Below are 72,089 nucleotides of genomic sequence, written 5' to 3' on the forward strand. Positions count from 1 at the left end.
TCTATTCACAATGTGTGCACATACTTTGAAAAAGTGTGTGAATTCACGTATCAAAAGGCGACAATTCAACTGTTCTGTGTATATAGTTCTGATGAGTGTATCAGACCATCAAACACCATAACAATGAGTGTGGGGCAGAGTGCACAAAGAGTGGAATGCCACAGAGATCGGTGCTGCCGCCAGTTACGTTCTTGATATAAATTAAAGACCTTGTAGAGGGAATAGACATTTACATAAACATAAATGTGCTTACGGCTGGCGCCAAAATGCAGAGAAATTAGGCACAACGCATTCAGTCAAGCGTATTAGGTTCATTCGCTTAGAACCAAACAATGCAGACTTCATTGTCAGTATTATGATGCAATTAAAAGGAAAATAAAGCTAACTTAAAAATAAAGATATATATATATATTTTATGAATGGTAAGAATGGAAAGAGACGATTGAGAACAAGAGACTTTATTCCTGACCGGTTTCGCCTTTGAGGCTTCTTCAGAGGTAATCATTACCTCTGAAGAAGCCTCAAAGGCGAAACCGGTCAGGAATAAAGTCTCTTGTTCTCAATCGTGTCTTTCCATTCTTACCATTCATAAACCTGTCATGATGTCACAATATATATATATATATATATATATATATATATATATAGATATATATATATATATATATATATATATATATATATATATATATGGAGGAAAAATTTTCAAAATTACTTTCACTGAAATCTTTGATCGTGAAGACTATATGAATAACGTCGCCATAAATAAATATATATATATATATATATATATATATATATATATATATATATATATATATATATATATATATATATATATAATATGCCTACTGAGCAAACGTGTCAATTGTGTCATTTTGCCGAAAGTTTATCAATAATGTTGTGGTGTGACACACTGAAATTGGATGTATCCAAAAAGGTGATATCCATAAGGTGGGTTCTGGTTTACAAAGTATCATACGCAGGAATTGTCGATTCTGACATAACAGCACTGGAAGAAAGAAGGGAGAGGGGAGATGTGCTTCCCTCTATTCAACGTTCTGTTAGAGAGGGAGAACACAAGTCGTCTGCAAATACGACAAATAAATAAATAAAATAAAATAAATCATATTAAAGAAGAGAAAGAGTGACGTTATCCAGAAATTCAGGACTTGATACAAATGGAGAATGGCTAACTGGGCAGAGCGTGCACCACTAGAGAATGAAAACAAGGAAATATTATTTACAGACGGGAGAGCAAGTAATAAGACATGGAAAGGGCAAATGAAATTGGCACTTAAACAAAACACACACACACACACATACACACACACACACACACACACACACGATTACCCTTGCACACTCGTGCAGATAGATACAATTACACCTGCCACACATATGAATTACACACAAATATGCACACAGGAACACGCGCGCATGTAATTGACGCCTAAATGTATATGCGGGGTAGGGAAGAAACGCGAACTGCCAATGATCTGCAACTGTTTTGAAAAAAATATCCCAATTTGTTAACATTCACTCGATCAAAGTCGAAGGTTTCGTGCGAGTTCCTGAATTATACAGGTCTGAGCTCGTGATTTTATAATCACTGCACGTGATCCTTACTGCGTTAGTGTATACTCTTGTTAAACCGCATACGAATATTGTTTTAACTAGAAGTTAGATGCCTAAGTTATGAGTGCAAGTTCTGTGGTTCTATAGTGAGGAGATTACGCCTGTAGGTCTAAGCCTGTAATTTTGCCTTACGTGTATAGGACGCCAAAACAAATGCCTGTCACCAGAAGCCACTAGGATCGAATCCAAGCTTTCATACTCGCGTAAGAGTATCGAAGCCCAACAATCCACTTCGACACACTCCATAGTATAAGCATGTCTGAAATGATGGTTTTGGGCAAAGGGTAATATCTATATTATCACTTATGAAAGACAGTAATAAGGATGAGCCTGGGATTTTCTAACTTTATTTTCAAAATAACTATGCAATCCTTTATGAGACCACATTCTTCTATGATTTGGAGTTACTAATGTATCCAGACTGTTTACAAGTGTTTCTCTCTCTCTCTCTCTCCTTAAAGGGTGGATGTGATTTTCAGGATCGGTGCTACACAGACTGTGGAAAATCGTCTTCCCTGTGAGAAACATCGGAAGTGTTTCTCAGAACTAATAACCTTTGTTATTATTAAGCAAAGCTGTTGGTGCACGCAACTGCATCACCCCGAAGAAAACGGGTGATCATTCAGTTGAAGACATAAACAAAACATTCTCCGACGCTGTGCAGACGCGTAATGATGTTAAATTATTTTTAAATCGTGCCAGTCAATCCTATTGACAACAGAAGTAAACGGGAGACTTCGTTTATTCGTTCTTACAGAATGACGACATTTCTGTACACCTTTGTTACCAGGTACTAAGGGTGCGCACCAGAAAATGTCGAGAAAATTGTTTCACCAACTTGGTTGGTTATGTGATGCATAACTGTTGTGCTTCTTCTGCCTCGTGTGAGCTTATCACCTTAGATCTATATCGTGAGCTCGAAAGCACCAACTGTGTTTACACTATAGGTCTGAGTAATAGGGAATCACTCTCCCAGTGTTCACCTGACAACCAGGAGTTATAGAAGCGCTAAGTTGGGCTAATGGATCAGGATACTGACTCAATGATCTTGCAATATTATAACGATGAGTGTGTGTGTGTGTGTGTGTGTGTATTCACCTCGGATCTGCTCCAGTCTCTGTCGAGACAGCCAGACACCACCCTACGGCAGTGAGCTCAGAGCTCATTATTTGCCGATCTCTGGGTAGGTCTGAGACCACTCACACACCACACACCGGGTGTGTGTGTGTGTGTGTGTGTGTGTGTGTGTGTGTGTGTGTGTGTGTGTGTGTGTGTGTGTGTGTGTGTGTGTGTGTGTGTGTGTGTGTGTGTGTGTGTGTGTGTGAAACAATGACGGGTACCTACAAATGATGGTCCTGCAAGATGGACGTCATAGATAATCAGCTCCCTCCCGTAAATCTTCAAAACTTGTCAACGCCCTTACCTCTATTTGAAGGTGCAGCCCCGAGGGACTGGTACTCGCTCTTCGAACCATGTCCATGCTCTCCCCTCCCCTTACTCTTCTCCTCTCCTCTTCATCTATTTCTATCCCAACTTTTCACACAAGAAGAGATGATGACCAGCGCCCCCCCCCCCTATTCTACAGGGCTGGGCGCGTTCGTCGGTGCGTTTCTCGGTATCCTTACTGACACATAGTCAGGACACAGGAACGCATCTAGTAACGCAACGAAAGAACGCGCCCAGCTCTACTGTTCCACACCAGTAAAACACAGAAAAAATCTAAAGTTTCTTCCCAGAAGGATCAATAGTCTGTAGACTGCTGATAGCAACAGTTATAATCACATGCATAGTTTATATGCATGTATGAGTACATGTACATACATAAACATAGAACATATGTATAGAATATATAGATAAATTCCTTTCCATATGTTATGTTATTCTTAAATGAACTTTGGTTTCAGAATTTTTACCTAGCTGAATGATTGAGCACAGAACTCAAGTGTTTTTACATTCTCAGATAAAGAATAGGTGAAAGATAGATTTAAGATATACATGTGTCTTTATTCACTCTCGTGTAAATACTGATTAGTACATATATTGTGATTTTTATTCTTCTTTAGATTGTGGGGGTACAGTATACCCCCAATGGTATTACTGATCTTAAGTATCTAAAAGGTTATAAACAATCGGAGTACAACATTGTTTTCCAAAAATGTATATCATTCCTTTCCTCCCCTTTGGGTGTACGCTGCCTATCCTAATGGGGTGGATGTTCGCTGTTAGACTTAGTTAAGTGTTGGTAATTCTTTACTTTGAAATAATGATACTGATAAATAAATAAACCTGATATAACACACACACACACACACATACACACACAGATAAAATGAGATATGAAGACGGGACACCACGAGCATAGCTCCCCTTTCCGTAAAATACAACTAGGTAAATACAACTAGGTAAATACACACACACATACACACACGGCTTTCAGGTGTAGTGGTTAGTGTCGAGGCCTTACGACAACGCAAAGTAAAGATCAGGGCTTGAAAACTGAATAACACTGCAGGTCGTTACTACGTCCCCCCTTAAGATAAATAAATTAATAAATAAAAACATATATATTGGGATGGGCTATGTGTGTACGGTCACAATATCACTCATAGACCGGTTTATATATGATCTCTGAGCTCTAAGCAGGGAGGGAAATACAATGTAGCTGCCAATCACGAGGCTATAACTGATTTCGTGATACCAGACCACACACGTATATACTGTGTGTGTGTGTGTGTGTGTGTGTGTGTGTGTGTGTGTGTGTGTGTGTGTGTGTGTGTGTGTGTGTGTGTGTGTGTGTGTGTGTGTGTTTAGTTTAGATGCGCTAAGTGCATTGTTTATTTAAGGGCTTAGCTAGTTTCTTAATTGTATGAACTAAATAATTTACATCGCTTCGATGTAAACAAAAGGAACCCGTCTATTTCGACTAATGTCAAACAAATATTTATTTGTTTATTTATCTATTTTCTTGGGAGCTCCCCGCTGTTTGGAAACCAGTTATGTAGGGTAATGTTGTTTATGAAATCGATTGTTTAATGTATATATGAAAGTTCCAATCTTATATTTCTAAAAATATTACTTGAAAAAGAATGTTGTATTGTTAGGTTCTTTATATTTCTGTGAATATCTGAAATAAAGTTTAACTTAATATACATTCGGTTTTCATTATCGCATCTACAGTTGGTAACAAAAATGAACATTGAAATTATTGTGTGGATAGGAGGTAAAGGGACCACAGGCTGAGGGAAATACTTTTATTCCTAGCTAGCTTCGCCCGAGTGGCTTCTTTTTCCTCTGAAAAAGCGATTCGGGCGAAACTAGTTAGGAATAAAAGTATTTCCCTCAGTCCGTGTTCCCTTTACCTCCTATCCACATTCGTCACAATGTATACACATTGAAATTATTGTCATCCTGAAAGTCTTAGACTTCGTTATGAGGTCATTATTCAAACAATGAATATTTTTCATAGCCAATTCTGCGGCCTCAGTCAAACAGTGAGAATCAGTATATTGTGAATAGATTTTTGTTAACAACTATGGGAAAACATTTTTGAATAAGAAGAAAAACAAAAGGAAAAAATAAAAATAGGTGTGTTTTTTTATTTATTTAAGACCCTACATCATCAGTAAACGTTTAAATCATTAGATTTGTAGCTTACAGTCGTTGATTTTGATCAGTATGTACAAATCACGCGGCACGATCGACCACGTGCAAACCATCAGAAAGGACGCGCTGAGACCTGACGCACACACCTGCCTGGTCAGTGTGACAGCGTAACCCGACGATGACCCAAACCAATGCAATTACGGATAATTATGTACCACGGAGGCTTACCCACGCGGTATATATATATATATATATATATATATATATATGTATGTATATATATACATATATATACATACATATATATACATATATATACATATATACATATATATACATATACATATGTATATATATACATATATATATATATATATTTATATATATATATATATATGTATGTATATATACAGGGTCACATGTAAAATCCGTTCAGTTATGACCAACCAATAAAGGGCAAGAACTCTAACTCTCTTTCCTTCTTCATTCCGTAACACCCCCCCTACACACACACACACACACACCGGCTACAAGTATTTGTGCATGTTAGTGACCAGGTCACATTCATTCTACACATTCTTCCTAATGTACTATTCAATGAGGATACTGGTATAGGATCTAAAGGTTCCTCCCTTGTAGAGTGGTACTGCATTTGCCTTTTTCCAATCCTGGGACAACCCTCCCCACTCCAAGGATCACATACAGAAATGCAAGTCCCTTGGACCAGAAGGAATTCACCCTAGGATAATGAAGAAAGCAAAAAATGCAATTGTGCAACCAATCAAGTAAATATTTACATTATCGCTTCGGAGTAATAAAATGCCAAGGAACTGGAAACTGGCAGAAGTGACCCGGGAAATTATAGACTAGTAAATTTTACTTGCACCATCTGTAAGTTGATAAAAGCACTAATTAGAAAATAAATTCTTGCCCATCTTAAGGAGAATAAACTTATTAGAAAAGTGCAGCGGAAGGTCAACGATAAGTAATTTTGTTTGGTGTTGAATCAATATACATGAAGTGCAGATAAAGAAAAGAACACATAGTTCGAAATAACAATTGCAAATGCTGAGGATAAAACAAAAAAAGCATGTAAGCTTATTTCCATTGTGGCCCTCAATCTCTATTGTGGTCCTCAACTGATCAAAGTTATGGAAAAATGGAATACGATACTTGACGAGGGAGGAGCCGTTGATGTTGCCTACACATATTTTATGAAGACTTTTGATAAGGTGCCTCATAGGAGATTAATTGAAAAGGTTAAAAACTTTAATATCAGAAGAGGCGTTTTGAATTGGATATTCGAATTTCTCAACAGCAGGAAACAACGGGCAGTTAGATTAGATGGAAGTCGTCAATGGAGTGCCCTGTGGAGAATATTATGACTTCCGACAAATTTCCCGTCCCTTTTAATATGTAATACTGACGGTGTAAGTTTAATCTAGGTGATCGCCCCATCGATTTAATTCTGGAGTACTGTGAATTACAACGTCCATATCAAATGTACAAAACTATACCTGTGATCGGCAGAGACTCATCGAACTCCGAAACCTACAATGGCATTACAAAGCGTCATGTATCTTTGTGAATATGTAATAATTTCAGTCTTTCTGTTTTGTTTGGATATTCTGTTAAACCATCGCATTATAACTTACCGTGGCCTAGGGGCTACTTGGTGATTTTCTTTGTCTTTGTTCTGGTGGTGGTGATGTGTGCGTTGACTTCGGGCGTGGCATGGGGGATAGGTACGGGACTGAGGGGAAGGATGAAGGCATGTATTGAGGGGAGACTGGTTCTCTCATAGATTGCGTCCCCTCACTTTGGTTAAGCACACACTTCGTCGTATTTGCATTTCACACTATTGGGTTTGTATGAGGTCTATCATTTGGGTAAATTTCATATCACTCCCCTAATCACGAGTCACTAACACTTCTGGTCACTTTCTAATCATGTTTCAAACTGCGTAAAAGGGGTCCGACGTCGCGCAGAACGTCTAGTGACCTTTGAACTCTCGTTGCCAAAGGTCTATGGGAGGTACTGTGGTGTGCATGTACCACACAAGCATTCTAACATCGGTGCAAATTGTATGCATTTGAAGTTGGAGTGTATAGGACCTGATGCTGGTATTGACAGGCCTGAAAGGGTCACCGCAATTAGGTCGCACCTGGTCATGGCGTCGGGTCAGTCCCTCGTATATATACTGCTTGTCCCGAGCGAGCAGGCCAGTTAGTTGGTTAGTTAGTTCTTCACTGAACTCAACTTGTTACATGCTTTTTTATGTTATCCTTGACAATTGTAATTGTTATTTCGAACTACGTATTCTTTTCATTGTCTGCACTTCATGTATATTGATGCAATGTCAAATAAACTTACACGTCACTAGGCCTTCGTGGTCGGTCCCCCAGTTCGAAAACCACGCCACGTCTGCCTCTGACACACGTATCTTCACTAGAATAAAGTATACAAACGAAACTGCGCATCACTCTCTCCCAATGTCACCCAGTCCAAAGTAACACACTCTTATGTTACAGTACAACTTCACCTTAAGTGAAGTGAAAATGTTGCACGATACATATAGTAGATAATCCCCATACATGGGAATGGGACCTTTCGCAGTTAGGCTCTTAGATTCCTATTAGCGCTAGAATTTTCAATTGTCTCGGATTTCACGAGGCAAAGGGGTGAATTAGCTAATTTGGAAACCGATATTTAAAAAAAGATACGACATAAATTGCTGCATAAATGTATTTAAAATTAAAAACATGACTCATAATGTTATAATTTTTACTTACTGGTGTGTGATAAGGCTTTGTTAATTTAATTATAAGGTAAAACTAAAAATAGGTAATTATTTTTATTGAAGTAACTATGAGCAGTAAAAGTAAGATTATGTTGATTTCGGTTTGTGCATTTTATCTGAGAGTGTTGAAAAATAATGGATATCACTGTCACGTCCTGTATATGAAGATAATCAGTGAGATAAAAAAAAAAATAACAACAGTGGTGGCGGACGTACGAAGTTAACGACATTTTTGTAAATAATAGCCTCTTAGATCTGCTGGGAGCTATTTTCAAACAAATATTACCAATTTTACGTGTGCCGTGGCAAATTGCACGTCAGATTAAAAAATATATATAACTTAAGACAAAGTTTATCGTACCGAAAAAAATAAGTCTTCGATGCAAAATTATATTTTCGATACATTACATGGATTTGCCTATTGCTTGGTGCATTCAAATGAAAGTATATATCAGTATACGTCCATTGAAGTCGGTAGAAAATTATAAATTGCTTGGCTTGATACAATTATAGGCTGTTTTACGAATATCATCTGTGATTATAAATAGAGGCTCAAACAATGCTATATGCCGTTTGCAATCATGAAATTAATTGACTTAAATTTCAGACACAATAATGTACAACGATACACCTCTGTAAGGTTATAAAACCTGTCCCAAAAAGTATTTATTTTCCGGCAAGAATTACAAAATCTGGCGGTGTCTGGTATCAATTTGCTCATTGCGAAAGGTCCTATTGCTGTATCTCAATTTTAATCCTAATTCTACAGCTATCAGTTCACTAACTTAACTGAGACCGTAACCGCAGATGTCTATATCAATTTATAATAATAGCTTATTTACTTTAAAAAATACCTCTGTCGGGATTTATTCCCGTCATACCCCAAGGTTCCGTGCTCGCCCTATTTCTGTTTAATTTATTTATCAACTATCTTCCAGAATGTGCACAGAATAGTGAAATTAATATTACTATATGCGGACGATACAAAAGTGTTTAGAAAAATACGTAGCAGAAGTGATTGTGACGAAGTACAGGAAGATCTAAATAGGATAAGTGGTCGGCAAATTACGATTTCACCCCCAAAAAGTGTAATGTGATGAGAATTGGCAAGTCAGATATTAAAAGATACCAGTACATTGTGGACGAAGAACTCCATGAAATTAAGGTAGAGAAGATTCTGGGGGTTAAGATATATTGCGAGCTTTATTTCATCGAACACATAGCAGAAAATGTAAACACTACCATTCGAGGTTGGACTAATAAGGAGACCATTTATTAGATGAGATTACATTCAAGTTTCTATTTGTGGCACTGGTCCGACCGCTTCTCGAATGTGCTAACCAATCGTGGTGTCCCCACAAGAAAAGATGTGGAGGCTAGGGTTGCCAACCGTCATTTATTTCAAAGGACAGTCCTTTATTCAACTCTATTTGTCCTTGTCCTTTATTGAGATTTGAAATGACACCATTTGTCATTTATTTTGAAATAGTTTTGACTGGTAGTTCAATTTCCTACTCTCAAGATGCGATGATAGCAAAAGCGTTTACTTCTTGTAAGAGTGCAGACTCTGTCAACTCTGCATTCCGCAGACCAGGGTGTAAAATTAGCCTCATTTTATGTATAACTCAATTTTCCATTAAAAAAAAAGGCACTCATTTTGGGAAAACCAGAAAATCGTAAACTATGTTACTAAATATAAGAACCATCACCAAGAAAAAAGAAAAGAAAAACAATAGAGAAAGAAAGGATGTGCCGCTGGACGTTTGGAAAGGCAATACCTCCGCCTGTCAACTGAACTCACGAAGAACCAAAACAAATATGGCGTATTATACAAAAATATAATGATGAGACACTTCACAAAATCGAGCCGTAATTTGTTATAAATACCAGAAGAACAGTGAAATCTATGTGAGAAAACTTGTAATAGTAGTGCCAATATTTCATGTTATTAACAGATATTTGGAAAAACAGAATAGATTTCGATGAAATTCAACATTCGGCAAATTATCAAACCTAAGCTTCGTAGGCCATTCATTTCCCAAAGTTTCAGAAATTTGTAGTAGTAGAACATTTGAAGCTAGAAGGAAAGCTTAAATTAAAGATGGATGAACTTTTTGATGAAGTAGTATTAATTCAAAGAAACTTCGACACTATCAAAAGCTCTGAACTCTTCATAAGCTCAAAAACAACAACCAGAAAGTGGTATTTTATTTTGAAATCTATGGACTTTAAATGTATCAATGTTTTCAAAATAGTTTCTTTTGTACAATCAATTCCTGGAACATCATCTTATTGTGAGAGAGTTTTTAGTTTAATGTCATCTAAATGGCGAGATGAAAGGAACTGGTGCTTTGTTGAATTAAGAATGAACTTCTCATATATTTTAACATAAAAGATAGTTATTTGGAATTCGCTAAAAACAGCAAAGATGATACAAATTTTCTGAAGGCAGCAAAAAGCCAGGGCAAATATAGTTTTGAAGATTAGAATCCTTTGATCAAGGTAAGATAAATATCCTCTCATTCTTGTTTTTGTATTATCATTAGAGTTGCCAACCGTCCTTTATTTCAAAGGACAGTTCTTTATTCAGCTCTATTTGTCCTTGTCCTTTATTGAGATTTGAAATGACACTATTTGTCATTTATTTTGAAATAGTTTTGACTGGTAATTCAATTTCCTACTCTCAAGATGCGATGATAGCAAAAGCGTTTACTTCTTGTAAGAGTGCAGACTCTGTCAACTCTGCATTCTGCACAATACCAGACGCACAGAGCGGAAGACCGCAGACCAGGGTGTAAAATTAGCCTCATTTTATGTATAACTCAATTTTCCATTAAAAAAAGGCACTCATTTTGGGAAAACCAGAAAATCGTAAACTATGTTACTAAATATGAGAACCACCACCAAGAAAAAAGAAAAGAAAAACAATAGAGAAAGAAAGGATGTGCCGCTGGACATTTGGAAAGGCAATACCTCCGCCTGTCAACTGAACTCACGAAGAACCAAAACAAATATGGCGTATTATATAAAAATATAATGATGAGACACTTCACAAAATCGAGCCGTAATTTGTTAGAAGTACTAGAAGAACAGTGAAATCTATGTGAGAAAACTTGTAATAGTAGTGCCAATATTTCATGTTATTAACAGATATTTGGAAAAACAGAATAGCTTTCGATGAAATTCAGCATTCGGCAAATTATCAAACCTAAGCTTCGTAGGCCATTCATTTCCCAAAGTTTCAGAAACTTGTAGTAGTAGAACATTTGAAGCTAGAAGGAAAGCTTAAATTAAAGATGGATAAACTTTGTGATGAAGTAGTATTAATTCAAAGAAACTTCGACACTATCAAAAGCTCTGAACTCTTCATAAGCTCAAAACAACAATCAGAAAGTGGTATTTTATTTTGAAATCTATGGACTTTAAATGTATCAATGTTTTCAAAATAGTTTCTTTTGTACAATCAATTCCTGGAACATCATCTTATTGTGTGAGAGGTTTTAGTTTAATGTCATATAAATGGCGAGATGAAAGAAACTGACGCTCTGATGAATTAAGAATGAACTTCTCATACATTTTAACATAAAAGATAGTTATTTGGAATTCGCTAAAAACAGCAAAGATGATACAAATTTTCTGAAGGCAGCAAAAAGCCAGGGCAAATATAGTTTTGAAGATTAGAATCCTTTGATCAAGGTAAGATAAATATCCTCTCATTCTTGTTTTTGTATTATCATTAGAGTTGCCAACCGTCCTTTATTTCAAAGGACAGTCCTTTATTCAGCTCTATTTGTCCTTGTCCTTTATTGAGATTTGAAATGACACTATTTGTCCTTTATTTTGAAATCGTTTTGAGTGGTAGTTCAGTTTCCTACTCTCAAGATGTGATGATTGCAAAAGCGTTTACTTCTTGTAAGAGGGCAGACTGTCTACTCTGCATTCTGCACAATACCAGACGCACAGAGCGGCAGACCGCAGACCAGGGTGTAAAATTAGCCTCATTTATATATAACTAAATTTTCCATTATAAAAAAGGCACTCATTTTGGGAAAACCAGAAAATCGTAAACTATGTTACTAAATATGAGAACCACCACCAAGAAAAATTAAAAGAAAAATAATAGAGAAAGAAAGGATGTGCCGCTGGACATTTGGAAAGGCAATACCTCCGCCTGTCAACTGAACTCACGAAGAACCAAAACAAATATGGCGTATTATACAAAAATATAATGATGAGACACTTCACAAAATCGAGCCGTAATTTGTTATAAGTACTAGAAGAACAGTGAAATCTATGTGAGAAAACTTGTAATAGTAGTGCCAATATTTCATGTTATTAACAGATATTTGGAAAAACAGAATAGCTTTCGATGAAATTCAGCATTCGGCAAATTATCAAACCTAAGCTTCGTAGGCCATTCATTTCCCAAAGTTTCAGAAACTTGTAGAAGTAGTAGAACATTTGAAGCTAGAAGGAAAGCTTAAATTAAAGATGGATAAACTTTGTGATGAAGTAGTATTAATTCAAAGAAACTTCGACACTATCAAAAGCTCTGAACTTTTCATAAGCTCAAAACAACAACCAGAAAGTGGTATTTTATTTTGAAATCTATTGACTTTAAATGTATCAATGTTTTCAAAATAGTTTCTTTTGTACAATCAATTCCTGGAACATCATCTTATTGTGTGAGAGGTTTTAGTTTAATGTCATATAAATGGCGAGATGAAAGAAACTGACGCTCTGATGAATTAAGAATGAACTTCTCATACATTTTAACATAAAAGATAGTTATTTGGAATTCGCTAAAAACAGCAAAGATGATACAAATTTTCTGAAGGCAGCAAAAAGCCAGAGCAAATATAGTTTTAAAGTTCAGAATCCTTTGAGCAAGGTAAAATAAATGTCCTCTCATTCTTGTTTTTATATTATCATTTAGGTAAGAGAAATGTAATTTTGAACTGCCTTTAATATTGGCATCTATTATGATCTATAGCCACTTCACTTAAATAAATATCAGTAAAGTTTTTATGTAATTTATTGTAGCTTAACAGAGTTGGCAACCCTAGTGTAGGCATTTGAACAAGTTCAAAGAAGAGCTACAAAGCTACTCTCTTCAATGAAAGATTTATCCTATCAAGAAAGGCTGAGGAAACTGAACCTCCCAACCTGCCCCTATTATTCAGCAAAAGTTATGCAGAGTTGATGACACAGACTCAACAGCCTCTTCCAGAAATCTACTATGCTACTATGTAAATATGATACTTAGAATTTTTCACGAAATTTCAACACATAATCAACAATATTGGGTGTGCTTTGTAACTTTGTATGTCACAAAATAATGAAGATAACGACGATATTGAATATTCTAAATGAAGATTTTGAATAGCTGTAATTTTTCAAACTTATAAACACGAATGTAATCATTCACTTTCTGCATAAAATATGTCATTCAATCTTTCGTGATGTATTATACTTGCAGCGTTTGTGTTTTCATACTATACCTGATATTTGCTTTTCCGTTCCGATTAAAATTTGAATTATGAATGACAGCACAGAGCAAAAGTTACAGTGAGGTCATATATCAATAATACTTTTGTAAAAACAGGCTTTATTCTTTGTTTGAAATTATTTAATTATTTATCTTTAAATAGATGTAACAATATTTAGATACAGCACGGCTTAATTCAATAGGTCAACAAATTATCTACATTGTTGGCCCACACCAAAATGGCCGAGTCGGTAAGTCAGTATTCCAGTATAATAAGTTTACCATGGCTACAGATATTTACTCGTTCTTCTGAGCAGTGTGTGATGGAATATATTGTTTATAGTTTCGGTAGACCAGTTTATTGATTATGCTAAATAACCAGGTATAAGTCAAATGTACATTGTCAACAAATGCTTGGAGTGTTAGATATCTCGGTGAAGAGTAGCATCTTTCCTGTTTTGGTTCGTAATCAAGGACAGTGTCATACCAATGGACTATGGCATAATTGCGGTCAATTACATTGAAAATGGATATCGGTAGGGGTAAAAATATTTATTTGTCTCAGTTTAGAAATCGCAGTGTCCTCAGACCGAAGTCAGAATAATTTTCGATGAACTGTTGCGTTACCTTTCGCTTTAGTTGGATTTTTTTTTTTACGGTACAAACCACTTTCGCTGTAATGGATGATGAAATATAGTAACTGCCAGAAGGGAGATTGCCAATTTTATCTATCTTCTTATTTGCCATCCCATGCATCCATATTGATTCTCAGGATTCTGCATCTGAGAAATGGTAAATAGCTTGGGAAAAATTACTAGTGAATGCACACAAACACAAGACTGATATACAGTAAGGTTTGATTTGAAACTAGCTCTCATACACAAGACCTGATAACCATTGCCTCAATTTTCACAAACTGGAAAATCTAAAGCATCATTCAAATTAATAAGATAGTCCATGGCCATGGGCCCTCAGGTCACTGTTAGTGTTACAAAACTTTGAACTGTTATATTGGTGTGGGATTGTTTTTGTGTCGGTAGTCTTTTTGTTAGTTCACCATGGGTGAAAAGATATAAGAAATATAGTTGATGTAGTCCAGAGACAGCATCCAAGGCCTGCATCTCTAAATGGAGATGAAGGGTCTGACAAGTTTGCATTAAAAACATTAATAAGAAGACTTGGTGTTATTCCAGTAATACTCAAACACACTTGTCATTTCTTTATTTTATTTATCTATTTATTTATTTTTATTTTTTTCTGTGGAGTGGATACATTAGAAACATAAATTTCATGTTAATACGTGTTTGTATGGTTCAGGAGTTTTACAGAAGACCCTTTTTGTGTCATCCAAACAAGTTTTAAAAAGAATTATAATGAAAATACGAATCAGTTGTAGAATTTCCATACACACAACTCGACAGTGCAGTGTTAGTGTTTGCAACTGGTAACTCAGCTGTCCGAGTGCAAATCCCGCCCAGGGCTGAAATAATTTCAGTATTTCTGCATTGTGAGCTGTTACTCCAACTCTCATTGGCGGGGAGTTGGGTGTATGTGTCAGGTCACAGCATTACCCGTAGATCGGTCATACATGAACCTAAAGCTCTCATCTGGGAGGGTAGTAGTTGCTGATCATGAGCCCAACACATGATTCAAGACCATAGTGAATTACATACCAATCAATAAAGTTCCAAGCTCTTAAAGCTCTCATCTGAGAGGGTAGTAGTTGCTGATCATGAGCCCAACACATGATTCAAGCCCATAGTGAATTACATACCAATCAATAAAGTTCCAAAGTGCTCTGCCATTGCTGTGCACTGTCACTTAGGTCATGGTAAAAACAAATTATTACTCAGTTTACAGTTTGGGAGCATTAATGGTTAGGTCAGGTTACTATCACCATCATTAATGATCAGGCACACATTGTCACTCAGATCATAAGAAAAAAATTACTCAATTTACAGTTTGGGAGCATTAATGGTAGTGATAGTAACCTAACCTAACCATTTATGCTCCCAAACCACAAATTGTGTCAGTGTAGAGCAATGGCGGAGCACTTCGGACCTTTATCAATCGGTGTGTGTGTGTGGGGGGGGGGTCTACAATTGGTTCAAAAGTGTTTTTATAATAGTATGGAAAGAGGAGCATAGCCCAAAGAGAAAGAGCTATGAAAGACAAAATAGGAAATAGTAAAAGTAGTTGGCTAATTATACTAGTATACAAGAAGAAGTAGAAGTTATTTGGTTAGGCAAGTATGTATCAGGACATGGAAGGGCATATCTAGTGAAGTATGATTAAAATCCCAGAGTGGAATGAATGATATAAGCAGAAAATATAAATTTACCCAGTGTTATAGCTCTAGCAAAAGACCCGTATCTCCCAGGTAACTGGTAATAGCCACTTGATTGGCCCATAAGTCTCCCAACGAAGAACTATTGTTTTGCAGTCTGGGTATAGACTGCTGGAGCATGGTGTCGGGTCGCATGATTTATATTTATGCCGCTATGTTGGAGGACAAACTATGAGTGAGAAAAGAGAGATTAAAGAGATTGTTGTAGAATTGTAGTTACAGTGCACTTTGTGCAGTCATAGTATGCTCAGAGTGGGGCGTGTTGAAAAGAAATGTCAGTACTGGAGGAAAAAAGCTTTATTTATACCGGAGTAGATGGATTAGTTAGGTATGATATTGATTTGGTAATTGGTTACTGTCCTGGAATAACTTTGAATTAGGCAAAATTCTTCACCAGAAAAAGGACACTCGTATAATTAAATGAAATTGTCTATTGCTGATTAGAAATTTTAATAAATTCATACTCCTTGACAAAGACTAAAAAGTATATGTAAGCAGAACATCAAAAACTGAGTAGCTTGTTCTGACCTGAGAATGCCATTTGAGGACCTACAGTTCTTTGGGACTAGATGAACAGTCTCCTCACAATCAGTAGATCACAATTAGCAGCTTGCCTGTCCATACAGTAAAATTCTTCCTCTGTCTAAGAGAAAATGTTCCCCTTGATATTTAGAAGTTTAGTCTTCCTTAAGACTCTTGCTGTTTTATTCTGGTTCATATCACTTAAACTAAGAATTCAATTCGACAACAATGAAGCTTCATTACCAGATATTGTAGAATATATTTTAAACCTTGTGGCCTCTTACGTATGAAAAACAGGAAATCATTAGATTTTTCTCACTCACTGTGTCTCCTCTAGCATGGCAGTGAATTTATTTAAGATTACATCACTCACAGCAGTTTCTTGTAAGGGTAGGAAAGTGTTTGGTGCCTTCTTTCTGGTGATTACATCCAGGGTAGTTTGTTTTCTGTGAACGGGCCTTTCCTTTATTGTTATTACTTTGGTCCTGAATAGTGATGTGAATGTAATCATGCTAGTATGGTTCTTACTTCTCTTGGGAGGGAATTTTCTGTGGAGCTAATATCTGAGGGGGCTTGCTGGAGTTTGGTGCTCTGTCTTGAAGTACATGTGTGATCCAAGTGTGAATTTGTTTTTGTATAAATGTATTGTGTGGTACAGGTGGAAGGTTGTTGTAGATGATTTGAGTAGTATGTTCTTGAAGATTTTCTTCTTTTTCTTATTTAGAGGTGGGGGAATAGGGCTGAGGGTTCACTGTGTACCTACCATTTTCATGTGATATTCTGTGGGATGGATTTTGGTTTCTGTAGGCTATGCATTGTTATTGTCATTTTCATTCCTATAGTATATGTAGTTGGTGTCTTTATTGGTATATTTGCTTTGCTGCATTGCTTCTGACCTGAGCATTGAGCAGGATACAGGGATGACCCTTCATCCACAAGGAGCTAAGAAAGGATGGTGGATGGGAGTGGAGTGAGCGGAAGCCTTTGACTTGCCTACCTCCATATTCAGAGGGAAGATGCCAGTGGTATATAGATTAGAATTTTGCTTAGGAGTTATGGTCAGGTGTGGTTCTCAAAAAACATCAAGACTGTTTGAAGATTGTAATTAGAATCTGTGCCTGCTGACCAAAGCATGTGTTTTCTATTGATCTTAGTATGTTTTAATTTTCTTCTTGATTTTCACTGCTGTCAGGTCTTTGATGTGTGGGCTGCACATGAGTATCAAAAGCAAGGCCCAGGATTCTCTCTCCTTCTTTCTCTCTCTTTCTATATGGTATATATATATATATATATATATATTCACGTATATTAACTAGCTCTACTTCTGGGACTACTTCTACCATTGGGTGTGCAACTGGTTACAAGGCAGTGGCACCAAGGCACCCAAACAAGGGGATGGGGGTGCATAGGCATGTGGGGCAGCAATTTGAGCTTGGACTTGCCACCCACAAAACTTACAAAATAATGATAATGAAAAAGAGGTCAAAGAAACCCTGAATATTTTACCGTAATTGATCATTTTTGCTTTAGAATCAACAAAATATGAAATATTTTCCTTTATCCTTTATGCAATAGGGACATCAAATACATATTTTAAAATCTGTCCAACTATTTGACAAGCCAATAGCTAAAATGTCTACAGGAAAAAATTATAGTTTTATTCAAAATATCTACATTTTCTTTTTTATTTGCTTGCCCAGATTCAGTTGATTTGCGGTTTTGGCAGAGGTGGGAAGTGGTGATGGGGTGGGGGGTGTCACTGAAAACTTTGCCCTGGGGCGGCACTTAGGCATGTAAGGACTCTGGATGGCTCTGTCATTGTACTGTGTAGAATGTAGAAAAGGAATGTTCTGGAACTTCACAACCATTCCCCTCTATGTCAGCTTGCATGGTACAGTATGTAGTCTTAATTTCATCAAGTCTTATTCAGGACAGCCATCCAACAAGTGTGTGAAGTTTCAACATGTATTAACTAGCTCTGCCACAGGAACTCAAACCGTATCATCGCTCTGAATCAGAGTTAGGCAGCATTATTTTGTGATTGGATGCTGTTTCCACTGAAGAATGCCAACCACTTTAACTTATAACATCCCTCCTTTCTGCTAAACCCCTAAAACCTGTTATCACGTCTATGACTGCATTTCTTAGGTGTGATACTGTCCATATGGATGAAGTCCTGGCTATATAATACAATATTCTTTTTCAATTTCATCTGTACTCCATTCATAAATGTAATTGTCCATTACCTTGTCACATTTTGTAACTCCATATACAGCTATCAAACATCCTGTTTGCATTCCCTGCATGTGATTTTTATCTTCCATTTATCACCTAGTTCTTCCACACAAGGGACCAATGATGAGTACCTACAAGCGGTAGTTTTGCAACATAGATGGGCAGGGAGAATCATCTTTCTGTTGGCCGTTTTCAAAACCCATCAACCTCCTCTGGATTAACACTTGTCTGGACCTGGCCCAAGATATCTCAACTTCATTTTAATTTTTCCACCTTTTCACACCTGGATAGCTGCCATTTGACAACCGCTCCCTTCCTCCTACTATTTTCAGCCAGTGACAGAAATAGTCCCATACTAATACAAGCAGATAACAGTCCAAAGTTGCCTCCTGGGCAGATCTCTAGGAGGGTGTAAGGACTGGTACCAGCCATTGTGGGGCTGTGGTGTTCCAGCCAGTGAAACTCAAGGCAATTGATTATTACTGCTATTTACTCCCACAGTTAACAGTCTGCATAATAATTGCTTCATACATTCTGTTGTGATATCATCATAACATTTTTTTATCTAAGATGTAATAGAATATTTTTCAAGACATTTCAGTATGATGTCTGCATTAATTTGACCTATATAGATGATAATAGAAGCTGTATAGATTTCACCTTATAAGTGAACTCCTTCAGCAATGATGCACTTCGAAGAATATGTTCTGACTAATACTAGATTTCATATAGCAGAGAGCATTCCTCATTGTCACAATGGGATTAAGATGCCTTCAACATCTTCACCAGTGCAGTAAATCTTTCAACATCGTGTCCTTTTTCATTATGCCTAGTAATTTTACTCAACTGAGGGAATAAGATTGTTCTTCCCAGTTTATACATGCAGATAATTCCTCGAAAGGATATTTGGATGATTGAAGTTAATTTTATAATTTCAATTTTTCTTGTCCACAGTATGGAGGAGAAGGCTGTGCAGGAGGGGACAGTGATGATGAATTGGCTGAGCTTCGAATTCAAGCACTACTTACCAAGCGTACTAATGAAGCAGAGATTTCCCCCTCCCACGCACCTCTCTCTCCACATTCTGCTCAGTCTTCATTCTGCAACACAATGCATCAGCAACCAACGATTCCAAGATATCCATCACAACCTCATCATGTAAGAATTTTTTTTTATTTGTTGGGCAGCTCAACAGAAGGTGCATTTTACCATTTAGGTGGCAAATAAGACTTACTCAATTTCACACACACACACACACACACTCTCTCTCTCTCTCTCTCTCTCTCTCTCTCTCTCTCTCTCTCTCTCTCTCTCCTCTATCTCTCTCTCATATCATATTTAGATTCTAATTCATGCATTGTTCAGCTTGGGTTATATCATCATAAGTTATTCCAAGTATTTATGTATCTATATAGAAAATGTATTTCTTCATTTATTTTTATTTATTTATTTTTTCATGACCTCTTAAAGCCTTGCTATCCCTAATCAAGAGATCTCATCTGTCATAGTATCCCCTTTAGTGACCTGAATACTGTAATCATATATCCTCTTTCTCTTCAATCTTTCAAAATTGGCAGACCCAGTACTTTTAGTATCTCCTCACGTGGCTTCTCGGCAATGCTGGGAGCCAGTATAGTTGCTGCCCATTGTATTCTCTCAATCTTGGAGATCATGCCACTAACATTCTTGTCTTGGACAGAACTGGGTTCTAATATTCTCTCATGATCCATATAGTGGGAAAGCCTTATGTCCTCCACGCTGATACATCTCAGGTGATATGTTGTCTTCTATTAGCATTCCTAAATCTTTCTCCTTTTATAATGGATTTGCTTTCCAAGGAATAGTTTAAAGAGAGTTTTGTTCAGCTATTGTCCATTTTCAGTACTTTGCATTTTTTGGCTTTGAAATTAGTTGGTTCCGTGCAAAAGTAATGTCTAAATCTATATACAAAACTATTGTCCTCTTTTTTTACGTTGCACTGTTGTTTTGGTGATTATTTTTAGTCTTGTGCCAACTGCTTCGTAGGTTGGTAGAGGATTTATTTGCTTCGTTGCTGGTGGGGGAGGATTTATTAATTGTTGAAAGTGCTTTAAACAAACATGTTACTTTGTTTGTTAGACATTTGTCTTTCAGTCTGTAACATTGTCACAGACATTTGGGCCTCTTGCTTTGATCATAACCGTACTATGGTACCTTATAAAGAGGATTCCAAGGATAAACCCTGTAAGTTTTCTTGAGCAAGGTCACACTGATGTAAAATGCGATTTTCATTGAAGGGTCCAATACATCTAAAGTTGTGCTTGTTACATCAGTTGGACTAATGTTTATGATCGTTTCTCCAAATTGATAAAGTGTGTCTTCTCTTATGTTTCTTGACATCTTAATGTGCCATGTAGCATACCCTGAAACTCTTCGATACCTTTGACACCTGCTCTCGCTCAGCAGGATTTATTTGTTTTGTTGATTGATTTTTTCTCTCGTTACTTTTCTTTTCTTTTCTTTTCTTTGTTGCTACAATGCAATACACAACACCATCCCAGTACCCAGCCTAGCCACACACATAAACATAAACACACAGTTCATTGAAAGGGGTAGATAAAACTGACATATGATCACTTGATCTGGAACAAGAGAATTGAGGGCATGGAAAAAAAAAGCTGTCTAAAGGATGTCAAGAAACAGAATTGTCCAAATAAAATTCAGGAATAAGTTAGAAGCTTAAGTAGCCCAAGCTAAAACCATGAGCAAAACCCAACCAACAACAGCAATAATATTCCACTCATTGCCATGCTTCATTTCTCATTCTGTCTATTCTTGAAACACCTGTTATACTTCTCAAACATATGACAAGTTGACCTACTTTAACATCTACCTTGACAAAAGTTGAGTTTCGTGGGTTTTAAAAGTAGGACTGCATTGGTTTGAAGTTATATATATTGGACATAACCATCAGAACTTAATTAATTTTTTCTTGAACATTTTTTTTAATATAGTTCTCAACTGCTTGTGATTTGATAGTAGACTCAGGATTTATAGGATCAAAATATTCACTGATGTTGCTGTACTTAGTATTTGATTCTTATGAAGCTGTTTATGATAAGATTTCTCAATTTTATCTTAGATATTCTGTATAGTATTCATTAAATGTATATTAAGTAATTTTCAAGTCACTCTCATTAGGGGGATTTTAGAAATTTATCATGAAAATAGGGGGAAATTGTTGTTCAATTTATTGGGTGGGAGAATCAGACTGAGTGAAATTATTGGTGATGTTTGCAGTGAATGTTTGTGTCCACTTTTAACTAAATTTTATTATAATATTTTTCAGAGATTCAGAAGTAACCCAATGAACAGTAATATAGTGGTGTTGACCACAGGAGACAGTGGAGGTGACTATGGACAGTCTCAAGATTATGGACATATGCACGACTATGGAAATAGAGGAAGAGGACGGGGAAGAGGAAGAGGCAGAGGTCGAGGCTTCAGGGGAAGAAGAAGAGGTAGAGGAGGATATGATAATAACCAAATGATACCAATGAAAACTGAAGAAAATGTATTAGTTTTGCCACAAGACAAGTTCAAGAAAACTTCTACACCAGAAATTGATAAGAAAAAAGAAAAGAGAAGTGCAAGGTGGCAAAGACTTGAAGAATCGGGAAGTGAAACTGACAGTGAAGATAGTGAATCTGATAGTGATAGTAGTAGTGGTAGCAGTGGAAGTAGTGACAGTTCAGATAGTTCCGATTCAGAAACTGAGAGTAATGAAAGTATCAGGCAGAGGTCGAAAAATCAACAGATATCCAGCAATGATAATAAAGGAAAGGTTCCACAGCGACACAATTTACCCCCACAAAGGTCTCCAGGCCGGTCATGCAGAAGTCCATCTCCACATGGGAGAGACAGGCCCAGCATTCAGTCCTCAAAGGAACGAGGGCAGTCACCAGGCAACAGGGACTATTCAAGTCCACGTAAAGGGCAGAGTCCTGTTAGAGGTAACAGTCCATATAGGCAAAGGCGGTCTAGAAGTCCGCCTCCTTTATCGCACTCCTATTCTAAAGGTCAGGGTTCTAATGCAGCTTCTAGTAGTCCACTGTTCTCAGGTCAAGGCAGTGCTAAGAGTCCCTTTAGGAAATCATCAAGAACCCCTCCAAGAAGGATTTCACGAAGTCCTTTTTCTAGGAGACGCTCCAGGAGCCCTAGAAGATACTCTCGAAGTCCTTCTCCAAAATACGGAGGAAGCCCACATGCCAGAAGAAAATTTAGTCCAGGTATGATGCGAAGTCCAGTAAGAAGATCCAGATCGCCAGGAAGAAGGTCAAGATCACCAAGGCATTCAAGAAGTCCTCCTTATGCAAGAAGGTCAAGAAGTCCTATGCCTCGGAGATCAAGAAGCCCTTTTCTCAGAAGATCGAGAAGTCCCATGCCAAGAAGGTCAAGGAGCCCAGGCCCAGGACACTCAAGAACTCCACCACTCAGAAGGTTTTCAAGGAGTCCACCTCATGGTAGAGGTGCACAAAGCCCATCCAGAGGTCCACCACCCAGAAGGCATTCTCGGAGTCCACCTCACAAATTGGGACAGAGTCCAGGAAGGAGGTATTCTCGAAGTCCGCCACCTAGAAGACACTCTAGAAGTCCTTTGCCAAGACATAGGAGTCCTTACAGAACTTCAATTAGTCCACCCAGAAGATTTTCTAGAACACCACCCCGTAGAAGGATATCAGTTTCTCCATCATCCAGAAGATTCTCCAGAAGTCCTTCACAACGATCTTTGCACAGAAGAACTTCAAGAAGCCCAGTAAGGAGAAACTCTAGGTCACCTCATAGACCTCTTCTGTCTCAGAATGTTGCAGGTGGTTCCATGCCATCTCATATGGATAATCTCTTGTCTGGGCGGCCCCACAGTCCAAATAGGAGACCATACAGCCCACAGGGGCACATTGATCCATGGGTAAATAATGCACCTGGGAGAGAGAATCCTCCACATGCATCTCTTCATACCCATGCAAATGAACGTTTGCATGGTCCTCCACGTGGACCACCTCATAATGCATCACGTGGACCTCCACAGTCTCCTCCACATGGTCCACCCCATCTTCAAGTACACACTATGCCACCTAATCGTCCACATGGCCTTTCACTTAATGTACCACCGGGTCCTCCACATGACCTTCGTGGATCTCTTCAAGATCGTCTCCACAATCCCTCTCAAGGACCTCCGCATATCCATCAACACATCCCTCCACATGGACCTCCTCATGGGCCACCACATGGACCTCCCCATGGGCCACCACATGGACCTCCCCATGGGCCACCACATGGACCTCCACATGGACCCCCACATGGGCCTCCACATGGACCTGCTCAAGATCCAGTGCATGGACGACATGGTCTACCACCTCCTCAAGGGCCTCTGCTTGGACCTCCACAAGGTGCTCCACATAACCGTCAACATGGCCCCCCACATGGTCCTCCCCATGGTCATGGACCTCCTGGAAATGGAGGAAGAGGTCATGGACCTCCTGGAAACACAGGAAGAGGTCATGGTCCTCCTGGAAACACTGGGAGAGGTCGTGGATCATCTGGAAGAGGAGGGAGAGGAATGCCAGGTAACAGGAGGCATAGCCCTCGACCAGGGCGTAGGTCTCCTGGCAGACAATGGCCAAGAAGTCCCGAAAGACCAGAAAGTCCATATGGTAGGTCCCAGAACCCATGGGCTTCTGAGGGCGTGGGTGCTCAGCCACCACCCTTTGGAAACCAACAGGGCAGAAGAGGTATGAGAAGCCCAGATAGGGCAGGAATGAATAATTATCCTCCAGGCCATGGGAGAGGACATTTTTCACCTCCATATAGTAGAGGACAACCAGGAAATGGCCAGCCTTTGCCATCATATGATGAAGGAAATTCACAAGGCTGGATGTCTCCACGGGCACATGCACAAGGACCTTGGCAAGCAGGTGGCCCCCCACAACCTAATAATTGGTCTCCCAGACAAAGTCGTGGTATGCAGTCTCCACATAGGTCACCAGGCAGGGGAAGAGGACGCCATTGGTCTCCACAAAGACCTGGAAATCACTGGAGTGGATCACAAGGACAAAGGAATCAGGTTACTCCTTATCAGCATGCTCCACGGTCCCCTTCATTCCACCAAAGATCAAAGTCTCCGCCTGAAATGGGTCGAAATCATAGAACGCCTCCAAGAATGAGGAGAGGCTCTCTTTCACCACATAGAATGTTACCCTCTACTTCTCCACATAATTACCCAAGGGATTACAGGTCACCAGGCAGGAGGGTTAATTCACCAGGCCGAAGGGGACCTCAAACACCACCACCCCCTGTGTCCCGCGGTAGGTCTCCAGGCTTCAAGGGGCAACCTAATGCTTTCCCAATGACAAGCACGAGTAGACCTAGCAGGTCAAAATCCCCAGGAAGGAATAGATCCATGTCCCCAAGTCATGGGAGAAATACATCGAGAGGAAATATAAAGGACCGGCTTGGACCTCGCCAAGATGAAGGAGAAGGAGGACGAATGAAATCTAGTTTATCACCATATAATGAAAATAGCTTACGTACACCAAGTTTAAGCCCAACTCCTCCAAGAGAAGATGCCGGCTGGAGCCAGGGTGATGAGTTAGAGAAAGGTCCTTTAAGAACAATCCAACCCAGCAGAGAGACCAGTGCTAGGTCTGATAAAAGATCAGCACAAGGTTCACCCACAAGACACAGGTCACCTGTACCAGCTGACAACAGACGTGGACTGAAAGATGGTAGGAAAAGTCCAGGGAGAGAAAATATTCTAAGAAGTCAAGACAAAGACAAAAACTTTACCTCAGATAGTCAAGAAAGAAATTCAAGACGGTCACCCACTGACAGTAAAAAAATGTTCAAAGGAAGATCGCCAAGACCTCAGGAAGCAATGAGAGTACCTTCACCAAGAAGTAAAGAAAATTCAAGCAACAGCAGGCAGGAATTAGGAAGAGGTCATTCTCCAAGACCGTCTCAGGGGTCTCGTGGCTCTTCCCCAAAAGTCAGTAGGTCTAGAGCTTCTTCTCCAAAGGATTCCCAGAGTTTACGTGGAAGGTCTCCAAGGTTTTCCAGTGCTGCATCTTCAAGAAACAGCAAAGTTGAAACAGCAAGGAGGATGTCACCTAGAACGTCACATGGTGTGAGGGAACGAAGCCCATCCACTAGAGGCGCACAACGGTCACCAAAGCTGCATGATTCAAAGGGTAGTCAGGACGAGCGTGGGCAGCACAGGCGTAACAGCCCAGCAGGAGACAGAAAAATGGAAAGATCTCCAGGAGAGAAGAGACGAGAAACTCCAGCACGTGTCTCAGATAGGCGATGGGAAAGATCCCCTAACCCTTCAGCAGACAGAAGACGTGATAGATCTCCAGGGTCTTCATTGGAAAAAAGACAAGAAAAATCACCCAGCACAGTCATGGACAGGAGAAGAGAAAAATCTCCTGTTTCAGTTGGGGAAAGGAAACAAGAAAAATCTCAACATGGAATTGCAGATGGAAGACAGGAAAGATCAGCAGGAAGTAGACAAATAAGCTCAGGGCGCTCTCCTTACAGGCACAGTAATGTGGAGATACGAGATAGAAGTAGTAATGGAAAGGAAGGAAGAGAGGCAAGATCAAGAGATAAGATTGAGAAGAAAGATGAAAGAATGGAGAGAAGGGATGAAAGAACAGGAAGGTATGAAGAAAGGATTGATAGAAGGGAAGGAAGGAGTAATAGAAAGGAGGATAGGGATGATAGAAAGGAGTCACAGACAGATAAGAAGGATTTGAAAATGGAACAAAAGGAAGAAAGGATAGAAAGAAAAGAGAGATCAGAAAGAAGAGAGAGGACAGAAGGTCAGTCAGAAGGGCACCATAATGTAGACAGAGACAGAAGACACAATAGCCCAGAATGGAAGAAATTGGAAGTTCGTAAGAAGAAGTATGAAATGGCTGACCCAGGCTCATCAAGTCAGCTCAAAAAGTCGAGACTTGATGCAACCAAACAGCTCCATGAGGAGGAAGAGGAAGAAAGCAAAGAAGGGGGAAAGAAGAGGGAGAAAAAGAAGAAAAAGAGGAAAGAAAAGGATGAAGATGACTCAGACGATGACCTCTCTTCAGAGAAGAAGAAGAAAAAGAAAAAGAGAAGGAAGGAAACAAAGAAGAAGAAAAAGAAGAAGCATAAGCAGGACTCAAGTGAAAGTGATGAGGAACCTGAAAGAGGTGAGTGGATTGATTTTTGCTTTTACATTTGCTGCCCCTCCTGTCTACTGCTCCCTTAACCCTATTCTTTACCACTTCTGTGTCTTCTCTTATTCCCATGTAGTTGGGAAGAAAGAAATCCCACCTCTGTGTTTCCATGCTTGTCATAAAAGATAACTAAGTAGGACAGAGTGAAAAGACGGGAATCTCAGGGGGTGTGGAGTGTATTTAGGGATGGAATGGGTGGGAATGATTTTATGCCTTTTCCTTTTTGGCTACCTCCCTTGTAAGGGGGGAAAAGCCTTGGTATATGTATGTATGTATTATTTTCTCTCTCTCAGCATCCGTTCCCAAATGTCTATTTCTCGTTATACTTTAATCCCCTAAGGCATTTATTTCTCTCAATCTGCATTCTACCTCCACTCCCTCCTTTGTTGACACATTCACACCCAAGTATATAAAAATGTCCACTTCCTCCAGTCTCTCCTGTAATACTCACTTCCAGTCTGCTGCCACTTTCTCCCCATGTACATCTCATCACCTTTTATCCACATTTATCTATAACTTCCTTCTTTTGCACACCTTCCCAAACTCAGTCACTTCCTCAATCCCTCCTGACCCTGCACACAGTGTCATCAGCAAACAACAACTGGCTTATCTCCCACTTTTTTCCATTTTCTTTAACCATCTCCAATCCCCGACCTATTATCCTTGCATTTACCTCTCGCACCACCCCATCCATGTATAAATTGAACAAACAAGGTGACATAACACATCCCTGGCAAAGTCCCACCTTTACTCCAAACAACTCTTTCCATTTCTTATTCTAACACAAACTACTTCTCTCGTAAAAACTTGACTGCTCATAAAAGGTTTCCTCCTATCCCATATATCTACAATACCTCCCACAGTACCTTCCTGTCTACCCTGTCATATGCCTTTTCCAAATCCATAAAGGCCCAAAAGACATCCTTACCTTTTCCTATAGCTTTCTCACATATCTGACTTACAACAAAAATATGAACCACACAACCCCTACCTGTCCTTAATCCTCTGTTCCACTCCTAATCCTCTCAACCAAGACCCTCCCATAAGCCTTCCCAACTACACTCAATAAACTGGTCCTTCTGATATTACAACATTGACACTTGTCCCCTTTCCCTTGTAAAGTGGAACTATACAGGCACTCCTCCAGTCCTCCGACACTCTATCCTCTCTTAAACAGAGATTAAATAACCTCACCAGCCAGTCTACCATCACTGTTCCTCCTTTTTTTGACATTCTGCATGACACCCATCCAACGCAGGTGCCTTACCTGCTCTCATCATCTTAATGACTGCCTTCACCTCATCTTTCCTTATTTCTCCTCCATTTTCCTCACTCATCTCTGTCATTTTCTTAGTACTACCCACTGCAACTACCTTTCCTTTCCTATCCTCCACATTTATCAACTCCCTAAAATACTCGGCCCATCTACCTCTTACTGCCTTCTCTTCCAGTATCATCTCTCCATCTGCACCTTTTACCTTTTCTTCTCTATTTGATTTGCCTCCTCTGCCTCTCTTAATTTCTTTCCAAAACCTGTTTTTATTACTTTCAATTTTTTTTTTTTTGCTGTACTCTATCCCATTTCACATCTGCTCTCTTCTTTGCCTCTTTATCTTATGCTTTATTTCTCTTCTCTTTGTACCTCTCATATGATTCTCTCGTCCTATTTTGTAACCAAGCTGTGAAAGCTCACTTCTTCTCTTCTACAACCTTCTTTGCTTCCTCATCCCACTACTCACTACCCTTCCTCCTATTTCCTCCCATCCTCCTTGTTCCACACACTATCTTTGCACACCTTGTGATTCCTTCCTTGAACCATCCTCATTCCACCTCCATTCCTAGTTATACTATATCCTTCAATCCCTCCCACTCCTCTCTCAGCTTCTTGTACTCCTTCTCCTTTTCTTTACCATTTAAGCAGGCAATATTGAATTGTTTATAAAATGATGTGGAAAGAAAGGGAATTTGAAGTGGAATAAGAATATATACACTGTACATGATTATATATATATATGTATGATTTTTATATATGTATATATATACAATATTTCACTTATTTCCATTCATTCTGACAGGTGAAGTGGACTCCAGTGATTTACGTCATTTGCTCAAGAGGAAAGTTGATCATGGAGAAAGCCAAGTAGGTAGGAAAGATAGCTCTATCCATACAAGTAAAGAGAGCATGTCACGATCCAGTAAGGAGGGCACAGTACGTATCAAAGAAGGTCCATCCAACATCAACAAGTCAGAGGACTCAAGACACAAAAAGAATGCAGAAAAGGCAGAAAAAGGTAAGAATTTATGTTACTTGTAGTGTCCAGCAAAAATCATGTTTCCCTGTGTTAGACAATACAAAACTAATCTCTTAGATCCTGATGCAGTTGTACAAGTTTGTAAAACATCCTCTTTGTTGTCCTACAACAAATCTGTAGAATTTATCATAAGTTTTACAGTGAAAGGGTCACAAGACTTTTGCTGGTGATTATATATGGATTTTTGAGTGGCGGTGTGGGTGTTCAGAAATTTGGGGTAGGTAGGTAGATTGGCATACATATACCAAAGGATTTTCCCTTTATGTTAACAACCTCCACAACAAAAGAGGAAATCCAATTCAGCACCATAGTACCTTCTTATATACTAAAACAAAAATCCCTAGATACCCTCTAATTTATTAAAACAAAGCTCCCTAAAATGCTGCACTATAGAGACATTCTATACACTAGTCACCAAATAGGCATTACAGAGTAGGCCTAACAATTCACTTCTTATCCACCTCTTGAAGTCTGTTTATATACCAAGGGCTTTTACCCCCTTACCAGGGAGATAGTCAAGTCAAAATAGAGAAGATAGAGAGAAATTCCTTTGGGCTGTGTCAAAATATCGTCCATATACAACCATTCTACACTTGCCCCTATCCCTGTCATCTTTCTTCCCAGCTCAAAAGATATTTTCCTCTTGTTCAAAGCCCCTTTCACCCCATCCATTCATCTCATCCGTGGTCGTCCCTGTAAGTTCATTCCATCCACCTCTGCTTTCCACACCTCTTTTGCAAATCTTTCTTTACTCATTCTTACCATATGTTTAAACCATTTTAATAATAATCATCAACCCTATCTACCAGCTCGCTTTCCACCCACACACTCCTCCTCACTTCCTCATTTCTCACTCTATCAAACCTTCCAACCCCTACCATACTTATCAGACACTTAATCTTAAACACATTTAAACTTCTACTTTCTGCCTTTATTAAATTTCAAGTCCCTGCCCCATGCAGTGTCATAGGCACAATCACTCTGTAATCTTTTAGTATCCATTCCCAGATGTCTATTTCTCATGACACTCTTCAGTCCTCCACAACATTTACTTTCTTCTCTCCGTCAACAGTTTACCTCTACCTCCACTCCTCCATTTTCTGCCACGTGCAACCCCAAATACTTAAAAATATCTACATCCTTCAGCTGCTTTCCTCTAAGACTTGCTTCCAACTTGCTGCCATCCTCTCTCCTTGTATATCTCATCACCTTACTTTTACCCACATTTACCCTCGACTTTCTCCTGCCACATACCTTTCTAAACTCCGTCACCAACCGCCTTAATCCATCCTCTGATCCTGCCACAAGCGCAGTGTCATACACAAACAACAACTGTGTCACTTCCCACTTTTCTCCTCCATCTCTATCTCTAATAATCCCCTGCCTATCACCCTTGCAAAAACATCACTTACCACCCCATCCATGTACACATTGAACAGCAATGGTGACATGACACAGTCCTGAGCCCCACCTTTACCTCAAACCACATTCTCCCTCAGTTTCTAATTGTAACACAAGCTGTACTATACCAAGGGCTTTTTTCCCTTACAAGGGAGGTAGCCAAAGGCATAAATCCACACCTACCCATTTCATCCCCCACATACTCCACTCCCATTCACCACCCCTCCTTCCCTCTTTTCTTGGCTCCTCCTGGATGATGGGTCATCCATGCATCTCACCCACTGCCCTGGATTGAAGTAATACAGCAAGACACAGCACATCCACAAGGCCACTTCATGATACATACATACATATACCAAGGCTTTTTCCCCCTTACAAGGGAGGTAGCCAAAAAGGGAAAGGTATAAAAACACTCCCACCCATTTCATCCCTACATACACTCCACACCCCTCCCACCCTCCCTCTCATCTGAGCACCTCCTGGATGACGGGTCATCCCTGCACCCTGCCCACCGCCCTGGGTCAGAAGCAGTGTCGCAAGACACAGCACATCCACAGCAAGGCCGCTTCATTTAATCGGCAACCCCCCCTCTCCGTCCCCCCTTGCATATAAGGAGAGGAGGGGGAGAAAATCCCTTCGGGCTGCGTCAAAATTTACTCACACATATTACCCCACCCCCCTGCCCATTCCTCCTCATGCAATCACAACATCATCCATATACAACCATTCTCCACTCACCTCTGTCTTCCGTCCTCTCCCTCCCTTCCTTCCTCCCTTCCTTCCTCATCACTTCATGATGAATAGATAAAATAAAGGAAGAGCCATAATTTTTTTTTTTCTTATATCAAATGTTTAAGAAATATGATAGGGGTTATGAGATCAGAGAGTGAGAGATATGGAAGTGAGGCAGAGAATGTGGATGAGAAGAAAACTGGCAGATAGGATTAATCAGAAAATGCTGGGTTGGTTTGAGTATTCGAGTGACAAAAGATATCCAAAAATAGTATGGAAAACAAAGGTGGATGGGGGTGAAATGGACATTGAATGAAAGAGGAATGTCTGTTGGAGCAAGGAAGGAAAAGGGCAAGAGATAAGTGTAAGTAGAAAGTAATTGTAAATGGATGAAGAAATGATAGCCCAAAGGAATTTATTTTTATTTGTTCAATATTTTTTATTAACATGAGGGGGTGACCTAAGATGAGATGTCTGTTGAGAAAGGAAGAGAGAAGGCAGAAGATAGGGATAAGTGGAGAATTGCTGTGTATGGATGATGCTGTGATGAATGGAAGGGAATGGGTGGGGGATGGAGGTGTGAATGATATTTTGATGCATCCTGAAGGGTTTTCTCCCAGTCTTCAATATTTCTGCACGAGGGGACAGAGGGGGGCTTGCCAATTAAATGAAGCTATGGATGTACTGGAGGGAAAGATAGCTGCAGTGGGAAATGCTAAGAAAATGACCATGATGAGTGAGGAAAATGGAGGAGAAATAAGGAAGGATGAAGTGAAGGCAGTTGTTAAGATGATGAAAGCAGGTAAGGCACCTGGTCTGGATGGATGCCATGCAGAATGTCTAAAAAAAAGGAGGTACAGTGATGGTGGACTGGCTGGTGAGGTTATTTGATGTTTGCTGGAGAGAGGGTAGAGTGCCGGAGGACTGGAGGAGTGCCTGTATAGTTCCACTTTACAAGGGAAAAGGGGACAAGTGTGAATGTAGTAGTTTCAGAGGGATTAGCTTGTAGGAGCTGTCAAGAGTTTTTATGAGAGTAGTAGAGCTTGTGTCAGGATTAGAAATGGAGAGAGTGAGTGGTTCAAGGTAAAGGTGGGACTTTGTCAAGGATGCGTTATGTCGCCCTGGCTGTTCAACTTATACAGTAGAAGCCCGATTTAACGAATCTCAATTTAGTGGAAGCTCAAATTAGTGAACTGCAAATAACAATAACGAAAATGCTCAACTTAGCGGAAATGGTCCGCTAAGTTGACAATTTTCCGCTAGCTGGCCAGACGCGCATCTACGGAAATAGCTCAATATAGCGGGAACGGTAAGCTAAGTTGAGCATTTTCCGTCAACTGGCCACATGCGTGTCTCAGAGTCCAATGTTACCAGATTGTGGTGGTGGAGTCAAGGAAAAATTTATAATTTAGTACTTTGGAGGTATATAAATATATATATATATATATATATATACGTACTATAATATATATACAATAATATATAATTCAGTATATGTATAAAGTATAATTGTAGCAGAAATATATTCAAGTAGAAATAGACGGTATAATAGGAAAACAAAATAATGAAACAGTAAGTTGATGGGAAAATTCAAAATCAGTACGCGAGAGTAATCACCACGAAAAACACTTCTATAACAACGAACTACGTTTTCTGCAACAACACAACAATAACACTCACTATCCAAAAACCAACTGCCCAGTCCTATTAATCGCTAGAATTATGTACGTCGAACCAAACACGAAGCTATGACTAATATTCCGCAAAATTCACAGACAGCTCATATCATTGTTACACGACACACACACACACACACACACACACACACATGTTGCAACAAATTACTGCACATTGCTGTTCGTTTGCAATTCACGATTGTGCTGCCTATAATTCACTTACAATAATATACTGTATGTGTGTGTGTGTACACTAGGTAATTTTTAGGTACGTATCATTTTTATAATCCGCTCTGGCAACACTGTTACACCAACGCTCACTCGCTCAATTTAGCGGACTGGACCTTGGCTGAATTAGCTAGTTAAATTGGGCTTCTACTGTACATGGATGGGGTGGTGCAAGAGGTAAATGCAGGGGTAGTGGGTCAGGGATTGGAGATGGTTAAAGAATGAGTGAAGAAAGACTAGTAAAAGAGGTATGGAAGGCAGATGTGGAGGGAGTGAATATGAAGGGATGTCCTAGGATGAGGTGGATGGATGGGGTGAAGGGGGCTTTGGGGAAGAGGGGAATGTCTGTTGAGGAAGGACGGGAGAGGACAGAAGACGGGTGAATGGAGAATGGTTGTATATGGATGATGTTGTGATGCATGAGGTGGAATGGGGGGTGAGGTAGTATGTGTGAGCAATTTTTGACGCAGCCCTAAGGGATTTCTCCCCGTCTTCTCCTTTATGCATGAGGGGGACGGAGAGGGGGAGTCGCCGATTCAATGAAGCGGCCTTTGCTGTGGATGTTCTGTGTCTTGCGACACTGCTTCTGACCCAGGGTAGTGGACAAGGTGCAGGGATGACCCGTCATCCAGGAGGTGCTAAGATGAGAGGGAGGGTGGAGGGGTGTGGAGTGTATTCAGGGATGGAATGGGTGGGAATGATTTTATGCCTTTTCCTTTTTGGCTACCTCCCTTGTAAGGGGGAAAAAGCCTTGGTATATGTATGTATGTATGATAGATTACTGTGTCTTGCTGATTTGCTTCTGACTCAGGGCAATGGGCAAGATGCAGGGATGACCCATCATCCATGAGGATCCGAGATGAGATGGAGGAAGAGGTGGTAGATGGGAGTGGAATTTGTCTTTTGACTTTAGCTATCTCCCTGGTAAGGAGGAAAGAGCCCTTGGCATATGTATTAATGTAATTTTTCTTGAGCGGGGGTTGCAATGTAATAAAGTGATGAGTGTTGTGGTGTCAGGTCGTGCTATGAAGGTGGTGTGTCTTGTTGCGTTCCCTATGACTTGAGCAACAGGCAGTGGATAGGGATGACCCCTCATCCATAAGGAACTAAGGTAGACAAAATGGATGGGTGTGGGATTGATAGATGGATGGATGTTTTCATCCTTTAATACATGAATGTATGTATTTATCATTATTACTGGTACTTTCAATCAGTGGTGTATTAAGTAGTGATTATTATACCACAGGTAAACCTCTCCTAGTCACAGTGGGCAGCGCAAGTGAAGTAAGAAGAGTCATCTCAGGATCTGCGCAGTCCAAAGGTCAGTACTTCTGTTATTAAGTTCCTATGGATGGAAAAGGAATGCATGAATTAGGTTCTCTCTCTCTCTCTCTCTCTCTCTCTCTCTCTCTCTCTCTCTCTCTCTCTCTCTCTCTCTCTCTCTCTCTCTCTTTCTCTCTCTCTCTCTCTCTCTCTCTCTCTCTCATGTGTGTACATATATGCATATGCCAGTGGCTTTTACCCCCTTATAAGGAGGGTAGCCAAAGTCAAATGCATAAATCCACTCCCACCCATTTCATCCTCACATACTCCACTCCCATTCACCACCTCTCCCTCCCTCTTTTCTTGGCTCCTGCATCTCGCCCACTGCCCTGGGTCAGAAGCAATGTATATGTAGTGGGTGGAACACGGATGACCTGTCATTCATGAGGAGCTAAGATGAGAGGGAGGAAAGGGTGGTGGATAATAGTGGATTTGAGTGGAAGTGAATACTTGTGTTTTGATTGGGCTATCTCCATTGTAAGGGGGTGAAAAACCCTTAGTGTGTGTGTGCGTGTGTGTATGAACTTTTGACTGCCCTTAGCAGCTTTCCCCCAGTCCAATACAAGCCCAATTTAGCAAAATCAACCAAGGGAGGGTTTGCTTGATCAAAGGACACTGGTGACAGTGTAATAGCCAAATATGCTTTTTTTTTTTTTCATAGTAAGAATTACGCATCATTTGTTAAAGGAAGGAGAACTGTTGACTGATTCAGTACTGCTTTCTTATTTAATTTTTAGGAGGTGAGGATTCAAGCCGACTTCCAGTTCATCTGCGTCTGGGTCCCAAGAATGCTTCACCTAGTGCTGGAACAGGGACATCTTCCAAAAAACGAAGCATCAGGGGAAGGAGAGCAGGGGAACATCGTAAGAACAGGGATGCAAGAAAAATTAGGTTGAAGCGCTCATAAGATCATCGTAAATGCAGCGTAAAGTCAAGCCTTTATTGTTGCTCAGGTAACATTTGGTGCTCTTTAATATTTGCTGTCTTTAGCTATAGAATTTCATCATTCAGGTCACAAGTAATTGGACCAAGTGTAATTTGTTGATTTATTTAGCTTGAAGGTAAAGGCTTCATAAGTAAGACATTTTTGGCCATACGAGCCACAATCAGGCCACAGTCATAAGCCAAGTAGAATGTAATTAAATTATCATCATGTTGGACCCATAACTTTTACATGTTTACATAAATAAGAAGCTGTTTGAAGCCCTTCAATAGAATTGTGGAGACAGTTCTCCAGATGGTAAGATTAGCTTGAAATAGTTGCAAGGGGCTCATGACAGGGTTGTGAGGTTTTGAAGACGGGCAGCATCTATGGCCAAGTTGCTCCAACATTTTGGACTCATTATGATGGATCTTCTGCTCTGGTCTGTGTTTTTCCATATAATTTGACTATGATGAAGAAAGCTTATACCAAAGATTGACTTTCAACAGTATTTATAGATTCTTTGTTAAAAAAAGAAGTATGAAAAGTGTGTGATATTAGAATAGATATAATCTTATTTGAATTTATATGCCAAGGTGACATTTTATTTGAATGAACTTCAGAAAGTCAGCCTATAGCACAACATTCATCAGAGGGTCCTTGATATATAACACTAAAATTATGATGTGGTATATTATGTAGGTCAAGGATTCCCTGACTAGATTTGATGCCCTAAGAATACTTTCATGTGAGTTTTTATTGCAGGAACTTGTAGACTTTTATTTTCAGAAAATAAGAATTAATTTGTTTGGAGAAATAATGAATGAAAAAGACAAAGTTTAATTTAAAAAGATGGCTGCATTTAGTCGTGTATTAAGAATGTGTCAAATGAAAATCATATGAAATATTTATTACTAAAGTGCGTTAGTACAGGATGGCACACTTTTCATTGCACTTTTTATTTGAAGGAGTAAGGGGTAAATTCTAAGTGAAAAATTTACATGACAATAGGGAAAGAACAAACCCTAGATGCTGTGGAAGTGTCATATTTCAATCAATTTAGTTGATAATGGATTTTGAAAGCTTGGAAAATAATGTGCATTGGATATATTTGCAAGACTTCCATGTCTTTTGGAAACATCAATGTTTGAAATTGTGTTCAACAAGAGAAAGGAAGATGATTTCGTTTTAGAAAAATTAAATCATGATGATCAATATGTCAATCACTGCTTCATGTCTCGAAAAAGGATATCATTAGACAATCATGTACATCATCAGAGGAGTAGTACAACCCCAGAGCTCAAACAGGGCTGATGCATCATAAAATTTCAGCTGTAAAAGTGACAAAATCAAAGTAATATTGTAACAGGTGTGATGAGTATGCTCTAATATACAGTGAAGCCAGTGAAGTACAAAGGAAAGGTGATTTGAGATTTTTTAGCATGGATACAAAATAATTGCATCTATGGTTGTGTTCAGACCATCAAGGTGGTATGCACATAACTGTCTAGTCTAGCTGTCCAGCCTAGTATTTCAACTGTATTAAGCCAGACAGCAACAAAAATTCACTCTTGACACAGTTGCACAATGTTAGAGTTTATAAGTTGTGTGACAGTTACATTAGTACCTGCATGTTTATGTATTTCCAAGTGGTTAAGCCTTTGTGCTCATACTTCAGCTCTTGCCTGAAGTGATGTGGTGTATGCACGACTTAATCATGGAACATAATGCATAGAACAGAGATGTGATGGATGTGCCAAAAATGTTATTTAGTTTTATACAAAGTATTATTTTTCTATGACATATTGTTAAGCTGAGCGGGAGTTCGTTTTCATTGAGTGGTATGTACCATTCCTCCTTTCATCTTATTTTATTTGCATTTTGTAGCAGTGTTTGACATTCAAGTACATCTTACTTTGTACAAGCATGTGTGCTCACACACACACACACACACACACACAGACAGTTATAGAATTCTATGAGATCTGAAAAAGTAGTTTTCCACACAGAGTGTTGGATGTCTGGAACACATTGGATGAAACAATGGTGTGTGTGTGCAAACACTATACATGAATTTAAGAACAAACTAGATGTTGCGAAATACAAAGACAGGTCACCACAAGCATAGCTCCCTTTCCCATATAATACAACTAAGTAAATACACACACACATGTACACACACATACACAAACATGCATATTTGCTTATGCACACAGTTAAACTCACACTTAGACATATACACCAATATAAATACCTATACACTACACAAATAGAAGGGCACACATGGACACAAAATTACAAATCTGTAAGTGGTTAGGTATTCCTATAGTATATAAAATGAAAGAAGAAATGATACTGGTAAGGTTTTGAATTACGGAAAAATGGCAACAGGATGTTATAAGTTTTATTCAGTCCAGTATAACTTGTCTAGATAAGTACACACACTCATGCATATAATATACACATGCACATACTCCTACATGTTTTAGATTAATGATTGTGCACAATCAGGTTGAATGCAGGTGTGAATCTCAAGTAAATGTGTATGCACTCACATTGTTCATAATTCAAAATAAAGTGTTGGTTTATGTGAAGGGAGTTGTGAAAAAATGGGATGTAGTGAAATACTAACAATCTTATAAATCACTAGTTAGAAAACAGCACATCAACACACAGCTACTTAACATTTTTCAGAGAGAAGAATGTATGTATTTTCTCAATTAGGGGCATGCCTGTAAATGGGTGATATCACACTAAACATTATGTGGGTTCTGAATCAGTGGTAATGGTCAAAGATATGGGAAAGAATGAGTCTTTGTTTCTTCAGTGAAACTTCCCTGGACATGTGTCATCATATCTTATTTTAATCTATTGAGTAAACAAAAACTTGCTGTGGATGTGCTGTGTCTTGTGACACTGCTTCTGACCCAGGGCAGTAGGCAAGATACAGGGATGACTCATCATCCATGAGGTGCCAAGATAAGAGGGAGGGTAGAGGATAGAAGGGAGTGGAGTATGTAGGGGATGGAATGGGTGGGAGTGGTTTTTATGCCTTTATTTTTTGGCTACCTCCCTAATAAGGGGGGAAAGGGCCTTTGGTATATGTATGAGTAAACAAGTCTTGATATACATGCATGCACATACACACACACACACACATACAGTAGCCGCGAAATGTTTGGGCGCAAAATTATAGGCGCCCCCAACTTTCCCCTAAACTCAAAACATGCGAAAAATACAACTTTCCACCCAAACCTTTCGCTATTTTTCAATGCTAGCGTTTGTACCCGTATTTAGCCGAGACAATACACACTATTTGGCAACTCTGTTTAGGTGCACTCGATGTCACATGGAGTCAGATTCTAAACATCTCTCACGGAGAGTAGTCTTTTTTTTTTAGATGGTCTCTGTTTTTGTGCCTTGATATCTCCGTAATGGGAAGTGGTAAAGAGCTGGAAAGAGACACAGTTGTTACAATCATAACCCTCTATAAGGAGGGTTATAAGTGTAAAGATATTGCTACTCGTGTGGGAATTGGAGTGCGTCAAGTGCAAAAGTGGACCAAGAAATTTCGAGACGAAGGAAGTGACATCATTCGTACTCCAAAGCATCGCTCTGGTCGGCCAAGGAAGATATCAAATCGTACTTCTACGGTTCTAACTGCCTCCTACGGTTATTAGGAGGCAGTTAGAACCGTAGAAGTACGATTTGATATCTTCCTTGGCCGACCAGAGCGATGCTTTGGAGTACGAATGATGTCACTTCCTTCGTCTCGAAATTTCTTGGTCCACTTTTGCACTTGACGCACTCCAATTCCCACACGAGTAGCAATATCTTTATACTTATAACCCTCCTTATAGAGGGTTATGATTGTAACAACTGTGTCTCTTTCCAGCTCTTTACCACTTCCCATTACAGAGATATCAAGGCACAAAAACAGAGACCACTGCAAAAAAAAGACTACTCTCCGTGAGAGATGTTTAGAATCGACTCCATGTGACATCGAGTGGGCCTAAACAGAGTTGCCAAATAGTGTGTATTGTCTCGGCTAAATACGGGTACAAACGCTAGCATTGAAAAATAGCGAAAGGTTTGGGTGGAAAGTTGTATTTTTCGCATGTTTTGAGTTTAGGGGAAAGTTGGGGCGCCTATAATTTTGCGCCCAAACTTTTCGCGGCCACTGTATATATATATAAATATATATATGTATGTATATAAAAGGATGCTTGCTGGCCAAGCACGTTAGAGCATCACTACATGTGGCAGCTGTTGAGGTGACAGTAGTTTGAACCCTGCCACCAATGAGTTGGACCAAGGACATGGTTCATTAAGTTCCATGCTACAAATTCCTCTGTAAGGGGCATCGTCCTAGCCTCCCAATATGGGAAGTTTGCCACATTAAACCAAATCATTAATCATTGTGTGTGTGTGTGTGTATGTATATATATATATATATATATGTATGTATGTATGTACACACACACACACACACATATGTCCATACATATATCAAGGGATTTTTCACCTCCACCCACTCTGTTCCCATTCACCACCCCTCCCTCCTTCCCTCCCTCTTTTCTTGGCTCCTCCCAGATAACAGGTCATCCCTACATCTTACCTGTCGCCTTGGGTCATAAGCAATGCAGCAAGACACAGCACATCCACAGCAATATATATATATATATGCAAAACCATCCACAAAAACATGAAATTTTGTGAAAATCACTGGGAAATAGATAGTTTCACAGTGGTTTCCATAAAAATGCGTGCACACAAAATATTTACTTGTATATAAATCACACTTCAGATTTAATCTTTCTCACTTTCTCCCTTTCTCTTTCTCTCATAAAATCACGTACAAGTTCATATTATATCCAAGTAAACATTGTGTGTAAGTAGGTTCATATTTAGTGTTGCAGAAGAGAATATAGTTTGATATTAGTGTGTGAACTGGGTATTATTCCTGGAATTCATAACTGACTTTATTTATGGTTAAGAAGTTTCTTTTTATGTAGGTTTGTTATGAAATTTTAAATATACACACATGTATACATATACAGTATTGTATGTATGTATACATGTATGTGTATGTGGTGTGTATTACACATAGATAGAGAAAATATTTGTTTTAGTTTATATATGTTCACATTCAAATATATAATATACATAATTAGTCAAAATTAATCTGTGATTTTTTTTTTTTTTTTTTTTTTTTTCCCACTCAGTTTCAGAATATTTGTAAGCCATAATAGAAATACTATAATTCTGTAGCCAAAATTATGCATTTATTGGTGTACTCTCATGCAAATTTGTTTTTAATATATTTGTGAAAAAATCATGTTTGTTATAAGTTAATACAAGTTTTCTTTGAACATATATACGAGGCAAACAAATTAAATTTTTTGTGTGGTGTTAAGTGTATCTGCATATGTGGGAACACCTCGTTTTATACACACCAGTACAATTGTATTTGTGTCGGTATGTATGTTTACGTATTGGTATATTTGTGTTTGTTAGTACTGTATGTGTTTGTGTGTTTAAATGTATGTTTCTGATTGGATATTGAGACATTTTGACAAGTTGATGTGGGCAGGAAGAGGAAGGATGAGCCTTAATCTGAGTTTATTCCTGACAAAATAATTATTTTTTCACCTAATGAATTAGAAATTAATTTGGATTAATTCCATTGTCTTTTTCTATGTATAATGCTGGTGTTATGCATAAGCCATTTTGCCTATTAACATCAAGAAAGTTCAAAAAACCATATTTCTGTACTAAGGAGTTGTGGCATTTACTCATTTATATTCTAGACCCCTCATTATTATATATATACATATATTTACATGCATATACCAAAGGCTTTTTCCCCTTTACAAGGGAGGTAGCCAGTACATATATTTAGATATGAAATTGTATTGAAGGCAACAGCATTCAGATAGTTATTTAATTTCATCTGTATTTTCTAATGATAATTCTTCCTTCTGGAGGATGAGAATAAACAAGTCATCCATGGTTATCCGTATATTTCAGCATTTCTTCTACAAACATCATTAGGAATAACTGTGATAAAACCAGTTGGAAATAGTACAAAAGTATATCATATAGAGTCAAATTTATAAGCCATATAGGATTATTTACTCAGAATTCCTCCCACTCCCCCACCCCATTCTCTCCCACCCCCTGGGCGCACTTCTGCCAAACCCTTAAGAGGTCTGCTTGCATTCAGGCAAAGAATTCTACCTTAGGAACAGGGATAGATACAGTGCTAGTCTAGTATACAAGGCAGTGCCATCAGCCTTCTGTTAATTGAATACTAGATATAGTATCAATTAATACAATTACCAGTTTATTTTTATTTTACTTTATTTTGTTATTTTATTTATTTATTTTATTTTATTATTATTATATATATATATATATATATATATATATATATATATATTTTTTTTTTTTTTTTTTTTTTATGTTATAGTTATTTCTTTATTGTGCCTGAAAGTGAAACATCAAAATATATGGATAACTGTGGAGAGCTCATTTATTCTCACCCTTGAGAAGAAAGAATCATCAATAGAAAACATGAGTTATACAACTATCAGAATGCTATCTCCTTTAATACAACTTGTATCAAAGAAATTCTGCTTTCTTCTTTTACATATATATATATATATACACACACATACATGAGTGACAATATTTGGGCAAGAGATTCTTCCTCAAGCAAGTATTGTTGAAAGTGGCTTTTTTTCAATCATGAATCTTTAATATAATTTCTAGCCTCTATGTCAAAGTGTGTTGCTCAGTAGTGAGTTGGTAAATTTAGACAAAGTTCATTGTGGAAAAAGGCTGAGTACTGAGTATTGTAATGACATTTTACTCAAGCAAAAAGCCATTCCAAGTAGGCATATATTTAACAATAGATGTGGAATATACATGAGTATTGATACATAAAGAAAACTCACAGTGGAAGAGGGAATAATTCCAATAGAACTAACAGTGGATGGAGTGGACACTTTCAGTAAGCACGAGGCTGCAATGCCCCATGGGCTGGTTTTTCTAAGAGTGGCATGCTATGAAGTGGCTTGTGATAAATTAATGGTTGGCTGACACTAGCCCAGCACCCAAAATGGCTTGAAGATTGTCCATTTGCAGTTTGTAGGGCCTTTTTCTCACATGAAAAGGGCTTGCATAATTGCTAGGTGCCTTCTCCTAGATTTTTATCCCGGAATTGTTTGTCACTTTCCAAATAGCTCCTATTGAGAAAAATGTACTTATGCTGCTTTGGGGGTGTCACTATGGAAAGTATACACGAAGCATCATATGGCCTCAGAACTCATCACAGATGTGAGCCCCACAGTCCCCATGCTTGCAGGAAAATGTGTGCAATCCATCCATAAATGCATAGTTGCTGAACATTGTACTTTGGGATGAAAGCTAGAAAATCTTAAGATTTGTAGTTGTGAAGCAGTCATTACTTGCAACAATACACATACACAGAATAATGATAGAGAAAATCCCCCTTTAGGTGTAAGGGGGTAGCCAAAGTAAAGGATACACCCCCATACGCAACCAAAGCCTGTTCATCACCTGTCTCATTGTAGCATATATATATATATATGTGGGTGTGGGTGTGTCTGTTAATGTACACACACACAGCTGTAGACACTTTAACAAAACCAAAACTTCATGCCCAAATCTCACCATGTATACAAACTTCCCACACTGAATTAAGCTTGTGTGGCAAGGCTCGAAGGCAATATGTATCATCCACGAGAGGATAGACTGGAGAAACCAGGGGCAATGGATTGATAGGCTGGTCTTGTGGTGAGCCATAAAGGCTGCACTTCAACTCAAAAGTATTAATGAGAGTGTGAATATAATTTGTTTGGTTTGCTTGTACAATAGTCAAAGAAATTAAAAATTGTATCACAGGTATCAATGAAGCAATTTATGAATAACTAATGACTCAAAAAGAGCAGTCATTTCTGATACCAAATCATAGCTAGTCATTGTTAGTAGTAAGCTGGATAAAATCTTGCTTAAAATCACAGTAAAGTGAAATGGTATAATCTTGGTTGTCTTGATTCTGTATACAATATGTGTACATTGTGACTATAATTTGAATATAGTCTTGTTTGTTTATATATTTATTGGTATACTTTCCTATACGGGGTTGTCATTTTGCCATAAATGTTTATATTGGGTCACGCTGACATGTTAAGATACAATTTTGAAATTGACCAATGCTGTCCATTTGTATACTTCATGATTATTATTATTATTATTTTTTTTTATTTTTTTTTTTTTTCATCATCATCATAGGATTCCTTCGACACTACACTATTCATGCTGTTAAGAATTCATTGTATCAGGGTCAATGGAAATATGTGGTCCTTGTGTATAGGACTTTCATATATTTTGAAGATTCCATTATAAAATATAAATGTACACATGCACATACATGCATACAAACACATATGTAGACACGTATAGATACATATGCTGAAGTCATAGCACAAACCCATATCATACACAAAACCCGTTCAACCACCCCTTATCATCTTGGCACCTTTGGGAGGAAGGGTCACCCTGTTCCCTGTTATACTGTTTAAAGTACCTGATAAATATATATATCTATGTGTGTGAGTGTGGTGCATGAAATGATAATTATTAAGTAAATACAGGTTTGAAATTCAAGGGTTCAGAAAACACTGGAAAATGTGTCAACTGTTTTTCCTCTTTGAAATGTCGTCTGAGATATCTTTCACTGATCCATCTGGTGACACTGTATGGTACTGTACATGAATTACAAGATGGAATGTAGTTGATGTGTGATTGGTCTGTTACATCCATTATGTTGGAAAGAGTGGATTTTTACCTTGTTTATCTGGTACTATAAGAGTAAACAACTAATCATCATATGCTGTGGTTATCATGATAAGCCCATAAAAGGTGTCAAAAGGGGAGGTCAGGACTGCACCATAAAATGCCGAGTCAAAGCAGTTTTATTTCTCACATTATACATGTGAGTGATATACAGGGTTTGTTATTGTTTTGCAGTTTTTTAAGTATTTCATTGAAATTTATTATTTCTGTATGAAAAGCAGCTGAGGATAATAAGACAGGGTAAACACAACATGGTTATATATGCCCATCTATTAGACATAAATGTGAATCAGAGAGCATAATTTGGCTGGGTAAATATGCTTCAGTTTGTTTTAAAAGCAGAAATGTTTAAGATTGTTACATCTCTCCTGTTTTGAACTTATTTTGCCTTCAGAACTGAATTTCAAAGCATTGTTTAGTGGTATGAAATTTAACCATTCAGTTTTTAAACTGTCCTAACATACTGCTTCAAACTAAAGAAATGAAAATATTGAAGTTTGTTTTAGTTATGAGTAACATTCTCAGTAAATATAGATTGTAAATTTATTTGCTTTGTACCAAAGATATTTTGTGTAATTGATTCCGTAGCAAAAAAATACTTCAAACCACAGTATAGTACTATATATGATTAAAATGTTTTGTTATCATGGATTCAAGCAACCATTAAAAAGAATGCAAGAGTTATATTACAAGTTTAGAGACATTTTTAAGCTCCTAGACCATCTTTATGAAGGTATTATAAGAGCCAATTCGGTGTTAATACCATTTCAGTATTGAATAATGACCAGATCTTAGATGTGCTAGTATTAATCTTATGTCCTGGAAGGGATTTTTCTTTGGGCTTAATGTCTGGGAATGTTTGATGAAGCATTAGATTTGTTGGTCTAGTTAGCAGTATTTAATTTATGTGTATGTTGGATTGATATTTTGCAAAGTACTGGGAGTAGGTGATTAATGTATGAGTAGTATTGTACATCCAGTGGGCTGTGTTTTCATAATGTAATGTGATGGCTAAGTGAGATTTAGTGCTCTTGCATAAATCTGTGTGTGTGTGTGTACATTAAATGGGTTTTCATTGGGTAAAGAATGGGAGTTTGTTTGATTTGGCCACCTTTGTTTTATAGGAGAAATGGCCTTAGATATAAATATGCATAAAAATGTGTGACATTCTATGGGGAGGCTCTTAGTTTCTGTGTATAATGCCTTGTTGGAATGGTTTTGGTGCAGCAAGTTATTAATTTTTAGCTTCGATTATTTACTTTTTCTTTCTTTGGGGGAGGAGCTATGAAAATGTAGTAAAGTGGAGTTGTTTGTATGCTGAAGTATTGAGTGTGTCTATTGTCCAAGTTGCTGGCAAATGAAGGTTATGCATGCTTAATGTGAAGCTGAATATTTTGGAGTTTTTGATGGTAATTTTTCATTCATTTATTCATTGTGTTACTAAAGGTTATTTTAGGGGACATAGATGTTCTGTTTTGTGTTAGCCATATTTCTAGCGCTGTTAGGTATATTTTGAATGCTTTTAACCACCATGATTTATTTGTGGTTTTGTACAATTATTAGGTCATCTGCCTATGTAAGAACTTTGATATTATATTCTGGTTTTGGGGAGGGGAGGTCATGTATGAAAAGGTCAAACAATGTCAGTGTAGTCTTTTGGTCTGGTAGAAGTTTGTTCAGAGGTACTGCATTTTCAGTCAGTAAAGGCATCTTCAGCCATTCTTGTGAATTTCATTTTCTATGACGTTTTTTTTTTTTTTTTTTTTTTTTTTTTTTTTTTTTTTTTTCTGTTGACTGTCTTGGGACAGTGTCAAATGTTTGAATTGTATCTGTTGCCACCAAAACTCATCTGTCCAGTACCACTCAACTGGTCCATTGTCCTGGGTCTTTCTTGCAGAAGACCCATGTAGTGTTTGTTGAATAATGATTGAAAGCAATATGCTGGTCTTTGAATCCATGTTGATTTGGTGAGGAAGGTACGTGTGTTTTGATTCCTTCCTGGCTCAATCTTTTCACCAGTATTGTTTTGAGGCCCTTAGCACACATTTATCAACTGTACCTGAAGTAATCTATACTACTGTTGCAAGCGTTTGTCACCAACATGCAAAAGGCCCAAGGAATAGCTACATTGTATAACCCATCATCAAGTTAAGTTGTACAGAGCTGTAACTATTCACGAATGTTAACGAAAAGTGTTGATAAGTTATCCTATTGCATTTGAATACTGATGCTGCTAACTATAGTAGTAAAATATAGAAAAAATAATTATTGGAGGTGATTGTGATATAAATTGCTAGTGTACAGTGATGTATTAATAATTATTTGGTTGTGACTGAGATTGAACCCAGACCTTTGAAGACTTTGGTTTGATAATAGTTTAATTGCCAGCTAGTTATTAATCATCATGGTTGCTGAAGGTTGATAATAATGAATATTTTTGGAAATAAAGATTAACAATCTTTTGTAGTTATGTGGTTTTCATAATTTACAGTATTTCTATATCATCATTTCATTATTGACATGGGTAAGTATTACTGCTTAACACTTCTCAGTTAGGGTAATCACATAATATGAACTATTAGGTAATGCAGGATAAATTAAAAACTTTAATATCGATAATGTGTAGCCACACAAGAACTCCAGAGTACTTTTGACCAACAACATTTAGCTACAGTTCATAAACTGTACTTTTCATCTTGAGTATTTCATTTTTGTGAGTTTAAGAAAAGGAAGCTGCTGCATTATATTTTCTGACAAGGTATGTCAACCATGTCATTGAGCATAAGACCCTAGGAATGTACCTATATTACCAAATAAAGAATGAGTGCAAGTGAGTATACCCACCAAAAAAGAGGCACAAGTGAAAAAAATGTGTATGTATATATGCATATACATACATACAAAATTATGCAATAGCTTAAAACTGAATACAGGGTGTCCCAACACTTTAGCCCCCAGTCCAACTTCAGAGAGGTTGAGAGAAACCATGAATAAGAGAGGAAAATTATTATTCAATATATGCACAGCTACAAAGCTTTCAGTACGTGTTCACAACCCACAACCGGATGTGGGTCTTCTACAAGAGAGATCAGGGGCAGTGGACTGATTGATATACGTACATACACAGGGTGTCTCAGAATAGAGAAGACATTAAAAAAAAATCTTGAAGCTAATATAACAGAAAAATATATTTTTGAGATCTCAGACTGAAAGGGTGCATCCATTAGAGTCAATGATCCATACACTGCAGACATGTTTGAAACTGACAAATGGAGTTTGTCATTCACCCTAACACATGCTTCCTTCTGGCACAAATCTTTAGGGTGGTGGCCACTTTCTGTTCAGTAATGGAGTAAAGACGATTCTCGTACACATGCTCTTACAAAAAAAAAAAAAAAAAAAAAAAAAAAAAAATTATGGGGTGATTCAGGTCAGGTTAATATAGAGACCACTCTTGTTTGTGGCACTTGCTGATCAGCTAATGAGGGTGTCAGGGGTGCAATTACTCCATTGTGGTGTTGTATGTAGAAATGCTCCATCTTGTTGAAACCATTACACATCTCAGTTCATGCATTGACATGCCCCAAGTGCCCTCGCAAACTTGTTGGACACTGCAAAGTAACACACCTTTATGACAGCGGCTGCCTCCTTGTCTGTATCTTTAAACCAAAATGGTTCGATTATGCCATGCCTGGAGACTATCACCCAGGCTGTGCATTTCATAGAGTGAGTCTCTGAGGCAGCTCATCTGAGGTTTGTGTCCCAGAACACCTTGTTCATGTTATTGACACATCATCAAGAAAGTCAGGATCCTCTCTGATCTTGTTTTTGAACCACCAACACATTTTGCCATTTCATCTGGTGTGAGTTCATGCTTAATCAAGATTCTGTATAGGTACAGCTGAAGATCCTTGATCATGACTCTTTGCATTGATGCATCTGAAAGAACCATTTGGTTATATCTTTGGATGGATTTTTTTGGACTTCCGATAGAATCCTTCACCACATCCATATTGTCAGATCTTGCAGTCAGCTTCCTTCTAGATCTGCATGTTTCTCCTTGTTAAGGTTGTTTACTGTTCCTGTGACTTGAAATTTGTGTGTCCAACAATAAATTTGTCTTTTCTGGGAATAGTTGTTGAAAGTTGAAATTCATGTGAAATGGTGTTTGCACCATTTTGAATGATGTCCAAGTTAGTAATTTTTGTTCATGGCATTGACTGCTGATTATTAGTTGTTATGGTCTCATCAAATCTGAAAAAAGAACCTTGATATTGGCAGAATTGTTAGCAGTGACATGGATTATATGTATTTTGAGTGTGTGTATTGGAAAAAGTGGTATGGAAACTCAGGTTGAACTGGGAACACAAATATGATCCGAGACAGTTGCATGGAAAGGGTGGTCAGGAAACTTGGGTTGAACCAGGAAAACTGTTCTGGTGGAGCAGTTGTTCTTCCATTGTCTATATCACTTCCTCTATTCTCTCATGTGTCTATAATGTTCTGGATCCAATGCATAAGGGGTCTTCCACATGGCCTTCCATCAAGCTGCCATTTTGTAGATACTTTCTTGGTTCATGGGTTTGATACGTCTGCACCACCATAGTAAAACCCTCTCTATGTAGAAAGAAAGCGGACTCAATCTGGAGAAAGTTCTGAATTGTGGTGTTTCCTAAATGGTCAAGTCTTGTGATTCCTTTGAGAGCTTTCATATCAGCTGTCTGTACTTTTGACTTGGTCTTTGATACACTGTCCCAGTTTCAACTACATGAGTGAGCATCAGTCAAAGAATGGTCCCATATATTAGTAATTTCAGTCTCAGATATGTTTGGATGTCTCCATACTGGATATAACATGTTTAAACTTGTGCTGTACTTAAGTATTTTGATGGTTTATTTCCTTTTCCATAGGCCTTCTCTTGTTTACTTGAGTACCCTGGTACTTGGAATCCATTACTTGTTTCAGCTGTTTTTATCCAATGAATATATAATAATTTACTGATACCCATGATAATACAAGAATATTGGATGTACTGGCAAGGTATTCAACTGAAGTTAGATACATTTTTCAAATTTTCACATTTACATTAATACTAAAAAATATATTTCTCAAGCTCATTCTTAATGTTGAAATATCTCCTAAAGCATAAATATTCCTTATCTCTGTGAACCAGATTTATTATGATTGAACATCCACCAACATGAAAATCTGCTTTGCCCCCAGTATTTCTCAGAATAGAGATGGAATGACAAGAGCTATTCGCATGTATAGAAATAGTGCCTTGTGATATGAAAGGGTCAAAGTCTGGCTTCGTGCATTTGAGCACCACAGATATCATCCGTAGGATAAGACATAACAGGAGCTTTGTTTGGAAGATAATTTTTGTTAGGAATTGGAGCCCAGTTCCTCCGGTTTATTTTCAAGAGGGTTCAGTTCATTCACCCATTCTATCCATTTTTGTTAATGTTATTAGCCAGTACTGGTTTTGGAACAGATTAGTTACTTTGCATTTAGAGAAGTGATGCTCATAGCAGTTACAGTAACTACACTGGAAAAGAGTTTTTTTAGGCTTTCCGTATTTTGAATCATTATTAGAATGCATGTTTTCACTACTGTTCCCATATCATTTGATATGACCCCCCCAACAGTATTAGAGCTGTGATTGCTGTCATCATTAAATGTATCATAATTATTATTGTTGTTGCAATCTTGAGGCCTGAAGGATTCATTCTGCCAACTAGTATTTTAATGCTCCAGAGAATATTTCTCAGTTGTAGTACCTGCTGTAAAAGATTAGATGAGTGATCCTTTGAAGATGTCCTAATATCCAGGTCAACACCATTCTTGAACTGCTCAATCATAGCTCAATTAAATTAACTGGACCATGCTAACCTTGAATCATTGTTGGCATGATTTTCTGATGTGTGCAGCAAACACACAAATGTGAGTTTTTTTAAATTACAGAATTTTATCCAATAGATTTTGAACACGGGTTACATGCACTTGGATTTAGTTACTCTCAGTGATAGTCAAAGACATAAACCTCTTGTGCTTTCTCTATAACTTGGGTTTGAATTAAAAGGGTTGGATAGCCTCCATAAGTCTCCAGCTATTGAGCCACTTTTTCAAATTGTAAGAATAGTACTTCCAGCTCTTTCTCTGAGAACTTTGTCTTGCGTATCAAGTAACTTCAAAACATTTTCTTGACTATCAGTGTTTGTTGTATGGTTAGATTGTGCGGCTTACTGGACCTTTTTATAATTCTACTTCTGCTGGTTTTAATTGAGACTCGATTTTCTAGGCCTCCTTTTGTGCCTGTATTTTTGAAGTCCCAATTTTGTGGGCCTATTTTTGTGCCTATATTCTCCAAGTCTCAAATTTTATGGCTCTGTTTTTTCAGCCTTTATTTTATTTATTTTTTCTTCTTCCTGTTCTTCTTCTGCACTTCTTTTCTTCTTATTCTTCTAATTTGGTCCTTAAGGTTTAGTGAGGCTAAAATTTGTTCCATTGCCTTTTCCTACTCCAGTACAAATAAAGCATTAAGAATAATGACAGGATGCACCAAAGCCACACTAATAAAACAGCATACAGAAACCATAATCTTCCCCATAGAAAATCACATGGAAATGATAGGTTTATAGCTTTATGCAATTGCCCTCAACCCCCACTCACCCATCTCGTTACACCTCACAAGCCCAGCAAATAGAATGCAACAAAATCTCCACCAGCAGCATACTACTTGAATGTCTGCAACAATCTACCACCTGCACTACATTCACAATTACGTCATAAAACAAGCACATGAGTACTGACCTCCAAAAACCCTATTCCATCAAACCCTTCCAGACATTGACCATATTAGAAATTTGGTCTCAAGAGAACCAAGAACTACATCAGCATGACTACATTACCAGCATAGAATGGGTCTGGCCATAAAAGCAAACTGCCCCAGATGTAACCATCAGATAGAAGACACTGAACATTTCACTACTCTGACTTTAACCATACCCAGACAACAACAGAATATTTCTTGTACTTGAGTGACATTGGGCCAATCTTGTGTGCTGTTGCCAGTTACCTGGGAACCGTGGATTTCCTGCAATTGATTAAAGACTTAGTATTTTATTTTGGAAAAACAAATTATTCACATGAGTAAACTTAGTGATAAACTAGAAGAGATTGATTTGAAAATAGAAAACAATTGGTAACCTCTGCTTAATCCTCTGATAAAATGTAAATATTCCATTATACATGTTCACCTACTTCATAAATGATATTCAATGGATAAAGAAGGGGTGTCAACATATGATAGGATGGGGGTAAACCAGCTTTGGGTCTTAAGTCCTGTTGTGGAAGCAATGTGCCTTGCTGCATTGCCCTTAACCTGAGCAGTGGCAGGGGATAGTGATGATCCCTCTTCCACAAGAGGAATTCGATAGATTTTTGTGTGTGAAGTGGGTGTGTGCTTTGATTCAATCACCTAAGTATAAAGGGGAAAGTGTTTTTATATATGTAGGATTTTATATACATGGTATATAATGTATACACTCCAATGACCTTTTCCCCCTTGTAAGGGAAGTGGTTGAGTCAAAACATTCCTTGACTCATTCAGGAATAAATGTAGATACATATATAGCAAGTTTCACAAACTGGAAACCCATAGCCTCGCAATGGCTGGCAAGATTCTCCATAGATCTCTTGGAAAGAAATATTGGGCTGTTTTCTGTGTTGTACTAGTGTAGGACTATTTCCGATTTATAGACAAATAGTAGTTGGTGGAGGGGAGTAGTCACAGATTTTTAGATCTCCTTATGTTAGAATGTGGAGGAAATGCAATTTAACTTGATAGAGTCTTGAGCCCTGTCTGGAGAACAAAAGTCAGTCCCACAAAGCAGCACCTCCAGATGGAGGTTAGAATGTTAACAGGTTTTAAAGATTGGCAGCAGGAAAGTTATTCTGTCATCCATCTTGCAGGACTGACACTTGCAAGCCCCATCATCGGTCCCAGTATAAGCTAATATACAGTATGTATATGTATGTATGTGTGTATGTATAGATATACATAAATATTCACACATGCACACACATATATTCATACACATATATATATATATATGTTGCCATAAATTTCACTAAGTGGAAACTCCACAGCCTTATAGCAGCTGGACTGTTTCTAGGTCCGTAGCTGAAAGTAGTAGAGAGTAGTCACAGATTGTCAGCTCTTGTGTGAAAAGGTGTAAATCATAGAGTTTAAGTTAATAAGAGATTTTGGGTCTAGTACAGAGGCTAAGCATCAGCCCCATAGGTCTGAACTTTTTGGAAGTGAGGGGTTGATGGGTTTAGAAATGGGCAGCTTTGCTGTCCAACTTGCAGGAACATCACATATAGGTATACATATGTATTTATGTGTGTGTATGTATATGTATGTATGTATATGCATACACATATACATTCATGCATGGATATCAGTACTTTCTGTCTCTCTATATCCATCTGATTGCCTCTATAGCACCATTGTGTTTACCCTGCACTGTATTCAGCTGATATGAATTCTGGTCATAGGTGTGTACAAATTATTTACAAATATTTCTTGGTTTTTATTAGCATGTACATAACTTGATTTTCAACAAGCAAATGGAATTGCCCCTCAGTCATATTCTCTGTTTAAATGGACTTGTCAAAATGTTTGGTATTTTTGTCTTTAGAAAAATAAACTTCATTTGTAAGGTCAAACTCGGTTGCTCCAAACTTCATAGATGGATGGTCATTGGATGAATGTCTTAGTTTGATTTATGGGGAGCTTAGAAAAGGGTTGGGGCTGCCATTGACAAATTCATTTGGACCAAATATGTTATTACTGTTGCCAGTTACCTAAAGTCCATGCGCCTTCTAGAAGAAAGACTAGGGCCAATGGATTGATTGATTTTATGAATACATTTGCTGGCTATGATGTCAGGCACAGCTGTATGGACAAAGCCCTGACAGGAATATTAATTGCTGACCCTACATTACATATACTGTATATTTGCAATGTATGTATATGTCTGCATGTAATTAAATGGCATAAATGGTCATTTGCATGTGTATTGTGTTGTATAGGAATTTGTTAATGGTACGAGGCAGTCTCAGTCAATTTTATTGTGCAAATGTGTTGAGAAATCTGGTGATTGTGATATTACAAATACTATATTTTCATACTTATTGAATATATTATATATAGTATTTATACACATGTATCATTGCTGTAAAAATTTTGAATTTGATTACTTAGCTCATGGTCATATATGCACCTTTGTGCCCATATAAACCCATACTTTTGTACACACACATCTGCACATCCCTGTATGTGTTTGGACACATGCATACACACACACAGACGTGCACACATACACACATGCACATATATATATATTGTATGTGTATACATTGTGGTAGTTTCAATATGTGTATATACCCATGCAGCCAAATATTTGCATACATGTATGGGCAAACATACCCTTTCACCACCGAGTGGATGCCATGGAAATGAATGAAATAGTCTGGCCGCAACCAAAATAAAAGAAAAAGTGCCACCCTGTCATAAAGGCTCTAATGCCACTGTTACTGAGCTGGCACAGAAATGAGTAAAATAGCGTGGCTGCAGCCATAACATAAGTGAAAATACTGCTCAATATGGAAGGGGTTTGTTGTGATTTTAAGATTGTGCTCTTTAAAGACAAATCCGTGCCCAATGTATTATTGTGTTGATTTGCATATGATGGGATTTTCATCCCCCAGATTTCTGTATTGATGGAAAATACATTGAAATGTAGAATATGAAAGAATTGTGTACAGACAAAAAATGTATGACATTACATTTTCAAAGTGGTTTGGACACTGAAGACATGATTGCAAAGAACCGAGGACCCAACCCCAAACTAGACACTGGAGAAAGTAGAGAACAGCAAGTTGCAATTCTTCTTCACCCAAAGCGGTAATGTTGTCAGGAGGTCAAAAAAGTGTTTTGTGTCAATTAATTGTCATTTAGGTCTTGTTTGGTTAACCTTTCTTTCTCTCCTTTTTGTTGCGTAGTGCAGGTGGAGGGCGACCTGCGTCTAATGCCACAGTTGTTCCCCAGCAGGACCACAAGCGGACGTCCTCGATGATGACTCGGGGCGGCGACTGAAAAAGGCGACTCATTGACCTGATGTAATTGTGGCTCTTGCCTTGCCCTGCGCTGCAAGCAATTACCTGCTCGAAACTTTGTACAGCGATAGGGCAGATAGTCAGTTTGTCTTATAGTGATTTAAATCCCTAGTTAATGTCATGGACGTAATTGTTATGTACAGAGTGAGTGTCTGAACCATTATTGTCATCAAGCAGCTCATACAGTAGATATTTTATCATTGCCATGTAATGTTGTATAATTTCTTTGTCGTCCAGGCATTTCAGTGCTCATAAAGCTTGCCTTGACTGTATTTTAGTTCTTGAGAATTTCATTTATAGTAAAAGAAGATCAAGTCAGTGTATTCCTATTTCATCTCATAACATTATCATATCATTCACTGTGGACTTTGAAAAATTATTTCATGTTTGGTATATATTATGTCCATTAAGAAGATATAAAGTATTTTTCACGAAGGCCATTTTGTATAAAGGTAAATGAAAATACATCTTTTATTTATCCTAACTGTTGATAATTATCTTAATGATATGGTTTCTGTACATTTTATTGAAAAAGGAGTCATAAGATAAGTTTAGGAATGATTCTTCAATTTTGGTAAGAAAAGTATAATAATGGCATGGAAGAACTAATGCTAAGTCTGAGGTAGCAACTGACTAATATTATACTTTCCTACAACAATCTGACAATAAATTTGTTCTTCCTTTTACCAACTAAAGTCCTGTAAGTGATTGTGTTTGACAGTGGGGTAGGTGGTATATTCTGGAAGCCCCTATTCACAACCCACACAAAGGCAGTACACCTTGGCAGTTACCTGCACATCTGAGCAGCCCTTTTCAAGATTCACTATTCACTTTACATGCGAAGCTAGGGAAGATGCTATTAACATAACCTGCCCTTCCATCACCTGGCAAAGTAGCTTTCTACAACAAAATTACAGTACCCAGTCTGTGGCCAAAACAATAATGCAACCCAAACTACTAAGGAAGCAACAGACCTCCCAGACTCAACAAAATCTCCCTGCTGTATCCCCATCCTGCCCTGTAGTACCTCCCATCAACAGGGCAGTGAACTGCCCCTCCCCAACACACAATCAGTTTGACTTGATGACAGTAGTGATCATTTACCCTCCCTCACCCCCGACTCCCAACAAAGGGAATAATCATAGCCATGGGCTGTTCCTCCAGCACTACTAAGAGGCATCATATTCTCAGACTTATCATGCTCTTCCATTCCTTGTGTCTACCTATACTGAAATGAAATGGACTCCAACCTAGAATATCCAAGATTTTTAGTCCTTCACACTACCAATATACCATCTCTTGTTGTATATTGTCCATTGAAAGTAGATACTTCATCTCGTCCATGCAGAAGACCCAGACAAATGTGGATCCAATCAAATGGATCCCCAACAGTAGAACTTTATCTAGAATGCAGTACACAATGTATTAGTACCCCATAACTCTTGCCAATAATCCAACCCAGCATGAAGCACATGTAGTCTTCAACACCAGAGTAGCAGTCATTGTTCCATGATAGTTACAATACAAAGAATCCTTACTCAATGATGAGCCCACAGAACAAAAAGTAATGGGTGTACTACATTACATGAATAACCATCGCCCAGTCTAGCTCCTACTCTGTCTCCAGAAGGTACTTCAAATACAATGTAAGAATGTACTACCCATGCCCATGTTGCTGCTGTACATGCCAATACTTTCGGCAAATTGAACAATAGTGTCGCTATCGGGCAAATATATACACTGACCTCCACACATTTTCCATGCCCAAATCCAGTCAAATTGGCAAATTTGAGTCAAAACCATGCAGCTTTCCACACTGCACAGAGTATCCCTTTGAATGAGAAGTCTTCTTCCTCCAAGACTTGTACCATATTGTTTTCAAGAGGCCTGAACCCAGTCGGATTTATAATGGTTGAATCAAAGAATCGCATTAACAAGCAAATGTGATATCTTGAGTTAACCATCAATTGGGGAAGTTGAAAAAAAGTATTTTCCTCTCCAAATATCCTCAGCAAATCAGAATGAAGAAAAGTGCATCATCAGGATAAAGGTATTTATTTAATTTCAAGTCCAACATTTTTTTTTATCTTTGTTGTATGCAACATGTGGCCAGATGCAAGTCCATAGGTTCTCAACCTATCCTCCTTGTGCACAACCCTACCTCAAAAGCGTCACCATCCTAAGTACTTTACCCATCGCAGCTTACACTGCCTAATAACATGAAACCCAAACCAAAATACACCCAACTTTTGCTCTAACCCTGCACCACGGAACCACAATACATGCGTACATACACACACACACACACAAAGAGCAAACCAGACCAACATGTCCCTTAGAACTCCCAATGCCCCCAGACCCAACTGGAATAATGATTACTGGTAATCCTCAAGTTCTTCATTTTCTGAATCCAAGTCCACCGTACACATGGTGACCAAATGAGAACACGCTTACCCCTCCAACGTCTAGTGAACATTAGCACTAAATATTCACCTTAATAAGGAAGTTTCTAGGTCTGACTTAATGAATACAAATCTGGTAAAATTATTTGTGCTATGGACAGGATGTAGAAGTTCTTTTTTCAATATTGTTTTATTTATTTGTTTATTTTTTATTATTGTTTTTTTTTTCATTTCATTTATTATTTTTTGAAGTTCGAGGACGGTTATTTTGTAGTGATGTACACGCATTCCGTCCACAACATCGGGGTCATGGTGTCGGCAAAGCAATACGTTTATTCTCGACACCTAATATCATCAGGAATTTGGCTACAACTGAGGTCGTGTTGCAACGGACATTCGAACTTGCCCAATGATATATTAGAGCTGTTGAGACATATTAGATGCTGTATTAGTGAAATTTGTTTACAGTGAATAAGAGAACTGCGAGATCTATTAACATGAAATGAGCAACAACGAAGAGTAAAATTGCTTACTTCTGATATACCATGGATGGTGTGGGTGACTGCATACCTACCTTAAGTACGTAGACATCCAGATTAAGTGTATGTTACTGGTACTTCGCTGGACTCGAACCCGGCACTGCGTCGTGCAAAGCACGATTGAAATCAGTCAGCGATACACAATGTTGGAACAAGATATCCACATTAGTCAGAAAATAAATGTCCAGTCGAACACAAAATTTCAGGTAAGGTTCATCGTGCACTGTTGTTATAAACCTTGAGTCGATGTACCCCAAGTAGAAACAAGTATGTCAATAGGTAGGCTACGTACCGAAAAATAGTGATAGTAAATACCCGACGATTCTAATCACTACTGAAGTGATCACAAGTAGGCTAAGGAACAACAGTGCACAAGCGAGAAAGATCGAGAACATCTGGGCGAGCACGTGACCGCTTGTTGCACGTGAGGATTTGAGAGAGGTTGAGGCATCGTGCTGGAATGATGGCCTTGAAATAAAATCAATGCCTTTATACTGACGACAAACTTGTGTTCATTTCGATTTGCCGTGGGTCTTTAGACAGAGGGAGATGATATTTTTTCTCCTTCCTCGTCTTGCACTAAACTTATGCAGGAGCTTCAGCACTTCTAACGACACGCCAATACAGTTAATACATAAAGACTCGATGGCGCGGTTGGTAGAGATCCCGGATACCACTACAGAGTCCCGGGTTCTTATCCCTTCCAGGGTGAAATAATTTCACTAACGTTGCGCTGCGAGTCGTTACTCCAACTACCGTTGGTTGTGGGTGTAAGGTCACAGCATTACCTGTATCTCTGAGCTCTCGTTCGGGAGGGAAATAACTCAATCATGAGTCCAGCACGTGATCCAAGACCATGATGATTCACATATATATCCGTCTTGCATGGTGATGCAGAATTTTTAGGTTTCCAGGAGGAAAATTGCCTCTAGCGAGCGTGACGAATGGCTATTTTTCACCAGAGGCAACTTAATGAAGATTAATTACTGAGAAGTACAATTGGAGGATGATTGGATCACAATAGGTGGAATTTTTTCATGTTTGACTTTTCAGGTCAATAAAATCACTTGGCGTTAAAAAAAAAGTACTTTGTTTCGAAGAACTAGAAGGGTCTCCTAAACTCCATTCTCCAAGCAAGCAACTGTTCTCAAATTTTACGTTTTGGGACACAGATTGTAATGAATAACAACGAAGGAGAGCTCTCGACCATGGTCAATTGATGGTGACGTATTCTATTCGTCTTAAACTTCGAAGTCTGCTGAGATGACGCTCACGTAACCACGACTGGCTTTGATGTGCCTTTTCCTTAGCCGCGGCGTAGTTGCACGTTTATATTACCCCATTCAGAAGAACCTTGGTTGAAGAGACCAACCAGCCAGAGAGGAATAGCGACCGGTATTTCTGTGTTAAGAGGTCTCGGCGAGATGCTTGTTCCTTCCATGTACTTCTTTCTGAATGTCTCCCATATACCATCCACTCTTGTTCTACATCAAGAACATTGAGAAGTTTTCATCCATTACTCATTCTTACGCATTCCTACGCCTTACCTAGGGCCGTAGCCAGGAATTAAATTTGTGGGGGGGGGGGAGCTGTCGATATACTGTGGCCCCCACACATATATATAATCATTGATAGTATTTGATATTACAAAGGCGGAGCATGCCAACAGGAGACCTTTTGATCCATATCTAGGTCGGATGCGAAAAAAAAATCATAATAATAAAATAATAAATAAAAACTATGATAATGTAAATAACAAATAAAATACATAAATAAATGCATAGGTATAGTTAAATAATAAACAGGTAAGTAGTAAATAATAATAAATTGACATATAACTAATAATAATGAAAATCAGACAGACAAATGATAACAAAACAAAAACAAATAATATAAGATAAATCATAATCATTACAGCATCTTACTTAGGTATTTATCTAAATGATTCTTAAAGCTTCGAACTGAACTACATTGCACTACCTGTGCAGGAAGTTTATTCCATTCATTAACTACACGGTTGGCAAAGTTGTTTCTACCTACTTCCAAATTGAATCTATTTCCGGACAGTTTGAGACTATTGTTTCTTGTCTGATTCTCATTCAATGTAAAAATTTGGTCACTTTTGATGTTGTCAATTCCCTTTAGAATTTTAAAGACCTGTATCAAGTCACCTCTGAGTCTACGCTTTTTTAGGGAAAACAGATTCATATGTTTTAGTCGATTTTCGTATGATTTATTTTTGATATTTTGAATCAGTTTTGTGGCTCGCCGTTGTACTTTTTCCAGTCTGTCAATGTCTTTAATGAGATTCGGTGACCATACGGAAACAGCATATTCCAAATGTGGACGAACTAACGATTTATATAGCTTGTTAATGAGTGATGGACTTTTGAAATCAAAAGATCGCGCAATCAGTCCTAGAATCTTATTTGCTTTCTCAGGCTGAAATGCCTGTAATAATAGCTACATTCTTATATCTTATGTATCTACATCATGTATCACAAACTCCATAAACTTAGCTCATTTTTGTAAGTTCTCCGGTGTAATGTATATATAATACTTTTGAGGAAAAAATCAATTGGGGGGCTAATTGGATTTTTGGGGGCTTAGCCCATCCCACCCCCGTGTCTACGGCCCTGGCCTTACCCCCTAATCTTGCCAATCCTCTTTACTACCTTCCCTCCTCTATATTAATGTATTCCTCCTTGCCCTCATCCTCTTTGTCGCTCTTTGTAAGTCACGTCTTTTCTAATCTGTATTCCAGATGTTTTGTTATGTCGCAGTAGGGTGGAATGTCGAAATGATCTCTTAGTATCATTCAGAAGCCCCTCCGCCCCAAGAAAAATAAATAAAAAGTACGTGTATGGCAACAAGATATACAACCTGAGAGTGAAAATTGTGTGCATATGAGCTAGTAAAAGACGAATTCATAAGTCAGTTTCCCTCTATCCACTTTTTCCCATTTCCTATGAAACTAAAAAGAAAAAAAAAAAACATAAATAAAATAGAGGGAGAGGGTGGGAGTGGTTGTCAAGTTAACTTGAAGATGGACGTCGGGGTATAGGAAGATAGAATTGAGAAACACTCCTATACACCAACGGAACCCATTCGTTAAAAAACGTTACGGGTCAGTAGAAACGCACACACGCGTTACATAATTATACGTAGGCAGGGAAAAAAATTTACAGAACTGCCGGGTAGAGGGGCATGGGGCATATATGGCTAGGTTGTGTGTGTGTGATTCACCATGGTCTTTGGATCACGTGTTGGGTTCGTGATCGACATCTATTTCCCTCCCGGAAGAGAGCTCAGAGCTCGTATGACCGATCTATGGGTAATGTTGTGTCCTTACTATGCTGTGTCTTTACACGCACACGCACACCCAACTCCCAGCCCACGAGAGTTGGAGTAACGACTCGAAGCGCAGCGATACTGAAATTATTTCAGCCCTGGGCAGGATTCGAACCCAGACCGCCGTGGTGACAGTCGAGGACGTGTGTGTGTGTGTAGGGATAGGGTTGGCCCTCATCTGAATAAAATCGCTTGGTGGCAACCAGAAAAAATACATAAAACAATCGTAGCCGCTCATGGGTGAAACAAGATAAGCTATTGGTTTGTGCGGAAAGCTTCCCACAGCAACACAAAATCGCCTTGGCAGCAGCCTAAAGAATGCATAACGAAATTAAGAATATCGTCGTTTGGGATAAGGACACTGAGTCAACTATCGTCATTGAAAGGTGTGTGTGTATGTACATATATATATATATATATATATATATATATATATATATATATATATATATATATATATATATATATATATATGCAGAAAAAAACACTGGGAAATTAGATGGTTAGTCCGAACGTTTTCGTCCTTGATAATGTCTGAAATAGACGAAAACGTTCGGACTAAGCATCTTATTTCCCAGTGGTTTTTTCTGCATATTATTACTGCAATATATATTTTCACGTGTGCATTGTGAATTACCGCAATATCTATATATATATATATATATATATATATATATATATATATATATATATATATATATATGTATGTATGTATATATAAACAAGCGAGTTGAATGTACTAACACATTGGTAAGATAGACTGAATATTCCACTATCGGAGAAAAGAAAGTCATTCGAAGATACGTATATTGCGATCACTAAAGATCACAGCTAGTCATCGCATTATATATATCTCCGAACAATTTTTTCTTCGATATATATATATATATATATATATATATATATATATATATATATATATATATATATATATATATATATTCGTACACTTGGTCAACAAAGCATGCTTGTAGTAGCCAGGTATTTAGAACGCCTTGGTTCCCTGCACGTGTACTTCTAAAAACGTCACCTACTTCCCTAGTACCCTACTTCAGACCAAGCTAATTTGTTTACATAATCGGTTTTACTAGAATAAAGCAAGAGGGTGAATAATAGCCCTATTACTAGGTCAGGGACTCATTTTAGAGTGTAGACAGTAAATACACAGGTATGCTCTGCCAGGCAATGATTCGCGTCCGTCGAAAGTTCTGTGAAAGTGCACGAGGCTGGTAATAATTATAATGCGAGTTGTGATTGTAGCAGAGGAACTGATGTTCGAGATACGATGATTCATAATTTGTAATAGTAGCAATTGTTGATGGTGATAGTTGCAGTGGAAATGGTAGCAGCAGTAGTAGTGGTGGTAGTAGTAGTAGTAGTAGTAGTAGTAGTAGTAGTGGATGAGGTGTAGACTCATTCTCACTCCTAAAATCAGCCCTCTTATGCCTGAGAGGTGCCAGGTCCCCATCGCCCAAATCAGCACATATACAAAATGTAGATTTTAAGCAAACGGTGGTTGACAGTAGGATAAATGAACTTCTGTATTAGGATTTATTAAAATTATAAATAAAAGGGTCGTCGACCACAGTCATTGGCGGGAGAGGGGCCAATGAACTGTGTCTGTGGGAGACAGATTCTTATTGCTTCCACCACACAGTTCCACGAGGATGGAGGTCGTAATTAAAATAAAAAAGTAGTAGTAGTAGTAATAGTAGTTGTAGTAGTAGTAGTAGTTGTTGTTGTTGTTGTGGTAGTAGTAGAAGTAGCACTAGTAGTAACAGAAGTGGTAATAGTTCTAATAGGTTATAGACATCTGACTAATTTCCCCGTTTATGGAAAGACGCCATTCAACTAATGTGATAAAAAGAAAAAACAGTTTGCGTATGGATGTCAGAGGAATCAGATTCACATTTTGTGTGTATTTACCTATTTGTAGTGTACGTGGTAGGAACAATACTTATGGGGTCCTATTTCTTTCACTCCATTTGTCAAACTTTGCCTTGAATTTTTTTGTGTTGGTTTGAATTGTATTTTCATCTTATTCCACAAGTCTACACTTTTATGTTTTTTTTATTGTGACTTCTTGTCGATCTTTCTTCTCGTGTGTGCATGTGTGTGTATGTGTGTGTGTGCGCGAGAGAAAGAGAGAGAGAGAGAGAAAGTTAGCAAGGCTCTCTACGCTGTGGAAATTGTTATGCCTAATGTCAGAAAATGATATTTGTGTAACTTATATTGAGCCTCAAGTCTAAGGTTTTTCTTTGACACATGAACTTTATTTTGATTCTTTGAAATGGAAAAAAAGGGAGTGAAAAAAAAGAAAAGACATAAAGAAAAATATGTATCATAAAGTAAAATAGAAAATTATTTGGTTGACCTCTGTGGCCTTATGGTTTATATGTTTGTCCTTAGAAGCATGAAGATCGCCCAATAACTGCAGACCAGACACTATAGGTTAACAAAATTAATTACTGTGCGCCGTCATTTATGACAAAGATTATTTTTTTTATTGCACTTGAAATTTAATACATATCACGTCACCATTCAGAGGAAAAAGTCACAATTACATACAACTGTAGTGCAATGATTAGAATATTTAGGCACAACGTGTACCTAGGTCGTTGTAAAAAATAATAGTATATAACAATGGTTCTCAGGACCCATAGACCCATTCCTTCCCCTGAGATCTAGTTTAATTAATTCCTCCCTTATTCTGAATTGTCATCCAGTATTTCTTCACCATTGCATTTTCATCATGGTAATTATTGAAACAATTCATAGTTGCTGATTTTTTCAAATGACAATCAGATAAAAAAGGAAACTCTTATCTAAATGGATTCTAACTCTTCCATCTAATGCCCGTTTGAGAATTAAGGTCTCTAGTAGAAATAGGTTCCCTTGTAATCCTCGCATTGCACTTTTGTAACTTGTTTCTCTTAGGACCCTAATCGGTATCGAGTTGAGAATTTTTCACATTCCGAAGGTCAACTAAGACCCATGACTTTCAAGTCTAAGTGCAATTGGATACCCATGGAGAAATAATAATTATAGGGTTATCACAAGTAATGCCTTTACTTTACTTCTCCTTTTCTGCATGAGGGTACGGAGAGGAGTGGGGGTGGTCGCCGAATTAATGAAGCGGCCTTGCTGTGGATGTGCTGTGTCTTGCGACACTGCTTCTGACCCAGGGCAGTGGACAAGATGCAGGGATGACCCGTCATCCAGGAGGTGCCAAGATAAGAGGGTAGAGGGGAGTGGAGTATGTAGGGGATGGAATGGGTGGGAGTGGTTTCTATGCCTTTGTCTTTTGGCTACCTCCCGTGTAAGGGGGGAAAAAGCCTTTGGTATATGTATGTATGTATCACAAGTAATGACAAGAGAAGGTGTTGGATCTGTGAGCCTTCATTTCGTGCATTGATGTTGCTTGTCAAAACAGTCAACCATTCCATCATTCACTGTGAGGAGGTGCAGGAACAACTGTGGCAGCTTGAGATGGGTGAGAGATGCAACATCAACATCATCGATCTGAGTGTGTGAATGAAGGACCTGCCACTTGGGTGTGATTTCCCCTGGGAAGTACAAGTACCATTTCGTCAACTAGTTTAATTTTGTTGTTGCAGGAAACTGCAAAGGAATAGATTAACAAAATTATATTAAAATATTTGTACACCTTTCTTATCTGCCTTTTTCACCTTTTTAGTCTGAGTTTATTCCTGACTAGTTTAGCAGGAAACTAGTCAGGAATAAACTCTAAGATTACTGTTCCCTACTCCCACTTACACACACACACACACACACACACACACACACACACACACACACACACACACACACACACACACACACACACACACGTGTGTGTGCAAGGTCATAGCATTACCCATAGATCGGACCTACGAGCTCTGAGCTCTCTTCCAGGAGGGAAATAGCTGTTGATCACGAGTTTAACACGTGATCCAAAGACCAAGTGAATACACACACACACACACACACACATATATATATATATATATATATATATATATTATAGATAGATATACATGTGTCTGTGTTTGTTTGTTTGTTTGTTTGGTTTTCCAACTAAATGTGGTCTGGTTCAATTGTTCTATTTTCGTTTTTAGGCTTTTTTCACCACTCGCGTGATTATTGACTGACCTTGGCAGTATGAAGAAAAAACAACAACAACGAGATCCCATTGGGATATAAAAAATGTCATGTGGATACTACGAAGTTCACAGATACAGTGAAACGACGCGACACATATACAAATGGTACTTCTGTGGAGGTAAATGTAACTTTTGTCCACCGAGCATTTACGTCGTTGCGTAATCGCTCACGTGCAACGGCCTGCGGGGGCAATTGTTGCTATCGGGCGACTGAGCCAGCGGATCCCATGAGTAGTGTAAACTTGCAGACTGAATATTATTCTGCTTGGATTCGGAGTCGTCAAAAGCGTTCCCACCGTTGTTCATTTGCACTTTTGATTCTATTTTTAATTATACGTTAAGAATGACGATTAATTGAATTGATGGAAAGAGAACATATTCACATAGGCAATGCATACACGCTCACTAACACACACACACATGCATACATGCGCAAGTGTGCACACGCCGCACGCACGCACGCATGCACACACACACAGGGATGTATATGTAACAGAGGGCAAAGAACGAAATCAGAATAACCGGTTGGTAAAAACAAAAAAACAAACAAAAAAAGGACGGATCAGAGGACGAATTATTAAGGAAGAGTGACAGATCATGAATAAAGTGGAGCAGTAGGATAGAGCCAGAGGAGGAGAAGGGGACAAAAATGGAATAAAGTATTTGAAAGTGTCGTACATAAACGCAAACGGAATAATATCGGTTAGGTTCGAAACCAACGATTATATTATTGAAAGGAGAATGATCCAGATGAAATATGTTTTCTTGAAATCAAGTTTAATGGAAATTTTAATGTTAAAGTGGTATGGAGGAAACTACGGTTTGTGTCGAAGAAAAGCAGGAGAGAAAATGGGAAGCGTGGTTACATCGATAAAAAAAATAAAGATAAAAGTAAACATGAAGGTAGGCGATGTTGAACTGGGAGAATGTAAGACTGAGAATAACAATAAAGCAATGGTTCCCCAGAGAGGCGTGAGGAGAATACAATGGAGCGTGAATTCATCTGTAAAATAAATAAATAGATAAATAAATATTTAAATAAATGGTTAATAAGAATAATGAAGTCATTCCAAGAACAACTGTCTACCGTTACACACGTGGAAAGTATAATTCTGTCAGTCCCCACAACCTGTTTTATATAAGGTATATCTAGGAAAAAGATATAGAAAAGTATCTATAATTTCATATAAATACAAGAAAGGGGGGGGAAGGCGTGTGGGTCAGCTGGAAGCTAAACTGGAGTCGCCATATATGATAGTTGGGGAACCACTTCAATAGAGGCTTAGAGAAATTGTAGCGGCATATGTTCCATCGAAGACAACAGAATACAAATTATTATCTCTGGACTCAACCGAACAACTACAGAGAATTATTGAAAAAGTGATGGGAGATTTTAATTGTAGAGAGGTGAACTGGAAGGTGTGGAAAGCAAACGAACATAATAAAACATTGGGTAATATGGTGATGATAGCGTAATGATCCAGCGGGTCAAAGAAACAACGATGTATAGAGGTGAAGACACAATAGCAAGACTGGGATTGAACAAGGTATTAATCAAACTTCTAAATCAATGATCAGTTCTGTGAGTAAAATCGATCATGGAATCTTCGAATTCAATATGGCAGTAGAGAATGTAGAACTAAAAGATAAGTTATATCCACACTGTAGTTGGACATTTTTTATACGGAAAAAATATCTGATAAGTAAGGAATAAATAGTCTCCGCTGTTCAGGAATAGTATCTTAACTACGCACTACCCAATCTATGTTGCATTTGTTTCACCCAAGTAAATGTCCGCGTTCAAAAAAGAAAGAACGCATAGACAGAAACCTGGAAGAGGCGTGGGCGAGAGATGGAGGTTGGGAAAAAACGGGTGGCAACAGATAAAAAAGAGAGAGAGAGAGAAGAAGTGGGCAGAAGAAACCGGTCAGAGTGAGCTTGCCCGCAGGCAATGCTCGCGAGACGCGTCACTCCGATAGTGCTAGTGTGGTCCTTCCCTCAGTTGAATAGAATTGTGTGGCGTTAGTAAATGGACCCGTATACAGTAACAATCGTCTTTTTTTCCCTCTTCTTCGTCTTCTGTTATTTTCGTGTTTTTTTTTCCTTGCTGCTACCACCAGGTGATTTTGCTAAACCGAGGCAAAGCCTCCCCTTCCCTCCCCCCTCCCCCTATGTCGATTATCTCCTAAATATCGACAAAAGTCTTATTCTCTGGCTATTTATAAAATTATATACAGATGATGGGAACTTCCCGCCGTTTAAGAGAAATTTATGGACCTAGCCTTCGGAATCAACTGTATGTTCACATTCTAATACTAAAAGACGTAAAAGTCTTCGCATTGATTGATATAACTGAATCTAGCAGGGGAACAAAACTTATGGTCACTCTACCAAACTCTTGGGGGGAAAATGCGCCGAAGCAAAAACGTACCGGCGGCTGTAATTACAGTCAGGTGCGGTCAGTTACCTCTATGGTACGTACATGTTCAACTACTTTCAACTTTATTCTCTGTGATATTGCCACCATTTTGAAAGTGAACTGAAAGCGACGGTTTTTTTAGAAACGAATAAAGAAGTATTACATCTTGTCGTCCAGTCGTTTCGTGTGATGCTTCAAAGTCCGAAACATGTTTTGTATGCTATCAATCTGCTTATACACTCCATCAACTGTATAAGGGATGTGAAGATGATATTTAATACGTTAGATTAACAGAAAAAAAAGGATAGTGGGTAACCATTTTACGTTGATAGCTATTCGTGTATAAGGGATGTGGCGATCATATTCAGTAAGTCGAATTAACTGGGAAGGTCAAGGGAACGAGACTACGTAACGCGACGGAGGTTGTTGTGTAACAGACCGGGCGACGTTTAAGTGCACAAGGTCAAAGGGGACAGAGGTAGTGTTGCTGCTCTTCGTATGTTTTTTATTTTTAACTTTCTGTTCGACCATGCGACGTCGTTTGCACATCTGGAAAGCTAAGATTTGTGCATTCTGGGGAAATATATATATAACTGATACGCCTAAAAAGTCAAGTGAAATTTTTACTTGTGATGACACAAGAAGTAATTAGAAATTTTTCTTAAAATGTACAGTCATGGCACCACTTACTCCAGTAGACCGAACCAAGACGTTGGTAAAAGTCTGGAATGAAAGTTGGTTAAGAGTAACGTATATTCCATCTCTGTAAAATGCCAAGTGTGAAGTGATGTACCTAAACAGGAATTATGGACGCACAATTTGCTTTTAAGACATTAACTCTAACTAGAAAGGTCACGTCGCAAACTTTAATGTACATTTTTACATTTGCCATTGTAACCAACTGAAATTGAAATAGTATGATTTTACTGTGACTGCCACTTGCCCAGGCTATATGTTTGCAACCAAGCATTTGCTGGTAGAACTCTCTGGTTCTATTCCAGTATCACGCAAACGCATTTTTCACGTCTTTTTTATACTTGAAAGATATATATATTCTGTGGAATGGTTACGCTAGGTTAAGTTAGGTTAGATTAGGTTATATTAGGTTAGGAACAATTGGACAACGTAAGTTTCATGCTAAATATCCGTGTCAACGTGATTCCGGAATTTTACCAAAATTTTTCACAAGTTTTATGTAATAGGTAGTAAAACCTTTCAGTGTTTACGTAATTTTGCTGTATAAACGTGGCGTTGCCATTAACCTGCGTTAAAAAAAAAACCTTACAGCCATTGATCATGACTTAAGGAGTGAAGAACAAAACATGTCAAAACTGACCATTCTCAACGAAGAGGTTCTTAGACGATATGTATATATAGACTACATCTGTTCGATGAAGCAGTGCGCTTAAAGATTATGTAATCTGTAGTTGGACAGCACCGGCGAACGGCGTTAAAAAATAAATAAATAAACAAAAAACTTCAAGACTTGGCAATATGCCCAGCTACTTAGTTCGCACATCTACTGGCGTGTTGTTCATTCACACCTTGTTATCGGCGTAGAATGGAAAAACAAATATATTTTTTTCTCACGGCATTGTCTAATAGAATCTCTCACGTCATATTTATGGTTAGAAATCGTTTATAAGTGCCAAAGTTTTGTCTGTAGGCAGTTGCCACAGATAGAACCCTGCCATGATGGTTATGGAAATAATTTTTAACGCATCCCGCTGAATCGCACATGTATTACGTCGCCGATAGCATTTGTGTCTGTGGGGACAGAATTGTTCCAAAGATGTGAGGTCTCAGACGTAGCAGAGATAAGAACATAAGAATGAAAGAGACTGCAATAGACCATGAGCCCTACACTAGGCAGTTCCATGAAGAAGGGACCGTAAAGGATGATCATTATTATTCTTGAGTCTCATAAAATATTACTGCATGGGCCTGGTCGGTAGGGGCCATGAAAACCCGTTAATTATTAACTACACGAAACTTATGCATGCAATCCACCATACTTAACTGGATAAATTATGGCAGACTTTTTTTGCCACAGAAATTAGCAACAAATGAAATCGCCTGGTAGCAACGAAAATAATCTACACTAAAACTGCGGAAGGATCGGTGGTATTCTTAAAAAAAAAAAATCTTTCCTTATATAAATCTTATATAAATCCTTGGAAGGGAAATATTTTTTTTAAGAATACCACCGGTTAAATCGAGATAGGCTCGAGATGTGTTGAACAACATCAGCGGAATAAAATTGGTGGCAGGCAGAGTAAATAGAAAACGGAGCAAAACATATCGTAGGAGCTTTCACCATTGGGCGCTTGGTGACGGCCTGACCTTTGCTTTTTATGCTTGGTCAATCAGAGAGAATGAGTCATTGATAACTGTAAGGTCTCTGTAATTACGAGGTTGAATTAATGACGAAAGCACCACGGTGAGAGTTGTATTTCGTCAGACAGCTGGGCGCGTTCCTAGGTGCGTTCCGCTTTATTTTGGCCGCGGTTGGCGCTCCCAAACTATTAAAGGTTAAGAGATAGGTTCATACCGAAATAAAAATCTGGCAAGCCACATACTATACTAAAGGAAAATTTCTTTGGCCACATCCAAAAGGTAAGCCACATATTATACCGGCACCTATATTGCTTTAATAGTTTGGGAGCGCTAACCGCGGCCAAACTAAAGCGGAAGGCACTGAGGAACGCGCCCAGCTCTGGTCGGAGGTAACTAGCGCTTCTATCAACGGGAACTATACAGCGCCCACATAGATGGAATCATGGAAGGGGTAAAGGATACACAGGAAAGTAGCAGAAATGAGAAAGTTTAGACGTTAAGGTGCTCAGCATTGCCTATTTTGAATCGAGATTAATCTCCAACCTTAAACGTGTTTCGTAACTCTGATCCGTAGGGGTGTCAATAAAGTCCCTTAGACATCAGATGCATAAAAACTTAGTTAACACCCTAAAGATAGGTACCTGAGGGTTGTATTGCGTTAACCTGTTATGGGGCACTGAGCAGTTTTTGACGCATTTACTCTTCCAAGTGATTATATTCAGCTCGAAGAAACCTCTAGATCAAAAGAGATAAAATTGTCTTTATTAGAATCGTGTGTGTGTGCGTGCGTGCGTGCGTGTGTGTGTGTGTGTGTGTGTGTGTTTTTACCTAATTGTACCTAATTGTAATTACCTAATTATAGTATACAGGAAAGGAACAACACTGTTTGGGTCCCGTCTCCTATTTTCTAATTTTCTGACATATCTAGACTCAAATTAATGTATGGTATGTGTGTGTGTGTGTGTGTGTGTGTGTGTGTGTGTGAGAGAGAGAGAGAGAGAGAGAGAGAGAGAAAAGAGAGAGAGAAACTCACCGTGGGTTTGGATTAGGTACTAGACTCTTGATCGACATTTATTACCCTACCGAATGAGAGACCACCACTTATGAAACTCTGTCATTCATTTATGTTATCGGTCTGTACTATATTTCCTAATTTGTCCTACAAATTTGCACGTCAGAGTGGAAGGATGTGGCTCCTAACATCTTTAGAGCAATATGTCCTCTATATCTTTTCTCATGTCCTCTTGGTGTTCTTCCATCTATGCTAAATTCTTTACTGTATTAACTATTACCCTCCCGAATGAGAACTCTTTGTTCATGTACGGCCCGATCTATGGGTACTGTTATGACCTTACACGCACACACACACACACACACACACACACACACACACACACACACACACACACTTTCAACGAACGGACGGCTTGAAGAACGTTCTGAAGAAAAGTGAAGATTGTGGATCCCAACGCAAAGAGAAGTGCCTTTTTGTATTTGCAGGGTGGGGGGAAATTGCTCGTGGGGTAGTGGGAAAGTAAGGAAAGAGGAGAGGGGGAGGGATTGCTGGGGAAATGGAAGGTAATGAGGAGGTGGAGGAAATGGCCCTGACGGGCCGCCGAAAGGTAGACAAAATGAGCTGCATGATGACGACATTTCTAATAGGAATGTGAAGATTAGAGGTATAGATAGGAGCAATATAGCAGAAAGTGATGAGAATATTTTCAAGGGATTTAAAGAGGGTGGGGGGGACACAACCCCCCCCCCCCCGACTGACAAGACTAGAGAAGAAGGTTGATAAGGTGATCGAGGACTTGGAGAGTAGGTTAGGTCATATGAACACCATTTTACAAAGGGTTGAAAGATTGGAAGAACTGGAAAAGGCGAATAAAAACTTAACTGATGAAATAGAAGACCTAAAAAGACAGTTAAGAGAGGTAAAGGTGGAGAATGAGGAATTGAAGAAGAATAGTAAAGAAAACAGAGAAACGATAGCTAAAGAAAGTAAAAATTGGAAGAAAACCCAAGAAGGAAATAAGGTTTCATTCACTGACATAGTCAAACAGCAATTGAAAGAACATACTGAAGACTCAGTTATTAAAGTGATGAGACAAAAGGAGAATATAGTAAGGGATTTAGCAGACAAGAAGAAATGTATAATTATATTAGGAATGGAAGAGAAACACAACACAGATAGAACCACAAGAATCAAAGAGGAAAATGAAAAAGTAAGCCAATTACTAGAATCAGTTCAGGAAGATGAACCAGAAATTATGAAACAAATCGAAGAGAAATTTAGACTCGGAAAGTATAGCACAGACAAGACCAGACCAA

General features: G+C 38.4%; 1 protein-coding gene across 8 annotated transcripts; it reads left to right on the forward strand.

Moving 5' to 3' along the window:
* Window positions 1-13,739: 13,739 nt before the first annotated feature.
* LOC143029839 (uncharacterized) lies at window positions 13,740-55,010 on the forward strand. 8 transcript variants are annotated; one of them, XM_076192935.1, is made up of 7 exons: window positions 13,740-13,780; window positions 19,588-19,791; window positions 21,962-26,858; window positions 28,961-29,176; window positions 34,481-34,555; window positions 35,295-35,510; window positions 54,434-55,010. In XM_076192935.1, exons 1-6 carry the CDS (start codon window positions 13,769-13,771, stop codon window positions 35,462-35,464), a joined length of 5,574 nt encoding a protein of 1,857 aa, XP_076049050.1. In that variant the 5' UTR covers window positions 13,740-13,768; the 3' UTR covers window positions 35,465-35,510; window positions 54,434-55,010. The 8 variants fall into 8 exon arrangements, with proteins under 8 accessions (XP_076049050.1, XP_076049048.1, XP_076049051.1 ...); XM_076192933.1 differs by lacking the exon at window positions 13,740-13,780 and adding an exon at window positions 13,810-13,911; XM_076192936.1 differs by lacking the exon at window positions 13,740-13,780 and adding an exon at window positions 14,174-14,321.
* The last annotated feature ends 17,079 nt before the right edge of the window (window positions 55,011-72,089 follow it).

This window comes from Oratosquilla oratoria, chromosome 11 (genome assembly GCF_046742065.1).
Source record: "Oratosquilla oratoria isolate Oo_2021 chromosome 11, ASM4674206v1, whole genome shotgun sequence".
NCBI classification, from domain to species: Eukaryota; Metazoa; Arthropoda; class Malacostraca; order Stomatopoda; family Squillidae; genus Oratosquilla; species Oratosquilla oratoria.

What these genes read in the sequence shown, in the direction of transcription:
- LOC143029839 (XM_076192928.1), top strand. Translation starts at nt 18,205, where the DNA reads ATGGCTCTGTCATTGTACTGTGTAGAATGTAGAAAAGGAATGTTCTGG. An exon ending in ATGTCAGCTTGCATGGTACA is followed by an intron (nt 18,295 to 19,587) that starts GTATGTAGTCTT and finishes TCTTGTCCACAG; the next exon opens with TATGGAGGAGAAGGCTGTGC. An exon ending in TGATGAGGAACCTGAAAGAG is followed by an intron (nt 26,859 to 28,960) that starts GTGAGTGGATTG and finishes TCATTCTGACAG; the next exon opens with GTGAAGTGGACTCCAGTGAT.